The sequence below is a fragment of the Mytilus trossulus genome, chromosome 2 (genome assembly GCF_036588685.1).
Source record: "Mytilus trossulus isolate FHL-02 chromosome 2, PNRI_Mtr1.1.1.hap1, whole genome shotgun sequence".
In the NCBI taxonomy this organism is placed as follows: domain Eukaryota; kingdom Metazoa; phylum Mollusca; class Bivalvia; order Mytilida; family Mytilidae; genus Mytilus; species Mytilus trossulus.
In genome coordinates this window covers 15,283,456-15,355,544 of record NC_086374.1, presented here as the reverse complement: position 1 = coordinate 15,355,544, position 72,089 = coordinate 15,283,456, and the positions used below count along the sequence as shown (strand labels likewise).

Genomic DNA, 72,089 nt, shown 5'->3' with positions numbered 1-72,089 from the left:
ATCCCCCCTCTTTTATAGCTCTTAACCTCTCTATTATACGACAGTCGTAGCAATTTCCATTATATTGATAATGATGCAAAGTTGAAAAGGACCTAAAATTCCAAAAAGTTGTGCCAAATACGTCTAAGGTAATCTATTCCTTGGATAAGAAAATCATTAGTTTTTCGAAAAATTCATAAAAATTACCGTATAATTGATATTCATGTCAATACCGAAGTGCTGACTTCAAGGCAAATGTTAACCTCAGGGGCAAAACGTCAAACGGCAGTGGCATTAACCCAGTGGTGTAAATAGTTATCAAGGTATATTAATTATAGGTACCAGGATTATAATTTAATACGCAAGACGTGCGTTTCGTCTACAAGACTCATCAGTGACGCTCAGATCAAAATTGTTTTATTGCAAAACAAGTACAAAGTTGAAGAGCATTGAGGACCTAAAATTCCAAAAAATTGTACCAAATACTGCTAATGTAATCTGTTCCTGTGATAAGAAAATGCGAAGTTTTATAAATGCAAATTGATTAAAAAAAAAGTATAATTAATATTCATATTGAACACTGAAGTGCTGACTGCTGAGGTAATGATAAAATAGATGGTTACTTTTATAAAATGTTGAATTCACGAAACAACAAAATGTATTATTTATTCGTTAATTTCTATGTCATTTGGTCTCTGGTAGAGATTTTTCTCTTTGGCAATCATACCCCCTCTTTTTATTTTTATATTTAGAGTAGTTATATATATTATTTACTATATCAAACAGGAAAAGTCGAATTGTTTCGTCATGTTCTTTCAATTATAAGAAAAGGGAAGAGCTATAAAGTCAATTAATATTTGGTCGATTTGACATGCCAATAAGATGTTAAAAGATTAAAATTTCATTTGTTGGTTTTTAATCTGAAACGGTCCTTCAACTATGTCATTAGGATGCAATAAAAAAGACTGACTTTTTAAAACTCCAATCAAAGTGAAAACAGATTCAGCGCAGGTAAGTTTGTTAAATAATAGTTTGCTCAATAGCCAAAGATATAGGAGATACGTATAGTATATCTTAACCATAAAGATTTTAAAAGATTGATTAATAACAGTCTTTCGTTGAGCAAAATTATCGTTTTGACTCAGAAACTAAGGCCACAAAGAACCTCAGATACTACATTTGTGTTCTAGTGTCTATAAAACAGAAAGGATCCAATGCATCTATGATGCACCTCTTTATGTCTTTTTGTTGTCCTAAACAATATCACGCAATAACGGATTTAATTCCTTAAAATTCATCAGTATCAAAATAAGGAGATTTGGTAGGATTTCCAATAATACAACTTTTCATATTGATGAGATGACAAAGATTTAGATGCAATTAGACATGTTGAAAATATCTTTTTCTTTTCAAAATTCTTAGAACTAAATTATTCTGAAAGACTAAAGTCTTTGATCCTATTTTTATTTAATCACGAAACATGTGAATGATAATAGAAATGACGAGAAATGCGATGTATGATATTTTGATGTGCTTATCAATCACACTACCTAAGTATCATACAAATCGTACTTCGGTCAAAGCTTTTTTCATTGTTTTTCCTATATTTCTTTTAGTGTTTCTTTAAAACAAATGGCATGACTCTGTACTTTTATATCACATTATTGTGCTATTGTAAAACATGTTTGTATTCTTGTATTTCATTTTTGCTAACGTACTCTGTCCATGTTGTCTATATGCCTTTTTATGTTTTTTTGATACATATATGGCGTGGCTCTTTACTCGTACATCCCATCGTTGTGTTATTGCACTAAGTTTATGGTAAAGTTTATTCTTGTCTTGCTTTTTTTTTTTCTTTTTTTTTTTTGCTAATATGTTTAGTTTATATGTCATGTTGTACTTCTTTATTACATATTTGTTTGCTTTTATAGTGATTAAGATTATAACACAATGTTGACTGTTGTAACCCTATTTTTACATGTTAATCTATTATGTCTGTTTCCTGAGTTCAGACATATGGAAAATGATGCGACTGTCATATAAGCTAGCGTATACATCAGGTTTCATCTGCCATTTTCTACCTAAGAAAATATATGTACAGGAATATGACAGTTGTTATCCATTCGTTTGATGTGTTTGAACTTTTGATTTTGCCATTTGATTAGGAACTTTCCATTTTAGAATTTTCGTCGAAGTTCAGTTGTTTCGTGATTTTACTTTTACACCACAATATGTTTACAAAGAGAAACATTCAATTCTTAATTGAATATAAACAAGGAGATGTAGTATGATTTTCAATGAGACAACTCTCCACAAGAAACAAACATGACATGTTCTTCTTCTAATAATATTTCTAACAAACGGCTTAATCCAAATTTCATGTTTAAAAAGGGGAGATATTAACCTCGTGTACTACCCGTAACTCTTCGGTGTAATTGGTAGTATAAAATATAGTACTTCAAAATTGCGATCTTTCCATACAGTTTTCTTAATTGTATTTCGTAAAGTAGGTTATATTTTTAAAATTCACCGACTTTAAAAAAGACTTTCATGACTATGCTTTGTATAAAATAAATTACTAAGAAAATTTCCTAAAAATAAAAAAGAATAACATGTACAATTTTAGATTTTTCACATAACTTCGGTGCTTGAAGGTGAACTATTATGGGTAAACAAGTTCGCCTAGCCAATTGCTGGTAAAGGACAGCACACTTTAATCAATGATCTCTCAAATTATTTATTCATTGTCGAAATATACTTCGTCTCAACAATCTTCTTTTGACTTCAAATCAAAACCATGCTTTACTTCGTAGTTATTTATCCACGATAAATACATTAACATGTTGTTTTCTGTCTTATTCCACCATCACTTCTGTATTGACATGAATTATCAATGGCATGGTCATTATATTAAATTAATGTTAACAAAACTTTTTATTTTTTCGAAATAATAAAGATTTTTTTCACCTTAGGAAAAGATAAATAGATAGCCTTAGCAGCTGTATTTTGAAAAGAACTTTTGAAATTTTGGGTCCTCGGTGCTCTTGTCCTTCGGCGGTTTTTTTGGTGTCTTTTTATCATTTTTATTCGTTGTTCACGTATGAGTCCTGTCTTAACAGCACGCGCGTCTGGTGTACACAATTTAAATTCTGTTTATTCATAAATATAACTTTTTAGAACTGTTTGTCATATTGACAAAGATGGGAAAAAGAACCGACGTTATTAAACATACAGTTTATTTCAAAAGCATGTGTAAATACTTATCAACCCCATTAAAATCTTTGTAGTTTGGTACGAATATTACTTATTTCATTTCGATCATTTACTGCATCTTCTTGTACAGGTTTCTTTCGAAAGTAAGCCACGTATATTATTATCAATTATTTCCATACAAATATTGTAATTGTAAAATCATATAAAATAAGTTCAATTAGTACTATGTATAAGGTACGAGCTGGCATTATAACGAATAAAGTAAAATGATGTAAGACATTTCACTTTCTGCTTTTAAATTTTGTGTAATTCGTCATGAAAAGGAATTGCTTGTGGTTTGGTTTTTTTTTACCAACAATAAAGCAAAAATAAATCTATCGCGGTCTCTATAAAATTAAAACAGCATTTAATAAATGGTACGCGTCGAAGCGTTTTCTGGATTTACCTTCATTAAAAACGCTGAAAGTGAATTTAAAAGCCAAGGATATATAAGAACCGAAACAGTTAACGATTTATATGACCAAGAAGAACGTAAAATTATAACTAAATTCAATTAAGGCCAACTGTGCTTGAGGAATTTTAAACTAGGTTTGTTATTTGTTTCTATTTTTTATAAGGACAATTATAGAACATTTTGTACAATCATAATACTGATTACTGAGCTGATGATACGTTCGGGGACTGATAGTTCATCAGCATGGGATGCATATAGTTTTGTTTCAAAAACTTATCTTATTGGCAATAATACCGAATTTCTTTACTTATATTAAAGCAAAAGTGTGTGTGTTAGTCGAGTCAGATAATTTGAATAATGAAATATTTCATCAGACAGAAAAACAAAAGAAGATAAATGAAAAGTTTGTATCTTTCTTCTTCTTGCAGATTTAGTATAGGTTTTTGGTGATTATTCATTGACATCTCAATCAAGTGTTAGTTTTGATAATGTTTGCATTTCTTTCTTTCAAAATATGCAATTATCAAAGCATGTGCAGAAATACTGACTGAATAAGAGGGAACAAAAGCGACAACGCCATAAAGAAAGTTAACAAAAAGAAGAGAGGTCAGCAAGCATAATTTGTTTCCCAGCCGTCTTCGTTTCGAAAGATTTTTTTTGTCATTTAGCAATATAGATTTAAATAATTGATACCTGATGCCTTTTTAAAGAAAACTGAGTATGTCAAAAAGTGTTTATTTCGTAAACTTAAGTAAGATAGACAGAATTTTAAAAATAATTATTCATTGATATGTTTGGGTAATATTTTAATTATTGTATTTGAATTTACTATTGAACTACAACTTTCCTTTGAAATATTCTAAAAAGGTGCACTCTTTTCTAAACCTATTCTGACAATTTTATGGAATTCAGGCGAATATATTTAGTTACAACCTACTGTTTTTGTGGATTTATTTTCACAAATTATATATTTAAAAATATCTCAGTAAAATTCATGTTAAAATAACACTGCAAGAAAATAAAGATACCAAACAACGTGAAAATACAACCTTTTAATTGTTCATCTCTTTCAGTGTCCTAACTTTTGTCCATTAATCCTTTTTTAATAGTAGTTTTTTTCATTATATATGCAGTTTCCAAGTCTGTTTTTCCTGACTGAAATAAAACCAGTCAAAATCATTTGTGTTATACTTATATTTTACTATGAATCTAATTCACGGCCTTCCAATGTTAAAAATAAATTTAAAACTGCTCATCTCTTTTTTTAAAGGGCGAACTTATCTATACCACAATGTCTGGATCAATACCGAGTCTGTCAGCAGTCAGTAATAACAAAGTCCATTCTACAGAATCACCAACCGCATGGGGAACCAAACCTAAACAACCTAAGAATTTATCGGTGCTTGCTTTCATAGTTACAGTTTTATTTAATCACATATGTGGATTCTTTGCATACCATTTCAACGGTAAGATCATTATTTAATTCATTTTAGTTTCAAGTGTAAACACATTGTATGTTTATCCTAATGAACATCCACTTACTTTGAATAGCCGTTTGTTACCATACATGTGGATTTCAACTGCTACTTCTAAACATTTTGTTTCCTTTGTAACCAATGTAAAATGAAACCAGTTTATCTGTTATTTTAATGTTTTTTGGTTCACCTGACCCTAGTGGTCAGTGCTAAGTGTTGTCACCACTCGGCATCCATCGTCTGTCGTAATCGATTAAACTTTTACGAAGATTATATCTTTTGAAACTTTTTGGTCAAATCTTACAATGTACAACTAGGTAATCTCTCATTGCCAATCATACCAGATCTTTATATATATATTCTACTTCAAACAAATATGTGCCCAATGACCCTGTAATCATATGTTGTTAATACTGATCATGAAAATTATTATATATAGACTTAATTTAGGATTCAAATTGATTACCACGACAAACTAAACAAATAAGTCCAACAGAGTCAATCGGCTGCTTATTATAACAAGTTCCTTTTAATAATGATTTTTACTAGTTCCTTTTTCTTTATTTTCTTTTTATCTTTAACAATATTGTAGATGAAAATGCATATAAGTCAAATTGCGGAAATTGTCAATTGAATCTTAATAGGCTTTATCTTCCTAAAATTTAGATTTTTACCATTTTATATTTGGCGTTTTGTTGATATTGCTGAAGTCGTTGGTTACTTCTTTATATTTATACCATCTTGTGTCGGTTGTAGCTCTAGTAGTTTTAATGCGTTCTGTGCATTTTAGTCATAGGCTACGCCTCAGAACAGAAGATGAACAAATCTCTGATAAGGGCTAACACTTAGTTTACATTTGAATATTCCACACCTGATAACTATGATATACGATTATCAACAGAATAACTAATTGAAGAATATTAATTCATAGTTGGAACGAATGGTCTCACAAAACGTTTTTCTACGGATTTGAGTAGCACATGGACTAACTATCCGGTAAATCGAACTCTGTTTTTAAGTTTTTAAGTGCAAGGTAACTTTCTGTATTTGTACGTGAGCATTTGGCTGCATCAAGTGATTGGATGTCAAGAAAAAAATCGGAGAATCACCAGTACCTGTTCACTTCTTTTTTAATTTTTTATCCAAATAATTTCTGGTGGTCGCCATTACAAATACAAAAAAGATCAAAATAATAACTGCAACACCTCCTTAACAACTGTCTACATTCACATAAACCTAATCAGGTTATAATGCACCTTAAATTTTACTCTTTAATTGGATTAATTTTAGGGTCAATGACTTGTAGTATCTTTACAAATTGATAAATGTGTGTTTGCTATTAACAATTTGTTGTAGTTTAATCTAAAACCGTGTTCATATGAAAAAGTTATTTTTCGTGATTGCAATATTTTTTAAGATTAAGTAATTGCACTAACAAATATTTCATAGTTTCAGCAAAGCACAGTTGGCACCTCCATGATTACAAAAAGGCGAGACGTCATTCCAAATACTCGGTTGCTCTGGTCATTCTTGGTATACTCATTGGACTAGCTACGTATGCTCTAGCATTCTCTCTATATTTCACTCTACATGGAGACAAAACTTGTCCAGTTGGACAGTCAAATAACAATAACTCAGGAATAAACAACAACAATCTACAAACAAAATGCTGTCAGCATAATTCAAGTAATCCGTTTAATAACCCAACTAAAGGTTCCCGAATATTGCAATTGCCTACTACAAAAATTGAACTATATTGTGCAACATCCGGAGATGGACCGATATATCCGGATCAGAACTTAAAATATGCTAGTTGTTGTTCTCATTTGGGCTGTAGGTTTGGGGCCAAATAATTCAGCATTGCTCATGAAAAAAGAAGTATGTTAATATATGGGAAAAAATATGAATAAAAGAAAGAAAAAAAAACACTTATATAGCGATTAAATGCACCACCGAAAGTTTACCTCAACGACAATAAGAAGCCATAACAAGAAAAAAAAAAGAAAGACGTAGTCTATATCTCTCGAATCAACAGACTTTTCTCCTTAATAGAAATATAGAAATATAGATCAACGTTCACATACTACTTAGTTAATCAGACTTGTCTCTATTTACTATACATATGTTTATCCACGGGTCCATACTATCTTTGATTAGATTTTTCTCCTATTTAACTCTATACAAATGTATATCAACAGGCCCATACTACTCAGATCAACAGACTTTTCTCCTATTTAACTCTATACAAAGGTATCTATTTAACTCTATACAAAAGTATATCAACAGGTGCATTCTACTCAGATCAATAGATCTTCATCCTATGTAACTCTATACAAATGTACATCCTTACTTGGATGGAGAGTTGTCTCATTGGCACTCACACCACATTTTCCTATATCTATCAACGGGTCTTTAAAAGTCGTTTCTAAAGAAAACCATGGAGTAGATAACAGCCGAAGGCCACCTATGGGTCTGCAATGTAGCGAGAAACTCCAGCACTCGGAGGCGTCCTTCGGCTGGGCCCTTGAAAAATGTGTATACTAGTACAATGATAATGGACGTCATACGAAACTCCGAATTATACACAAGAAACTAAAATTAAAAATCATACAAGACTAACAAAGGCCAGAGGCCCATACTACTCAGATCTACAGATTTATCTCCTATTTAATTAACTCTAAACAAAAGTATATCCACAGGTCCATACCACTCAGATCAACACACTTTTCTCCTTTTTAACTCCATATGAATGTATACTAACGGGTCTTTTCTACCTCAGATCAATAGATCTTCATCCTATGTAACTCTATACAAATGTACAACAACGGGTCTTTAAAAGTCGTTTCTAAAGAATTTCAACCCCTGCATCCCAAAAATCAATAATAAATAACTGTATTGTATCATTTATTGTATATAGTATTGTATGATTTATTGAATATAGTATTGTATAATTTATTGTATATAGTATTGTATGATTTATTGTATAAAGTATTGTATGATTTATTGTATAAAGTATTGTATAATTTATTGTATATAGAATTGTATAGTTATGTATTGTATTGTAGTGCATTGTATTGTATTGCATAGTTTATTGTATTGTATTGAATTTAATAGGTACCAATCTTAATCCTTATCTGACTCAATAGTGTAACATCACAACATAGAAAGACACACTACAAGTATAAAATATCAGTTGAAATGGCTTGACTCAGTCAAAAGACATATTAACACCAGTGAACATACACTGAAAGAACAGATTTGATCTATGATACAATGTAAATACAAAATCAATAAAAGAAGGGGTGAATAGATAATGTCAACAGTAGTATACCGCTGTGCGATGATAAACAATTAAAAAAACAATTACCTTGAAAAACTTGTTCACTAAGGGTTGTTGTATGAATAATGATGAAAATTGTCCAAGAGTTGGTTGTTATACATTTCTATTGCACGAGCTTATAATAAAAAAAAAACATTACAGTAACATGTATCTAAATTAGTTGATAAAAAAAATAGACGAAAGTCATGAGGGATCAAAACGCACTAAGTGATATATCATTTTAAATATAAATTTAATTTTTTAAGAAACCAAGTGTTGCGTTTTCATTGGCACTCAGTATAGAATCCGGTTGTTACTATAAAAAATGTTCCAAACAGACTTATGTTACGTAAACGTTGGTTAGTACTCATCAATGCTAAAGATGGTGTTATTATCTTTCATGATGAGTCCTTTGTAGACAAAACGCACGACTGAGGCAAATACAAAATTTCAATCCTGGTATCTATGATGAATTTATTTATACATCTTTATTCTCATATTCCACAACATAATCAGGTCATATATACCAGTTAGTGCAAGTGTAATTCCACAACCGGATATGTTTATCAAATATAATAGGTAATAGATATTTTCACGTAAACAACTTTTTTATTTTTTTAAATATCGTAAAATAATTTACATTTAAATTACTTTTGGTTTTTATTATTTATGGTTAGATAATAAAGAAATAAAGATATAGCTACTTTGTTAGGGATTCGCTTCCAGTAATTTAATTTACTGTATTCTAGTAATGAACTTCTGATACCATAAATTGTAATACAAACCTAAAATATTTAAACCTAATATGATTGGCCAAAATTTCATCAAGATAAATTATCGAAACGTATTTCTTCACATAAAATTTCAATCCTGGTATCTATGATGAGTTTATTCACTACCCAGATCCTCTAAAAGAAGGACGAAAGATACCAGAGGAACAGTCAACCTCATAAATCTAAAATAAACTGACAACGCCATGTATCAAAGGGTACAATGTCGTACCGAAATAAATTAAATAAGTAAGAAGCAATCGGCATAAATGATTCTCTTATTCTCTATAATTCCATTGGTATCATTTTTTGACAAAAAAGAGTCTGTGGTGTTTTTCTAGTCACATTGAGTCTCAATCGATGCACGTAGTTTTACCTTTGTCAATTCCCGATTCATTCATTCCGTCATTCTAATATGCAATAGATTAATACCAATGTCATTGTCTTTCCTATCAACATTATAAATACGTTTGTCACATTTCAGGAACTTAAAAGTGTTACCCCCTCTGGTAAAGATGAACGGAGGACAGATTGTGTTACTCTGTGTAGACCATTTTGGTTTCGATTCTCTCTTAACCTTTATCTGTTTGGGATTTTCAAACTTTTTGCCTCTGAGATCCTTGTTGGGTTGTTTTCCAGAAACGCGTGTCGTGTGTTTGGGAATACGTATATGTGTTTCCCCTACAAATAGGTTGAACCATGTTCTGGTTGTATTATCCGCCGAGAAGCTAGTGATTCTTTATTTGAATAATTCAATAATATATTGAGGTTGTAATGTTCCCCATCTAAATAAAGGGAATTCCTCTTAAGGGAAAAAACAGTCGAACACCAAAGACGGGGAGGAAATAAATCCCAAAACACTAGTAGTTAAATCTAATAGAATCAAGCACCATCTTTATTCAGGCTCTCTGTGAGAGTCAGCAATTCCAATAGTGCGGTATCTTTTTATAAGGTCTTTTTAAGCTGATTGGTAAATGGCAATTGTATGCATTAAGACATCGTCCCTTGGTTGGTTTGTTTGCTAATGATATATGAGTCCCGTGGTTGCATAGCATATGTTTAGTAGATGGATTATAAGACGATTTGTGAAATTTACGAAAACAGATTTTTTGTTCCTGTAATAATGAACACATTAAAGTCTACCGGCGATTTTTGTCAAATAATGGAAAATTTCAGTCTATAAATTGCTTCTGTTACTACCTTAACAGTTGCCCTACTGGCTTAATTTCCATGACAATTATTAACCAAAAAATGATATAATTCTGATACATGGCTCATCATATATTTTCTGGAATAAATTTTTCCAGCCTTTAATACCTGGTTTTTGTCTTTTAAATGATGATATCGGATATGTTCCTTATGTCGTAAATACAATACTGTTCCTATTTCACCATTGTGAAAGAGGGACGAAAGATACCAGAGGGACAGTCAAACTCATAAATCGAAAATAAACGGACAACGCCATGTATAAAAATTAAAAAGACAAACCGAATAACAATAGTATACATGACACAACATAGAAAACTAAAGAATAAACAACACAAACCCAACTAAAACATTTGGGTGATCTCATGTGCTCCGGAAGGGTAAGCAGATCATTCTCCACAAGTGGCACCCGTCGTGTTGCTTATGTGATATCAAATCCGGTAAATAATCAAATTCGGTAGGTCACATTCATGAAAGGGGATTGTAGTTACGACGTAAGGAACATGTCCTATATCATTTGTGAATCGGTTTTTCCATAACGGTTAACCAACTCGTGATGTCGTACGTAAAATTTACGAAGTGATGATTTCAACTTCACCATTTGGAACTCTTAATTTAATAGCTTTTGTGAGCAACAACCCTCTTTCAAGAAAATCATGATAGGAAATGCAGGCACGGGAATATCGTATCAATTGGGAAATATATACACCGTATGCAGGGGCTGCTAAGATGTTGCTACTTTGAAATGAGAAGTTCGCAATAAGAATCATCTCTTTTGTCGTAAAGTTTTGTTTCCAACCGACCCTCATTGTCAATTTATAGATGTAAGTCAAGATATGATGACTTAACTGTATCTGTTGTATCCTTTATCTCTAGTTCGATGGAATAGATGCGTTCTACATAGTCACAAAATTTTGAATTATTTATCGATATAGCGGCAAGTAGAGTTGAAGGATATTGCTAACTTCTTATATTTATTCATAAGATGTTCCTGTATGAAGTCAGCCTCATAATAATACAGAAACAAGTCGACAAGTAGAGGGGCACAATTCGTTTCCATTGAAATGCCGATAGTCTGTTGACAACACGTCCTCCGAACGATCAAAATATGTTGTCAATCAAGAAATCAAGCATCTTAATAATGTCAGTTTCAGAGATTTTTTTTTTATCAGATTGATGCTTTACAAAGTAGGATTTATCCCTTCCTAAGAAAAGATACTTGTATCTACGTTGGCCATTCTTTTTAATGAAACAAAGCAATACCAACTCTGTCCATTTGTCTTTAGCTTGAAATGTGGAATACTTGTGTTAAGTGTAGAAAAGTCAAATGTTTTAATACTATTACAAGATGAAAGAGAGTTAGATTGTATGTACTCTACGAGATCTTTGGAATTTTTAAGTATCCACATCTGATTCACGCCAGCTCTAGAATAGGCAGTTTCACAATAACTCTGAAGCCCGTCTTTGATTGCTGATAAAAAAAAATGTTAATAATATAAAAAGAGGTTTCGTGGAACACTTGGAAGACACAGCAATACACCGTTGTTTGTAAGGACGTATTCAATACAGTGATGGAAGATCCAGTTCATCATCTTTGGTTGACATTCCAAGAGAACATAGAACAGACCTATGATTATCCAGGATTTCCTCTTTGGTAAGTGTCGTGAGGGTATATGTTGAGTTTCCAAGTGAATTATCAATACCTAATTCGTTTATCAAGTTAAATTGTCAGTTAATGTAAGGATTTTTACACACAAAAACGATGTTGTTTGTGACCTTATCTGCGGGGACAACAACATATTTGTTATGAAGGTAGGATAAGTGTTTTGCTACATTATGGTCTTTAAAGATTGACGTAGCGTGGGCATTGATAGACCCATTCAGTTTCTTAATTCTGATTTGTATCAACGACCTCAATGCCTAAATCCATTCGGAAAGAGTGTCTTCGTCTTCCCTCTCGGCTTAGTCCATTGCCTGGCATAATCCTCGACTGAATCCATCACAATTTTAAACTTGTATTTCCAATTGATCGATTTATGCTCACGATATTTGGACCTTTCGATAACACATTTATTTCATAGGGAAGTGTTATTAACAATGTCGAGGTCATCGGTAATAACGTGGCCAGCCGGATTATATGTGCATTGGGAACTAGCCCAAGTGCAATCAGGAGGTTTAGACTTGAAGAAGTCAGTATTGAGATCCTACAAAACTTGTTTGCAATAGGTTTGGTATAGGTATAAGAAATGATTGGTACAGACTGGTCTTTGAAATAAGGAGGTATTTTGGTTTCCAAACATAAATTGAACAGAGAATGAAGTTTTGAAAGGGGTAATGAATAAAGTTTTGTGCGAATGTGATTAATACCTAACGTATAAATGGCAGCAAGTGATTAATAGAGACATCATGCAGACTATGTGATGTATAATGAGGATGACCAAGACTGTGTCTACGTCGAGGAGTAGAGTTGAAAATATTCATCACATTCACCGAGCTACACGAAGTACTAGATAGAATACCTTTACCATCAATTTTGTCATTGCAACCATATAACCTACAGAATAAGACTTTTTATCAGATTTGTAATAAAATAAGCAACACGACGGGTGCCACAGGCGGATCTGCTTACCCTTCCGGGGCACCTGAGATAACCTCCAGTTTTTGGTGGGATTTGTGTTGCTTAGTCTTTAGTTTTCTATGTTTTGTCTTCTGTACTTTTATTTGTCTGTTTGTCTTTTTATTTTTAGTAAAGGCATGGTCAGTTTATTTTCAATCTATGAGTTCGACTCTCCCTCTGGTATATTTTGTCTCTCTTTTTTAAACAGGTAAATGGCAATCCTTCAAGAAAAGAATTGAAATTTTATCTTATTTTGGTACATTCTAAATTATTAGTTCCTTTTTGCAAAAAGGGTTGTAATAATTATCCCTAAAACCATTTAATTCATCAAAAACGTATTGGTTCAAAATGGAGGGGTACACCCACTAAGTCCTCCACTGTGCACATGAATGACACAAACAGTAACCTTACTTGTTTAAGCCAAACAAAAAGAGGATGGTTTAAAAATAATGCACCTCATTTCATCAGAAGTAGTTATCTGATACATTTTACCCCAATGCAGTGTTTTTTATGTATGTTAATGTTGGACAATTAGTTTAAAAGAAAAGTCTTTTAATAGCTCCAAATACTTTTAACCTTTCACCAATTGAAATGCAAATAATAAAGATCTTCCTCATCTCATTAGGCATTAATGTAATGCCTGGTTTGGTAGATAGTTCCCTTTAGACAAAATATTTCACCCTGAAACTAAAATGTTGTTGCCTGGACATTTTGACACCATGATAGCATTCTTGAAATATTTGAAAAAGAAATTAGCAATGGTAAGAGACAAAAGATAAACCATAATAGGGTTTGGTTGCATTTTAAGCAATCTTTAATCAAAAAGTAATTGAAATAGAATGAGAAACATGAAACTAACCAAAAACAAGGGGTGATCTTAGGTGATCTATCATATATGACACAACAATGGCTACACCAAATTAAAACTAGGCTAGTTTCAACAATGTATTCTTTTGAAGTTGTTTTTATTTACATAATGGGAATTGACATTCACATTAGTACATAAAGATATAAATTAATACTCTAATATACTTAACTACCACATGTATATCACAATAAATATATTCATAATACTGCCATGGGTTTATTCACATGTTAAATCATTGTACTAAATTAGAGATTAAAAACAAACGTATTATTGAGTGTCTAAAAATCTAGGTGACTATAAAATGTCAGAACCAAGTTTTGTCAATTTATCATTCATATTAGGATCTTAAGATCTTAATATTGCTTTTTTTCACTTACACAGACAATTATTTTTATATATCTAAAAATTCTCAAAAAGGGAGGGAACTCCAATGAATTTATTCTGAACATATGTTTTTTCTAGGTTTTTTTGGTGTAGTCATGATGATCTTGTAATTGATAACACACATCCTTAGTTTGAAAAATGAAAAATAACAATTAAAAGATTTTTAGTAAATATATAGATTAAACTGCACTATCTTAAAAGGTGTTGACTCCATATCAAATCCATGAAGAAGAATAAGGGTCATTTTTGGCAAATTTCAATTATTCAATTGATAAAAAAAGCAAAACAAGCAGAACAAGCTGAACCACTGACTCCTAACTTTTGTGTAGGTATAGTTCCCTTAAGTGGATACTGGTGGTATGCAAAATGACAAATAAAAACAATTAAATACCATAAAATTGGCAACACTTTAGAATGTCAAAAACTGCTATTTGTAAATGCAAATTTAGTAAGATAAAAACCGAATGCAGTAATTAAGTGCATATCTTTTGTTAGACATGAAAAAGCAATGAAACAAAATAATAATGTAATCAATTGTACATGTAGTTGTAACATTTTTATTTTTTAGCAATATGTATGCACATACAGAGACCTGGAAACCTGCCAATACAGTTTCTACTGTAGCATTATAAAGCAATTTCTGGTATAAATTGATAAACAATGATTTCACATATACTAATAAACTCATGATATATAACTTCCCTTTAAACAATAAAACTTCATATCACATAAATAATTCATTTCAAGTCATATACTAACAATGCAAAACTTTAATCTTTTAAAATGGTATGACCCTGAGCATCAGGCAAATTAGCATCAATAAAACATTTGAGGTTTTTCATACTTCAAAGTGTTATATAAGATAATACTGTGGAATCATTATTATTCGTTGGATACCAATTTCGATAGATTTCGTGGGTACAGGTAAACCATGAAATTAAATGTTCAACAAATTACATGTTTTCATTAAGGGTTTATGAAGACTTTTGCAAAACCATGAAAATGCAAGTTTTCAGCAATCCACTAAAATTGGTACCCAACAAATTAACGGAATCCACAGTTTTAAAACATGCGCATTATAATTCAACATTAGAAATTCTTTGACTGAATTTATCAAATCTGTTGATACTGGTGTTAACAGCAATTAACACAATCTGTGTCATATCAAAAATATTATCTAAATATATAACTTAATTATACTACAAATATTGTATGCAAAACTACAACATGTATACGTTTTGTATCTTTAAGAAGAAAAAATGCCCTTAATTCAAATTAAAACTCATATCCAAGAAACTACTGTGAAATACAAAATAATATGCAATTCTATAACTTAACAAAATACATGATTATTTAATGTCATAACAATATATACCATGATAAGAAGAGACTATGTCAATAAATATTATGGTAACTTGATTTTCTTGAATTTTAGTAGAAATTATTACAACTGTCACCAAGAAGAATAAAAGTTTCTAATGAACCAATGAATATGTAACAAATCAATGTGTGTGGCGTATAACTGTGTAAATCACAATAATAAGTATGAATATGAATGTGCATATACTTCCCACATGTACATACATATAATTACATTGCATGTATGTTTCAATATCATACGTACATGAAACAGTAATTTTATGTCCTGAAATTCTATTTTTATCACACAATGAAATGTAACAAGCCCCAACATTAAAGTGCACAGGTAACTTGATTCCTTGCTAAATACAAAATGTACTTCAGTCAACGCTTTTTACACACGAATGAATTTAAAAAAAAAAGCTAATCAATTCTTAAATGCAGTATCATGTTATCTTCCATGAAGGTCTTGTAGTACTCTTCTGCAGTAGTTTTATAAGCATCACTGTATACATTTTCTTTAAATTATCTTTCAATTTTAAAGACAAACTATTAGATCTGTTCACACAAAAATTATATATCTTTGTTGGTTTCAAAATATCTTTTTTAGACCTGAGAAAATCTTAAGGGCTATTCCAGAATAAAATATATGGGGAGGGCTGGGGTTGGAAGGCACTTTGATTATTTTTGTATGTGTGGGCACATGTAACCAAGTTCAAATTGTGTGGTTATGTATGCAAAATAATCTGCAATTGTATGAGTGATGCCTTCAAACCCAAACCCTTACATTTCTTTTTCTGAAATGGACCAGTTTTCCACATTATTAAATACTCTTAAAATGTTAGTAGTTCTACAATAACACAATTCATACTACTAACATCTAATGGATAAATAACAAATATTTCTATAAAACAGTGTTTATATATTATTATTTATTGCTATTTTACGAAATTTTCCTTTGAACTTATCGACTGATAATTACCTTTCTCAGCACATTAGAGTGATTTGAAAAATTATCGCTAGAAACTAAAGTCCCAAGTGTCTTGTCAATGAAATTAGGTAAAATACTGATAAACAGATTATCATTGTTCATCTTAATATGGTTGCTTTTCTCACTTTCATCATACCAGCTCAAGCAAGAAAAACAATCTCGTTGAGATGACCAACGATAATCTATTAATATCTACCAGTAAATCTAGTGATGAGTGAAGAAGTAAATAGGTTTCAAAGGAAGAATGAAACCCTAAAACTTGGAATCTAATCAATCTCTGTCAAATATGCCCACAAAACTGAGTTTTTAAATCTTGGTACACATGCAGTTATTTACCTTTTTCTATGTCTCCTAGCAAGTAAGTTGAATCCCAATGTACTCATTAAAAAATTTGAAATAAACTTTTTAAAATATCTATACTAACAATTTTCAAACGCAATTCTACTTTTAAAAAGTTTTTTACTACAGTGCTATGAACAGTGAAGGATGTAACATGGTGTAAGACAGATTTAGCACTCTATTTACTAAAGTTTGGACTGAAAACAAACATCTCAAAACACTTAAATTAAACAAACTATTACTTTTGCATACATCTCAAAACACTAAATGTTTACTATTACAAAAATCTCAAAACACTTAATTCTTACAAAATATTACTATTTTTAATAAGCCCTATACCATTAACTTTTGGCAGCCATGGCAGAGGAATAAACAAAGAAGGAGGTATGGTAAGAGCTGTTACTTACCCCTTCTCAAAACTATGCTGATTTATTTATAAATAACTAAATAATGATAAATATTCTAGACAAAAAATTGTTCACTTCACATGTATTTTTTAGTAAAATTTAAAATGAAAATATGCTTTCCACAAAAGATTTCATTCATATCATTTTTGTAACTATTATTTTGTGTCAAAATATATAATTTCTATGGATTTAATATTTGAAAAAATCTGCAATATGTTATTGGGTCTATTTCAAATAAAAAGGAAATGTACAAATGTATCATTATTAATATCTCATTCACAGATTAATATTTTCTGTGTCTATAAGACTTTTTGATAGGTTTATGACACTTGGTATTTTATTTATTTTTAACTCAAAGGACAAAAATGAGATTATCAATGTTTCTCTTTTATATCAATCTAATTCCATGATAAAAAAAAATACAGAACATTTCAGTACTAGTATTTTGTTAACAGATATCCATTTTTGAACATGAAAAATATAAGGCACAAATAGGTAAAAAGCTGCTTCATTCAAATAAACAGTAATAATCTATGACAACAATCATCTACATGAAAGTGTTTGATCCCTATAACTGACATAGTTTGGTATATTCACCCAATAACAATTTAAACTATTCCAGAAGCTAACATCAATACCATTATGTAAATGACTTGAAAGCTGTTCATAATTTCTATATGTGTGCCAGTATAAGTGATTTGATTGAAGCTAAAGTTATTCATTCATTGCATTTTAAAATTTAAAAACAAGATTGACTCAAGTTTCAAAAACTATCAAGCTAAGGTGAAATATCAACTAAAGTCAATGCATGTAAGAAAAAATGGTCAGACATTGTGTCTGTTTTTAGTGGAACCCATCAGATAAATGACATCTTATTCAGGGTTCCGAAAATTAATTTGTTTGTGACCTTTGATTGTTATATGGACAGTAACATTTGATTTTGAGTTGGTTCTTTTGGATATCATTGTCATTGAAATACCTGTCTGAAATACTTTAATGTTGGAATGTAAAAAAAAAACATAATCTAACAAAATTAATTGTCATTAATATTAAGTTGATATCCACATGCTTCAGCGTTCCATCCATTTTCCTATTGTAAGCTATTCTTTTAAATAGTTGCTATCCTTTGTTATCTGATATAAAGCATTCTTATGTACGTAAATTGTATTATTATATATTAGTGAAATAGAAAAAAGATATACAAAAGTTTGCAGATTCAAAAACTAAGATTGAATATATTATGTCATAGACTTTCACCATTTCCTTTTTCAATTTTATTTATCATGTTATAACACAAGCAAATTTTTGTATGTGTTTGTGAACCAACCAAATGGTGTGATTGCAAAGAGATATATACACATATGTGTCTGGTGCTTGTGAATAATATATTATAAACAAAACAATCAATTATTTTTTTCCACAAACATAATTTAGTTTAAGTTATACTATATATAGCTGACATAGTTTCAGAGATTACCCTGTATCAAAAGGGTTGAACCTTTTACTGAATAGGAATGAACAAAATGACAGGAATTCAACAAATAAATAGGATTTAATAGAATATATAACACCTTGTCCCCTATCCCAAATCATGGCATCCAGTTACCAAAATCATGTACAGCCTTTTCTTCTTTAACTTTATGTTGATGACTAGGTAACTGGAAACAGTCAACAGGGAATGCACTAACAGTCCGATTATATAACATCAAACTGAACTCTAAACATCCCACCACATGAAGTTTATGATCTTCTTGTATACTAACTATCGATGTCACATTTAAAAATCTGGTACATATTGCTCCTACTTTAGATATTGATCCCAAACATACTGTTGGTGGCTGTTCAGCTGTAAGAGAGAAACAATAAGTACATTGTAAAACATTATGTACATTGTAAAACTATAAGTACATTGTAAAACATTATGTACATTGTAAAACTATAAGTACATTGTAAAACATTATGTACATTGTAAAACTACAAGTATATTGTAAAACATTATGTACATTGTAAAACTATAAGTACATTGTAAAACATTATGTACATTGTAAAACATTATGTACATTGTAAAACTACAAGTATATTGTAAAACTACAAGTATATTGTAAAACTACAAGTATATTGTAAAACTACAAGTACATTGTAAAACAATTTGTACATTGTAAAACAATTTGTACATTGTAAAACATAATGAACAAAGTTCAAATTATGTCCCTGTACTTTGACAACTTGTGATTTTTTATGCCTCCACAACTGAAAGTTGGAGGCTATATTGTTTTACCCCTGTCCATTCATCCATCCTTCAGTCCATCCGTCCATCTTTCGGTCTGTCTATCCCATTATAGGTATATATAGCTAATTCAAACTACTCCTTCTACAGTTTAAATGTTAGGAAGTTTTCACTTTGCTTACTGTATGTACATACTAGTATATTGAAGGTGTGCATGTGGTCAGGGTTTTGATTTTTTTTAATATGTTCTCTTTTTTGAGATATTTGAACTTTGTCATTTTTGTACTACATGTATATACAGTATATACATGTAGTACAAAAATGACAATTACTGGCATTAGTGGAGCACAGCTATTCCAGATAACTTCTCCTACAGTTTGAATTATAGGAATTTTTCACTTTGCTGACTGTTTGTACATACATTTATATCGAAGGTGTACATGTAGTCCGGGTTTTGATTTTTATCAATATTTGCTCTTTTGGGAGACAGATGAACATTGTCAGTTTTGGAGTACCAGGTATACAGATAATTCCTCCTACATTGATCCCTAGCTCTATGAGCTCATATGCTCATCTTTGTGTATTTCAGAATAAAACTTGGCATCTGATGGACATCATTTGTGTCTCCTAGACATTATACTATCTCAAAGAAACTCCTACAAGGACTTTGTAATAATACAGTAATTTCTGAGTGGAGTGTGAATATCTACCAATTACTCAAACCTCTGTCAAATTATTACATTTTGTATTACAGTTTGTTTAATTGAAACAGAATTGTTTGAAAAATGTTTTTTATAATATATATTAACCAAATTATGAAACAGCAGAAATAAATATATGATAGTTCTTATGAACAGGTATATTGCCCTACTCACCTGATATAATCTGTTTATCCAACAGTTTTTTATCTAATGAAAATCTGTAGTCAAATTCCTAAAAAAAATGAGCATCAGCAATGATCATGACATTTGGAAATTAGGTGATGGAGTGATATTAGGATTCAATGAATGCTTAATTTATGTTTTCCAATGAGTAAAATGAATAGTCTTCATGTCAGTTTTTATTTAGATTATATTAATTGCATTTATCACCATTTGTACAAAAGTCACCAGCATAACTTGATCATTAAAACTTCTTGCCAATTTTACAAAGTTGATTCTGTAAAGTCAGAAATGTATGTGTGCATTTATTTTTGTCAATACTTGACCTCTAGCAAAAAATGCAAGATCTAATAAATGTGATTATAAAGATTTTAAGAAGCAAAATAAACTACTCCTGAAATTATGAGTGCAATGTTTTATTATTGCAAACCTGATCTTGTCACATGTTTCACAGCAATTGTAACATTGCAATAATTCTAAATTAACAGTAAACAAAATTAGAACTTATAACTCCTTAGAATAAACAAAGATATAAAACTTGCCTGAGATTTTGTCATAAAAGTAAAATTGGCACATGCTGTATTATTGACATGCATTTTCTTCATCTCCACTCGACCACAACAGAAACACTCGTAATCTACACAGTCACAGAATCCCACACTATTGGTCATAGTCAGATTCTTTAATGTTATTGTCTCATTCCCAACTGTCTCATTAATCTTCGATGACAATAATTTGGGATAATTAATACTAATTTTTTCTTCTTTTTGAAGATAAGCAGTATCTTTCATTATGCCTCCAACATCTTCCAATGATAAATTTAGGGGCCACATCCCTTGTTGAAATTGTAATTTTTTGTATTGTTTTGGTTGGAATACAACACCAAAAGCTGACAGTTTTTCCAGTGTTTTATTTTTTACAGCGTTTCCCATTTCTAAAGTTTTATTTTTAATTTTTTCCAGTACAATGTTTAAGTTTCCCTTTACTTCTGGTGCTTTCACTGATGTCTTATTATCAGATTTTTTCATTGATGTGATTTTAATATCTTTTTCAGAAGTTTTCTTTTCTAAATTAAGATTTTTTGTTTCATCTTTTTTCGCTGGTGAATTCTCTTCTTTTTTCTTTTCATCCTGTTCTTTTTTCACCTCACTCTGTTGTGGTTTCTTGACCAGATCTGGTTTGTCAATAACATTATTGACAGTTCTGTGTTTCAGGTTTTTCTCTTCATTTTTTCTTAGAACAATCTGAGTCTTTAATAATTTATCTGAAAAACTTGTTCTGGTTTCTGCTTCTGTAAAGCAGAATATAAATTCAGATAACATAAAAATACAAAAATTAATGCAAATTAGTGATTTTCTGGAAACTTCAAAAATTAAATATCATTGTCATTTTGATAAAAAATGAAAAGCAAATACAGAAACTTATGCCTATTTTTTTTTTATCTGTATAGATAATTTAAATGTACTTGCATGTCAATATTATCTCAGACAACCTTGGCATACTTTCGTTTATCTTTATTAGGGTTTATTAAGTATTTGTTGAATTTAACTTAAATTACTCTGAATATACTGTCCAAATTTTAACATAGAGTTTGCAAGGTCTTGCTATAAAAAAAAGTTTATCTTGTTCATTAGATAAGGTGTGAAAGCATATAAGAACTCATCAAAGAAATACCTGTTTACCATGTTTTATCGATAAAATAAGAAGGGAAAATGTATGTGTTGTTTTTAGATTGCAGCAGTTTATTGCAGGGTACATGTACATGTATATCAAGCATCTTCATGATCTTCGTTTTACAGGATCAACTAGAAATAATGACTGATCTGTAGGTACTTAATCACAACTCCCTAATGACAACAGTGCTGATTATTATTTGTAAGAATCTTAATTTACCAAATAAAATATGTGCAATACAGCATTATATTTTTTCAACAATTACCTATATGGGGAATGGAGTGACAATGTCCCTAACATAAATGATGTTCTGACACAAAAAAACTAACTTTTTGATGGAAATGCAAGGAACTCGTAAGTGGTCTATTAAGGACCTGTAAAAGTGCATTCAATTACATCTTCTGACATCAGACTCGGACTTCTCTTGAACTGAATTTTAATGTGTGTATTGTTATGCATTTACTTTTCTACATTGGTTAGAGGGATAGGGGGAGGGTTGAGATCTCACAAACTTGTTTAATCCCGCTGCATTTTTGCGCCTGTCCCAAGTCAGGAGCCTCTGGCCTTTGTTAGTCTTGTATTATTTTGATTTTAGTTTCTTGTGTACAATTTGGAAATTAGTATGGCGTTCATTATCACTGAAGTTGACTGAACTAGTATATATTTGTTTAGGGGCCAGCAGAAGGACGCCTCCGGGTACGGGAATTTCTCGCTACATTGAAGACCTCTTGGTGACCTTCTGCTGTTGTTTTTTTCTTTGGTCGGGTTGTTGTCTCTTTGACACATTCCCCATTTCCATTCTCAATTTGAATTGTTTGCTACAATGTATTTGTATATTTTTATTTTATTTTCATTGATTTTTTGACTACATGTATACATCTTCAACAGCATTATATCTTATGTAAATAACAATGCATTGAACTACATGACTGTAAATTAACTATGTGTAAATATCTGTTTTGATTGTAATGTAATTTGTATGTGAGGACCTCAGGGAGGATTAGTTTATTGTAACTAACTGAGTTTACCCTCTTTAAATAAATAATTTATTATTATTATTATTATTATATTCCAAAATTGTACATGTTAGGAACAAAGCCTCTATATGATTGTTATACATGTATAGAGAGATAACCCTTCTACATGTATAGAGGTTTTAGGGTGCAATCAAGTTTTTTTCTATGACGTCATATTTTGAAGGACCATGTATAAGTGACCCTTAGTGGTGGACTGATTAATAAAGATACTTGTATAAAACTAGATATCACTGGAATCAGAATGTTCTCTTGTTTATAATGGAATAAAAAAAAGTGTACTTTTAATAGTATTAAAAAGTTTTATCCAAAGAAACTGGGAAAAAGTCATCACTCTTTAGAGGGATATATTTGCTTACACTGGATTTGAAGCAAAACTGACTTATAATCCCACTAGCCTATACCTGCCAACTGTCAATATGTGCGGGAGATTTCCCCCATGTAAGCTTGCTAATGGAAATTTTGAAAGAGCAATTTTATCCACAACTTACATATTTATAACCTGCAACATCTGCACCAATTAATAACTAATGTACTAAATTTAATATGCACATGTCTAAATTGCTAAATTGACTATAAAATATATCATCTTAGACTATTGTTTATCTCTATTAAAAGCTGTGATGATCATGTAAATTCCATTCAGTTATGCCTCTTTTAGATTAAAGTGGGTCATCAGGTGCAAAGAGCGTCAATTTTGCCGATTTTTCGTCCTTTCTCGACCCAGGGATGCTGGTAAAGGTATCCAGCAGTAGCCTGCATGTAGAGTGGACCCTAGTTAACAAATTGACCCCCACAGTTGTTAGGTCAGAGTGAAACTGATGTTGGTTCAGCAGTCTACAGAAGGTCATTTGGACCAAAAATACTGAATTTCACGATGTTTGCCACTTTTTGGCTTCAAATGGACCCAAAACCAGAAGAAGTGGTTTCCTATGCGTATTTCAATAATAATTACGATCAGTAGATATATGGCCGTGGGTTTGAACTATTTTTGCAAGTTTTATGCCTCTGAACTTCCTGTGTAAGATACAGATGTGAAGCCCACCCCTCCAGAAAACTGAGTTTTAGCCAATTTCAATTTTCCAAGTCCGTATTTGTGCTCGAAATGCTACTTATACATGAGAAACGTGAATATGGATAGCCTCAGATTGAAGGAACATGAATAACATTTAAAATAAGTATCATAAAGTGGACTTTAAAAATATGGAACGCCATTGGAGCAAAATAACGGTTATTAGGGTACGCCCGTCATATGACGGTCACTGCATGGTCAGGGTTAACAATTATAGACATCAGTATTTAGTTTATAAGATATCTTGAAGTTTGAATAAAAATAAAAATAGCTTGCAGGTCAGTATACACATTATCACTATTCCTGGCTGACCCTGTAGCTTGAACTTTTGACGTCAACAACAATCACTTTTTCATTGTTGCGTCAGATATTTTTTTTTATAACGTAAAAATTTTACAGGAACCTGTGTGATATGTAGCAATGGTGGACAAATAGCGATAAGGTGTATTCTGTTCAACTGTTCAATAGACGTATTTACACTTGAATGCAAATTTGTCCGCCATTACGTAAATTCACACAGGTTCCCATAAACTTTGACATCATAATTTAAAATATTTGACGTCACAATTTAAAAGTGATTGTTGCTTGACGTCAAAAGGTGATTAGGAGTCGATCTAAGATCATTCTGGGGCAAGATACAGCTAGATACCAAATGTGTAAATATGTTTATAAGGATTATCACAACTGCTCAGACATGTTAATCACTTTATAGATGACACAAAATTCTACAGTACAACTTTGCACCTAGAATAATTGTTACAATAGCAAGACTTGCAGCCGATAGATCTAAGGTACTAAATTAATGGTCAGTGACGGTTATTCCCATATACCGATATCATATTGATCATAGTATAATTTTTACTTTTAGAAATTTAGTGTCTATTTATTTGTATCATAGTGACACACTCAAGTGCTTACTTGATGGTTGAGGCAAGGACAAGAAAATGTACATCATCCAGAACGTTGTTACACATAGTATTGCAAATAGAAATTGTCGCTTTTTGTATAATAATCTCAAAATTGCCATTTTTCCAAAACATTCTTTTTCTCATTCAATGTCAAATTGAAGCATATATCGCATCTTAAAATTTTCGGGAATTTAAAACGCAGCCGTGATTTCTAAGAGACAAGTTTAGATTGGACTTACATATTCGCCACATGTATGGTTCGGCCTATTGTCACAGATGCATAGGCGATGAACACAAAAGGCTTATAGTACAACTCGGGTAAAAAGGGTCTGTAATAGGTAGATTATGAAAATAACCCGTTTCGTAAATATACAACAACACTAATTAATATTTTCTGCCTAAAATTAAGTTTTACATATATGTAATTTTTATATGTTTTAATATTAGTGTTGCTGAAAGGAATGTTTTCAAATGTTGTATGTGTATATAAAGCTTTGAGATGATCAATTTTGACTTCGTTCATCACAGAAGAGACGTTTAAAAATTGTCAAAATACACATCTGGTGCAGAAAAATAGATATCGTTAACTACATGTATCACTTGGTCAATAGCTCAGCTGATGGTTGACTGTTCAACGGTCCCCTAGGGTATCACCAGTCAAGCCTTGAAACCAGTTATTCGGTCTTGCATAAAAATACGGATATGATTCTATTAAAATGTGCTGTAATCCTATTTAGTTAAGAATTTACTCTGAAATAAGGAATATATATCACTCACATTGATAAGCTCTTCAATATAAAAAAAAAAGAGTAGACGTTGTATGATAACAAGTAAGAGAACTATTCGCCAAAGTTCAAATGAAATGCGGTCTTCAGCAATAACAAAAAAAAACATAACGTATAGTCGGCTATACTAGGCCCTGATATGAAAAATATGAAACAATTCAGTTGAGAACTCTAATTAACGGCCTAGTTTATACAAAAAAAAACATTTTCGACGAACAAAAACAACAGACGTGAAACAACGATAACCACTGAACTACAGACTCCTGACTTTGGATAGGCACATAAAGCATGTGATGGGGTTAAACATATCGATGAGCTCTCAACCCTCCCTACACCAGGGATAGTGGTGTTACAACACAACACAAGAACAAACTATAAAAATCAATTGAAAAGCACGTGACTCGTCAGATCGATACAAAACAAAGAACCATCAAACAAAAACACAACCCAGACGTGTCAGGGTATCTATAAATCCATCACAACAAAAATGATGCAAAGTACTAGTATGAGAATACTCGCAGTTACTTACAGCTAGTTCAAAATTAATAACAATCTATAAAATAATCCTGTATCTAAGACTTAAATTCTTGTATAACTAAGTTAAAGATTTTCAAATATTCAAGCCTCGAACATCACTGAGGACAGACAGACAGACAGACAGACAGACAGACAGACAGACAGACAGACAGACAGACAGACAGACAGACAGACAGACAGACAGACAGACAGACAGACAGACAGACAGACAGACAGACAGACAGACAGACAGACAGACAGACAGACAGACAGACAGACAGACAGACAGACAGACAGACAGACAGACAGACAGACAGACAGACAGACAGACAGACAGACAGACAGACAGACAGACAGACAGACAGACAGACAGACAGACAGACAGACAGACAGACAGACAGACAGTTTGAGACCCCATACCTTTAAGGAGATTTTTTTAAGGGTTCCGCGGAACCCAGTGTCTCGCCTACTTTATGAATCTAATAAATGTTTGTAGGACTTAAACTGCAGATTGCATGTAATGTTAATATATAGAAAAACAGGAAATTTATTTTAGAAAATGTCCTTCTAGATACTAGCTTTTGATCATAAAAAAAGCTTCTGTCCAAGATTGGTAGAAATCAAGGATAGTTTAAGAAAGTTATTAAATTTCCAAAAACTTTATCCACAGAGTGAATGTAATATTAAATGGTAGAAAATAGTCCATTTATAAGTAAAATGCGGACAAAGAGGGGTTTTAAAAAAAATCTCGATACTATTTTATGATAATAAATAAACTTCGGTCCAAGTTAAGTGGAAATCCTTTTTTTTTTAAATAAAAAAAAATTAACCACAGAGTGAATATTTGTTGACGCCGCCGCCGACGACGACGACTACGACGACGGAATGTCGGATCGCTTTTTCGATAAAAAGGGGCCTCGGTGGCCAACTGACTAGGTTAGTAAGTTTTCAAGTTTCTTTTAAAGTTCCGTGGTTTTCTCCGAGCACTTCGGCTTCCTCCACCCAAAAAGCCATAAAATGGCGCTTAAAAGGGGCGTTAAAACACCAACAATCAATCACTAATGAGAGGGGGGCAAGGGGTTTAGCTGTTATGCAAGACAAGACAAGACAATATTTTATTTGAGTCTCACTTCTTCTAAAACATTTACATAATATTACAATTTAAATAATACAATATAAAACAAGAGCCACTCTAAAAAGAGTTATGAGAGACTATAAAAAATGGTATATACATGCACATATATTTATATATATATATAAATTTATTCAAAAACCAGTTGTTGGCATGACACGGGTTATGTTCTTCTCATATATGTTATGATGGTATGATACTAAACCCCTAACGGGAAGGATTGTGCCTGATATTCATATGATGAAATCATAATCTTTCAATCATTTTAACTGAAGTCTGGAGCTGGCATGTCAGTTAACTGCTAGTAGTCTGTTGTTATTTATGTATTGTTGTCATTTTGTTTATTTTCTTTGGTTACATCTTTTGACATCAGACTCGGACTTCTCTTGAATTGAATTTTAAATGTTCGTATTGTTATGCATTTACTTTTCTACATTGGCTAGAGGTATAGGGGGAGGGTTGAGATCTCATAAACATGTTTAACCCCGCCGCATTTTTGCGCCTGTCCCAAGTCGGGAGCCTCTGGCTTTTGTTAGTCTTGTATTTTTTTAATTTTAGCTTCTTGTGTACAATTTGGAAATTAGTATGGCGTTCATTATCACTGAACTAGTATATACTTGTTTAGGGGCCAGCTGAAGGACGCCTCCGGATGCGGGAATTTCTCGCTACATTGAAGACCTGTTGGTGACCTTCTGCTGTTATTTTTGTTTTTTTTATATGGTCGGGTTGTTGTCTCTTTGACACATTCCCCATTTCCATTCTCAATTTTATACATAAAACATAAAACAAATTAAAAGTATACAAATGTTAAGAATAACATAAAACAATGCTGTTATGGGGCATTTTAATTCTTTGTTATCTGTTATTCTGAAAATATATTTGCTGTTAGCTGTTATTGTCGTATTCTCTGTTAGCTGTTATTGGGCTTTTAGTTTTTTTGTTGTCTGTTATTTTATTGTGATAATGTATTTGCTGTTAACTGTTATTGAAAATTGTAATGTTATCCATTAAGGATTCTATTAACATATACCCATTACAGAAGTGAGGTCCAGGACAATTCCAGTACATCTTATAATTATCCTTTGTAATACATTCCATTTTTTTTGGAAAATTTATTTAGAAGTATCTTATTTTTTTGTATGAGGAGGATAATGTTCGTTGTTTCCCGTACAAACATATTAAATTAGAATAATTTTTAATATGAAAAAAAGGAAAAAATATGGCTAGGAATATCTGACAAGGATCTCAATTAAGGACTAGGTTCTTACAACCAGCTAACCTTTTATAGTATATGGTACATAGACTCAGCTCTTTTTAAAGCAGAACGAAATACATTGTACAATGAAACGGTTCCCACCATGTACTGGGTTCCGAAGCTGCACATAACTCATTACAATCAAAGGTTTATTTCGTCTTCAAGCCATTGTTACCCTACTGCACTATGTATTCTACTTACTAGTAGACTTGGAAAAATCAAAAACCTGATAATTTTTTTTACAAATAAGGCCTTTGAAAATAGTGGAATAAAGTACTTTTGGAGTGTCAAAATTGGTCCGAGGTACTTGATAAATTGCATGCTTTTAATTGGTGTTTTTGATTTTTCTACCCTATATACAAATAAACAGCTACGCCATGAGCGCATGATCATCCCGTCGCCTTTTTTAAATATTCGATAACATCTCAATGTCATATCAGATATTCACAAAAACTGAAAGGGAGCTTCAGTAAGGCAATATATATCATGTATATAAACAATACATCAAAGTATCATGAGAACTGCTAAAAACATTTTTGAGATATTATCCGAAAACTGGAAAATACCATCTTTTTTAATGAATAAACCCCTTAATTGAATAACATAAAATCGAAAATTAATAAAAAATCGAAAGGGCGCTTACAACAATAGACAAAAATAATTCAGCAAAGTTTCATGAGAACTACTGAAAACGTGTTTGTGTTAATGTCCGCAAACTAGAAAATCCCCCCTCTTCAATTAATAAAACCCCTTAACTCGGAAACGTAAAATCTTAAATTTATATTGAGCTCATGTCAATAGATATAATCAATTCATCAAAATTCTTTGCAAATTTGTGAAAGGATTGTTGAGATATTATCAGAAAACTGAAGAAAAAAGCACCATTTTTATTGAATAAAACCCCGTTACTCAGAAGATCTAAAATTTATTAAAAAAAAAACGACAGGGAGCTCACGTCAATAGATATATCAATTTCCCAAAGTTTTATGTAAATTGGTTAAAGAGTGTTTGAGTTTATGTCCGACATGTTGACGAAGAACGGACAAGAATATACCAAATACATATCTAGATACATAATTCTAAAACCCATGTTCATAGAAAATGGAATTCATTACAAAGGATTATACCCGTAATAAGAAATACCGGATTTGTCAAGGACCCGACTTATTTGAATATTTCATTTACTGTTATCTGTTTTTGTCCATTTTAATTCATAAGCCAAATCAATTTGCTGTTTTGCTGTTATTTGGAACCCCCTTGCCCCCCTTACTAATATGCAATTATTAAAATGAATTGCTAACAGGCATATTTTGTTAATTACTATTGTGTACACCTTTTGAATTTAATTATGAGCAATTTGTACCTTAAAATAAATTAATCTTTGCATTGGTAGTATGTCTAATTGTGTACAACACATTTTCGTTTTAAATTAATGCTCAATTTGAATTTTTGAACATTTGAATGCAGGCAGAAATATTTAAATATATGGAATCAATTACGTTAGTCATGTAAATACTTGATGAATTATACCTGGATACAATTATAATAGATTAAATATCTCATATATAATATTGGTATTTGAAAACTTGAAGAACGACTAATAACCAGAGACTTATAAGATTATATAATACAACTACATACTATATATTTCTCTGTAATAACTACCAAATTCGTAATAGATTTTGTGTTTGATTAAGAAATACAATATTTATGTTTAGTGCTTTTGTTTGATCTGTAACATAATAAAATAACCTTTGATATATCAATGTATCTGCCTGTCCCAAGTCAAGAGCCTGTAATTCAGTGGTTGTCGTTGTTGATGTGTAAATATTAGTTTTGTTTTTCGTTCATTTTTATGTTACATAAATCAAGCCGTTCGTTTTCTTGTTTGAATTGTTTAACATTTGTCAATTCGGGACATTTTAACGCTGACTATGTGGTATGGGGTTTGCTTATTGTTGAAAGCCATACGATGACCTGTAACTGTTAATTTCTGTGTAATTTTAGTCTCTTGTGAAGAGTTGTCTTATTATCTTCTTTTGTTATATTTGGTACTATTTTCGTATATTTCTTATTTTCTTCTTTTCAAGTTTTTCCAACTTTAAAATTAACGTCACTGAATGTTAAATTAAATTTAATTTGTACACTATAAAAAAATCTTTCATAAAAACAATGCAAAAAAGTGATATAGGTTAAAGCACAGACAGTTTTAAATTGGACCAATAATTTGATACTCATAAATCCTTGGTTGAACATTTGGCAAACAGCTAGTATAAAATTGCAGTTGATTTTTTTTAATAAAAACTTATTCAAGAGTAAATAGTGGGATTAATGCTAGTATACTGGGACTAATGCTAGTATAATAGTCACAGGAAAATATGAGTAATAAACCTATCAAAATTCATTTAATAATTTCAGTCTTTTTATTTATCTTTGAGTTGTTGAATAATAATTTTAAATTACACAATTCGTTGTGTTGCGAAATCCTATCGTCAGTAAAATCCTTATTAACAGTAGTTTGGACATGTCGGATAGGGATTAAATAGATGATTTTATTCCAAAATCAACACACATTGAAATTTAATCTTGATTTTTAATCTTAAATGTTATGAGTGTCAAAATACCGTTAATGATTATTATCGCTATGGGACACGTGTAAACAAATTAACCGGTAACATTTAAATATCTTGATCGACATTCTCGGGACTTTTCTTAATTATTTGAACGAAAAGTCCGAGGACTTCGAATTAGTATCTTGTTGTCCCTCACTTTCAACCAATAGAAAACCAAGCTTTTGATTGCTGTTCCTAGCAACGACTTTGGATTTCGTATAAATACAAGAAGTTATGAAGCAAACATTATTATACCTTATTTCTCACACGACACCTCAAGTCACAGTGAGCGAAGGACTTTTTGTTTTTATTTCAGTAACAGAACAACTAAATCGTCAACATGGTAAGTCAATTTTAATATTAACACTATTTTTTGGTTTTCTTTTGTAATTACTTATTTAAGAAAATGATTATTTCGATACAAGAACAGTATAAATGACAAGTTTCTTTTATCTTTTATTTTACGCTTGGGTTTTTTTCAATTAGAATTGAATAAAATTTTAAAGATAAGTAAAGTGAAAAAAAAAATGAAATGGAAGATTTCTAATCTATAGATACTTCCTTATAATCAAACATTTGATGGTTTTTCATTGCAATAGCTGATTTGTCTGACTGTTCCACTGAGGTTGTTATATCAGCGTTCCTGTGTTTCAAAAAATAGATTAAAAATAGTGTCAATCTTTATTTATTTTTGGTTCAATTCAAAATATTTGCTTATATAAAAAAATAATGTTAATTTCTTAAGTGTATGTCAAATACCAGAATAGCATGACTAAGACGTTCATGTCAGCTGTAATTCATAGGAAAATGTTAATGCCAAATGTTGTTGATAATTTCATGTTCTTAACTGTCTGTATGTGCTTTTTCAGCGAGAATGTATTTCCATCCACGTCGGACAGGCCGGAGTCCAGATTGGTAATGCCTGTTGGGAATTGTACTGTTTGGAGCACGGCATCCAACCTGATGGTCAGATGCCCTCAGACAAGACCATTGGTGGTGGTGATGACTCCTTCAACACCTTCTTCAGTGAGACTGGAGCTGGCAAACACGTACCAAGAGCTGTCTTTGTCGATCTTGAGCCAACAGTAGTCGGTAAGTTGAAGATTCAGTACTTTTTTTTAAATAACTTATTTTGGTATCACAGAAAAAATAGTCGAAATATAATAGCCTATGATTAAATTATTCCGTCATGTGAGATGAGTGAACTTCATTTGAACTATTAAATTTACATACAAATTTACTGTTTAATTTTGTCAAAAATTTTCAGTTCTATCAAACTTGGTCATAAAACGCGTAATACATTGAAAAAATTCACACTTTTACTAACATGATCATACATGTTTAAATTCTTTTGTAATTGTTTTCCATTCATGTTTTATTTGATTGACCAGTTATTATCCTTATCGTTAAATATACACTCAAGTGGTTCATTGATTTTATTTAAATGTAAAAGTTACAATTAAGTTTATAATAAAACATTATGCAAAGAAGGTCTTGATGGGGTGTCCTTCGTTTGTGATTTTTTAATTTTCTGGGCAATTTTCTCTGGTATTTATCCGTTTTCCCTTTTTTTTTTCCTTTTTTTATATGATGAATATTAGTTTCTCAATACTCACATTTCTTTTTTTTACCACTTTTCTCTGTTTTTTTTCCAAATATTATCTATTCTGTAAATCCTCATCCAAATACCATATGATTGAAATACTAGAAAAAGTTCTTCTTATTAATTATACTTTTTATTTACAATTTCAGATGAGGTCAGAACTGGTACTTACCGTCAACTTTTCCACCCAGAACAACTGATCACTGGAAAGGAGGATGCCGCTAACAACTATGCCAGAGGTCACTACACCATCGGTAAGGAAATCGTCGACTTGGTATTGGACAGAATCCGTAAATTGGCTGATCAATGTACCGGTCTACAAGGTTTCCTCATCTTCCACAGCTTCGGTGGTGGTACCGGATCAGGATTCACTTCACTTCTCATGGAGCGTCTCAGCGTCGACTATGGAAAGAAATCAAAATTGGAGTTCGCTATCTACCCAGCCCCACAGATCTCCACCGCTGTCGTTGAACCATACAACTCCATCTTGACCACCCATACCACCCTTGAGCACTCAGACTGTGCTTTCATGGTAGACAATGAGGCCATCTACGATATCTGCAGACGTAACTTGGACATCGAGAGACCAACATACACCAACTTGAACAGACTCATTGGTCAGATTGTCAGCTCGATCACTGCATCACTCAGATTCGATGGTGCACTCAACGTCGATTTGACTGAGTTCCAGACCAACTTGGTACCATACCCACGTATTCATTTCCCATTGGCTACATATGCCCCAGTCATCTCTGCCGAGAAGGCATACCATGAACAGCTCTCCGTTGCCGAGATCACCAATGCTTGTTTCGAACCAGCTAACCAGATGGTAAAATGTGATCCACGTCACGGAAAGTACATGGCCTGTTGTATGTTGTACAGAGGTGATGTTGTACCAAAGGACGTCAACGCTGCCATTGCCACAATTAAGACAAAGAGAACCATCCAGTTCGTCGACTGGTGTCCAACAGGTTTCAAGGTCGGAATTAACTACCAACCACCAACTGTTGTACCAGGAGGTGATTTGGCTAAAGTACAGAGAGCCGTCTGCATGTTGAGCAACACAACCGCCATTGCTGAGGCCTGGGCTCGTCTTGACCACAAATTTGACTTGATGTACGCCAAACGTGCTTTCGTCCATTGGTACGTCGGAGAAGGTATGGAGGAAGGAGAATTCTCAGAAGCCCGTGAAGATTTGGCTGCTCTTGAGAAGGATTACGAAGAAGTTGGAGTTGACTCCGTAGAGGGTGAAGGTGAAGAAGAAGGAGAAGAATATTAAACAGTGATATAAGAACAATAACATTTTGAAATTACGATAACATTACCATCCCAACAGTGTCAAAACACAACCTTACGCACACTGTAAAGAAATAGAACTTTATAGGATCGTTTACATCTTTGAACGTTGAAATATGTTGTTAAATTGTTGACATAAACTTGCTATAAGACTAAAAATAAAAGTTTATTGTACTGATATATACTTGTTTTGCTTATTTTCTGCTTGACTTGGGTTGTTTATGACAACATAGCGAATTTAACTTCTTCAAAATACTGGTATGCATTGGAATAGTTTATACTTTCCCGAACATTTGTGTTGTGTTAGTTTGTTTTTGTTGATCAATTAAAGGGCTAAAAGTTTGTTTCCGTGAGAAACTACTAATTGTTCAAAGAATACACACATACTAAGAGGTGCGGTTTTTGGTGTTTCCAATGTAATCTTGTAACAGTATATTGGTACAAAAGCTAGATTTATCTCTTTCAGTCTTTTCAAACAGGACTTGTCTCACATTGTTCATGTCGGTTTCCTTTTAAGCTTAATATATGGCATAGGTTATCTCATTGTTGAAGGCCAAACGGTGACCTATAATTCCTTACTCATCTTTTGAGCTTTTGTGGATAGACCATATCCAATCGTACTAGAATACAGATAATTTGTCTAAACTTTTATCACAAATCTTGTAAGCAATGCTAAGACACATGATATGTACACTATTTTAATCAGACTGCATCATATTTTCTTATTACGATGATACATACATTTTTTATTATGCGAACAAAAGGGGTACACAGAATACGATAACACAACAACCTTAATAAATACAAGATGAAGTGTGGTTGTCAATGGAGAAACTTCCAGTTGTAAATTCGTTGATTTCTAGTTTTAAATTATATAATTACATCAACCCATGAAAAAGCGTAAATACTTACAGAAATCACAATTGGTTTCTATGTAGGTTAATTGAGACTAAAAAACTACTTGTATTGATACCGTATAAAGTCAGTGCGACGTTGTTTAATAAAGTTTTTATTAAAAATAACCATTCTATTCACAAGAAGGCTATCAAATACACATTGGCTTTTTTGAGGCGTCGACAGTATTTAAAAACAACTGAAATTTAAAACATACCATCTTGATTGAGAACAAACAATCTGGGTTTTTATTGTTGTTTGCTTATAACATCTAGTGGTTTACATTTCATGCACGTTCAGGACGTATATAAGGGGATTGATTTTCAAAAACAAAAACCAACTACATGTATACGACTTTTAAAGAAACAAATTGATCTATCGACTCAAAAGACCGAAGACGGCATTACACGTACATATAGAATCATATTCAAAAAGCAATGGTCGTTACAGACAAACGTTCACCTAATCTGTCCCAGTCAATTGGATAATTTAGGTCGTCAATCAATGGCCAGGACCACATTGTTTTGAATATGATTCTATTTACATTTAATGTTGTCGACCGTTCTCGTATATCAATGCCTTGCTCATTAGATTCGTTATATTAACACGAAAAGATGAAGTAAACAAAGCAATGGGAACAGAACAAAAAGCTTCATCAAAAGCCTGTCCAATGTTTAGTTATTGAAAAACGTCTATTTCATAGTATCAAGTTCTAAATAACCCCTGGTCTCGAACAAGTCATGTATATTATAAATGTAACAGTAACTACCAAATGTCTGCACTGAATAACAAATTCTAAACATGAACAAAACATTAGCGTAAGGAACATCTACAACCATCAACGACGCGAGGTTGTCGATTTTGGAAATGTACACACAGAAAAATCAAGGTTTGTGTGTACTCAGCCCTTCTAATACTTGAATAAACTAGCTTGAATCAATACAGAGAAAAACGCACTATTAAAATCAACACAGAGAAAGGGACACCATATCACTAAAAAAATAAGGGGATAGATTACCAATGAGAAAACTGCACCAGAGAGTAAAGACGTGAACGTAAACAAGCGAAGATCATCGTATAACCTTTAACAACGAGGAACCCATTGTAAAGTAAGATATACAATTCTCAGACATGACAAAACTTTAAACAATTCAAACGAGAAACCCAAAGGCCAGACCTAAGATAAAACTCAGCGACAATAAACGAAAAACAAATATGACAGACATCAACAAACGTCTTCCTCTGACTTTCAGGCATCTGAATTGGGACAAACATAAACAAAAAGGGGCGGTGTTTAATATGTTTTCGAAATCCCAACCCTTCCCTATCCAGAGACAATTGTGTAACTGCACAACAAACAGTAAATTAGATTAGCAGGAAGCACAAAAATAAGTACCGATATAAGAGTACTCACCATCTTCCCCACGATCTCTTCGTCAAAACCCATTGTGATAACTCTTAGAGGTAATCATATCATATCTCCAGGCCATATTTGCAATTGTTATATTTTCTTTTTATAAGAATTTACACACAAAAAACGAGAATTCATTATCTCTCCACGCCTTATTTGCAATTGTTATATTTTCTTTTTATAAGAATTTACACACAAAAAACGAGAATTTCATTATCTCTCCAGGCCTTATTTGCAATTGTTATACTAGTATTTTCTTTTTATAAAAAATTTCCACACAAGCACGAGATTTCATTATCAAACAAGCTTTGAATCCCCATGCTTACCCTTCAATGATTCCATACATCAAACATAACTGACCAATTGCTATTAGTATTCCAGAAACAGACCGATACCCAAACTTAAACATTGACTAATGAACAATGAAAACGAGGTCAAGGTCAGATGAAACATGTCAGACAGACAAGTTCACCTTACAAGCATTCTATAAACCACATATAGTTGACAAATATTGATGGTCAAACTTTATAGTCGATGTCCTGTAAATAAAATGAAAAACTTTGCTTTTAATAAATATACTGATATAGCAGTTACCCAGGTGATTTTTCAATTAGAAGAGGCAAAGTGATGGCAAATACACACTTAGTCCTTCATGAAAGGGGTAGATAATTCTGGTGCAATAACTCCTTAACAGGTAAGTTTTTTTTCTTAAATGTTCAATATAAGATACCAAATCACAGCCAAAAACTGCAAAAATCTGTTATTTTAGTGGCAATTACTCAAAACAGGTTTTACATTTTTCTCCACTTTGATGGGTAGTGTAGTGCTGGTCATTTATTAAATTCACCCATATAACCTTGCTCCTATAGTTGTGAAGATAGAAGTAAGACTAAAAATTGGTATAAATTATTCATTCAGGGGCAGTTACTTCTTGTTTGATTGTCAAAATTTTCTGAAATGTTTGGGATAGATAGAACAAACCATGTTGTTGCTTTTGGCTATTTCATTTTTTATTTACTTATATTTTAGGTGAATACTCGAAAATTATAAACTCGATTATTGGTTAATGACTAATACTAGCCTTACTTTACAAGTAAAATAATATAGGGTTACTGCATGAATATTGTCTTGGGTAGAATTTTATATTGCACAAGCTTGTGCAATATATGTTCTATGAGGGACAATATTCCCCAATATTCATGCAATAACCCTTTTATTGTATAGCAATATATTTAAAAATAAAAATTGGTTTAAACTAAGATTTTGTCGTTGATGACGTCATGAATTTTCAAGATTTATTGCACTAGTGCAATTTTAGAATTTATTGCACGGTAACTTTTGGTTACTTTCTGTTGGAAATATTATATTGCTATACAATAATAAGTATTGGTGCATACTTATTTAATAGTATACATATTGTATTTTTTTTTTATTTGCCAATCCCTGGGTTGAACTTTGACTTTCTTTTCTGAGAAACAAGTATTGATCTATAGTGCAGTAAATATCTATATCTCAGACTGTGGCTTGATGTACATCTAAATTGGAAATTTAGTGAGGGAAATAAGGAGGTCGAAAAGAACACAACCTTCTGCACACTAAATACAAAGTTCATTGCATGTGGCGGTATGGATTATGACATGTTTACACAACTATATGAAAGTCTTGTTCAGTCTGTTTCATTATACAGATCAAGAATTTGGGGCATTTCAGAACACAGTAATTTAGAAATGGTTCAAAACAAAGTGTGCTGATACTACCTGGGTGCTTCAAGAACTCTTCAAGTCTAGCTATAAATAGAGATATTGGATGGTCCACAGTCTGACTCAACAATATCTTTTTTTTAACTCTTAAAATATGACCTGACAAAAAGTCAGTGATGTAAAAGACCAGTTCAATAGTAAAGATGATAAAAATAGATTAAGTTACTTTAAGATCAATAGAATCTGTCAGGGGCGTAGCCAGAGAGAAATGATCTGCAAGCAACTATCGCCGATCATGACGAATTGTAATAGATACAAGTCACTGTTAGTCTTCATTTCCAATAAAACTTTAATTTTCAAACCAAATGCCGCTATTTAATGGCATTACATCATTAAAAAAAGCGATTGCATATATGTGTTTCCTTTAAACATTTAACTTATAAATTTTTATTTTGCATACCGAATTGATGTGCACGCAACTGCATGTTGGCGTATAGGGAGCTACGCCCCTGTCTGTTAATAGAACTCTATCAAACTTTTGTTGTGGCTCTTGACCAATTTCTATTGATACAGGACATTACACCAGGCTATATAATCACCAAGACATTTCACATTCATCTCAACAATATTGCAGACATCCAAATTGTTAACTGTGCGTTCGTTTATTCTACATTGGCTAGAGGTATAGGGGAGGGTTGAGAATTCTCTAGAGGTTCTCACAAAGCATGTTTAACCCTGCCACATTTCTGTGACTGTCCAAGTCAGGAGCATCTGGCCGTTGTTAGTCTTGTATGTTTCTTATTTTTATGTTTGGGAGTAAAGTATGCTGTCAATTTTGTACTAAACTTGTACACCTTTTTATTTAGGAGCCAGCTGAGGACTACCCTGGGTGCTGGATTTCCTCGCTGCATTAGACCCATTGATGGCCTTTGGCTGTTATTTGCTCTTAGTTTGGGTTGTTGTCTCCGACATATTCCCCATTTCCATTCTTATTTGTATGAACTAGTTAGGTATAGAAAGCAAAAACATTCTTAAACATTGACCAGGGAGCATTTTCCCATAAATAGTGATGTAACAACACATGTACATAACTGTGACACCATCAAACCTGTGTAGTCAATATAATACTCTAAAAGGGCTCATCAATAACAATAAAGAATCACATGAAAAATATTAATTTATTATCCTTCACAACTGTGTGAAGGGTTAACTGTACATTCTCTCTCTCACATTCACACTTAAAACATTGTCTGGTCCATTAAAATGAAAGACTTATATAAAATACCAATAAACATCGCGTCAATACATATTCTTTTGATTCCATATACAGTTGATTCTTTAAATAAACTTCCATTACACCAAATTTAATTACCTAATTTCAATAACTATTTTCTAAGAAGAAATTTCATTCTTAAGAGTATAATAGGGAATTTGCCATTGACACTAGCATTTAAAATGGCTAATATTATTGTCAGTCTAACAAAATCCTAAAAAAGAAAATGGAAATTAAAATTTTTCTCAACAATCGATCTTCAGAATACTAAAATAACATATTATGAACACAATATTTTTTTTTACCAAATGAAATTAGTATCATTTAACTGATACATTACTTTACAATGATACAATAACATACAAGTAATTTACAGACTCCAAAAAGACGATTTCAAAGGAAGAAAATAGAGAATAGATAAGAAAATGTATAGAAAAAGTGAAATAAGTTCAAAGGACTGTGGATTTCTATAGTACAGGAATAACACTGAAATGAAAATTTGTGTGTCTTCCTTCTTTACTCAAGTTAACGATGTCAATAGGTGAATGAATTTGGTCACCCTGATCATTTAATATCACAAGTGGATGGATTCAAAGACCAACACATAAGTTGCATAGATTTTCTGATTTGATCAAGTTTTGATTCATTGTACTATGTTTAATCCTATTTATAAACCTTTTATCTAAAAAGAAAAAAAATGTCCCCCATTGATGTTGGTTGGAGGGAGAGATGGGGTTTATAGAGTGACAAGAACAGTAATCTATATTCCAAATGTTGTTACTTTAAATAGAAGTTTATAAAACTGACAACAAAAAACTTGATATTCCGACAATAAATATTTTGGCATACTTGCCACAAATAAAATGTGCTTCTTTTACAGCTGAATATATAAAAGTCTTAATATTACAAGCATAATTCTGTAAAAAATTTCCTAAGATATACAACATTTAAAATCTCATGATTAAGAAACAATTTATCTAAAATGTAAAGGACATGATTGACCAGATTGACCAGATTGTAGACGGACCAACTCACACTTTTGCATAAAACGTGAATCACACAGTCACACATTACCCTTCAATACACAAACAACTGACACATTTCACTTTCTGTACAATCATTTCATAAAATACAAATCAGTAACAATTCTCACATATCAAACAGCCTGCTCTTTAGGAGCAAACATAGGGGAGATAATATACTGTAATTTGAAAGACATCTAGAGTTTTCTCCCCTCATTTGCCTTTCTTCCCCATTTTGGCAAAGAAATAAAATTAAATTAAAATCTTCATGTAAGACAACCTAATTACATCTTGTAAAATCAATTGGGACAATCTTGGCACCAAAATATTAGGTTGTACCAGATAACTTGCACATCTTGAAAAAGTAAAATCTTTTTCCGATCACCGTCAGTAATGTTAAAAGGATGTGCAAATCACTGATTATACAACACTTTCTAGCACTTATTAACTAAAATAAATCTTATTGCTAAAATATAAAAATTTCAATAAAATTGAACAATTAACAATCTTCATCACACCCATTATTTTCTGGTGTTATTCTAAAAATACAACAAATAAAACCGATGTCATGCTGATGCAATATAGCCTAGATTCACATCTGTTTAAAGTTTTATAATATTGTGACGGGAGTTTAGTATGTTCAACTACCAAGTTTAAATAATGATCCCATGTGTGCTTTTTAAAAATAAATCCCTTGATGACTTGCTTGTTTGCTTGAAAACTTACTGTGTGAGCTAAGTTGTATAAGAAAATCTATTTTCAGAAAAAAAATCATATGGGACTACAAAACTGGTGGCTAATTCAACTTCGATTTTAAAATTTAAAAATTTTCAAAATTAATAATTTCATTTAACAAAACCATAGTATGAGCTACTGGTAATAATCATTAACTTTCAAAGCTCAATATTTGATGCAACCAAAATTTTATAACTTGCACATGGAAAAACATTTGGTAAATATACACGTTTATTGAAACAGGAAGTATATTAAACAGAGATTCCTCAGTATACCTTTCTGAAATGAAATCCAGTACTAAGTATCCAAAAACACTAAATTTAAATTATTTATAAAAGATTTAAAGGGGCACTAGCTGTCAAATTCATGGTCACAGATTTGACTAAAATTCTCATATTTGATTTATAACAATGTGAAACATTTATCCAAACTACCAAAAGTAAAAAAGAAACTGTTTACAGAGCATGGGGTAGAGAATATGTAGGTTCGTTTCGTGTGAATTTTAGTCTAGATGCCATCTAATTAACTATCGATTTGACCTCAAATGACCATATAAGCGATGTTAACATAATAAAGATATAAATAGATTAAACCAACACGTGCAATTATATTTTTATAGGTCTGTTTGATTTGATTTTATAGATTAAACATATATGTTTCTATTTGTTTTAAGCGTATAAGAATGATTTTATATGGATCGAATGAGTAATCAAATGGTTTACCGTCGTTTCACTTTCATTGTTGACATTCTTTTTCTTTAAAAATAACAAGTACACGTACAATGCATGCATTGTAAATCTCTAGTTAAGGGTTAAACTTAAGTTCACATGAATACGGATTTAATGAGGTCGACTGATTCACTTGCAAGTGAATTAGGAAATATCAATGTTTCTTCGCTTATTTTGACAAAATTGAACTATTTTGGCTGCTAAAAGCGAATTATTATTTCACTATTTCACTTTCATTATTGATTTATCAAAAAAAAATCTTACTTTAATTTTTTTATATATCTCGTAGCTAGTACCCCTTTAAACGTGTATGTGTAAAAAGAGAGTAAAAATGCAAGACCCCAAAAAAATTATAACTTTTGATTACATGTATGTTTCAAATGTTCCTATATATATAATATATATATGTAAGGAATATTATCTGCTAAAAGTTGGAACACATAATTTTTTATGCAAAAATAGATTTTCTTATAACTGATTTTATGCAGCTTAGAACAGTTTACAGTATTTCCTTTTTACGGAAAATTTAATAATGCAGTGTCAAAATAAATACCATAAGAAGCTTTGTAAGAAAATAACCCCAAAAGACTTGATTTTATACCTCTTTCCAATTATATATGCTGCTTTACCTATCATTCCAACCCATGCCCTTCATTTTCCCCTCTCAATCAAAGTGTGCATAACTAACATGTAAACAGACAATTACACAAGCAGCTAATTACACACAATCATCTGACTCATGTAACAATTAATGTCCATATTTTGCATGGCTGTATTTATATTCAATCAATATTTTACCATTTAATAAAACCCCAAATTGTCATCAATTTACCTTTATCTTTTTTTTAACACTGAAAATGTGCATATATTTTAGTATATTGTGTATAAGTTTCCTTACATATGATTAAACAGAAATATTTATAAAGGGAAAAATTCAAAATAATGTGGGAGTTCAAACAGTTTCTATATTTGAAGAAGTTATTCCATGGATTTATCATACTATCATTTTTTTCAGAAAATATACAAGTATGTTCGATAAGAAAAAAATCTAAATATTTTCTTTTGTAAAGTTGCATTGTGTTTAAAGTTTTAAAATACTTAGTATGAATTAAATTTGTGATTTATTCACAGAAGATGCTACCACCTGCATAATACCCAAATATGATCCCAAAATATTATAAATGTATACATGTGAATAAAGTATGGCAAATATGCTGAAAATAAACACAGCCATCAATAACAATTTACTGGACTTCACAATTTCATGAATTCAAAACAACAATTAACGCTTTTTTGGTTTCCTCCAGGGTAAAGTTCCCTGAACAAAAGAGTCACAGATTGGCAAGTGTCTCTCCCCGTCACAGTTTATCCCCAAATGTGAACGAAGGCTGACTAGGCTGATTAATGCTAGAATTACTGTTTATTCCAATGTGGTTGTAACTACCAGTAGGTCCTTCAATAGGATGTCTGAAATAGAAACATTTGTCTAATTATCATACTTCAACAATAAAATATGTTTCTCAAGCATAGCAACTTAATTCTTATTGAAATATTATTTTAAATACTCAATATGAACATGTACAAAAACAATTCTCATGAAGATTTGTATTATAAATCAAATTAAAAATAAAAGCAATTTTCCTCAACATTATATCACATCTTCTTTTATATATTCATAATGTATCTGAGAAATCAACTAAAATCAGTATCCAACGAATAATAATGAATCCACAGTAAAAGATAAATCTACAAGAAACCTAAAAACATTGTCATTCATAAGCTGATTTAAATCAAGGCACTACAGCGCTGTAAAGACAGTTGACACAAAGTTGTGTTTATGCGATAACAAGTTTTCTAATTTCATCTTATGTATAAGAATAACAACTGATACAAGATAAGTACAATCAAATTCACAAAAAAGACTATAAACATCTGATTTTATTATATTTCAGAATCACAGGGTAAAGTGGTGAGGCTTTAAAGAGAAGTGAATATTTTCTCATTGGTTCTTTAGTGGTTAGTTTTTATCTTGCTTTTTGTATCCTATTTATCTAATTCTTTTTTTTATTGTTCAAATCCAATTTTATTTCATGCTTGGGTATTCCATAACAGTTGTTTCAGTTTACGTCCTAAATTGTCATTTATAGTTACATAATATAATTTTTCCACTTGTCAGGAGCTACCAACTAAATATCTAGCACTGTTGCATATCTAAAGAAAAAAAAAGAAAAAAGGAAAAATAATTATCGTCTAGAAATTAAAGTAAAATAATGAAAACCAATCTGATATATTGATTGTTTTTAATTACAAAATGTATAAATTTAACAAGTTTAAGAGTCATAAATAGAAACAACATAGTATATGAAAGTATATATTTGTAGCTAAGGGGATAAAACCAAATGTCCATTGATGGTGCAATGAATGTCTATTTTTCATTTTTGGGCTCATTATTATTATTTCCTCGTCGCTGTGCCATACATATGTCTTTATTTATTATTGTAAGAATACACATTTTGATCATAGTTGGTCTCTCTCCAATCTGTGGTTTGTATGAATTTTGCAATGATGTATGAAGTAAAGGAGTAGGTTCAGTAAAACCCCTTTTTGGCCCCAAAATATAGTACTTTTACAAAATTATTCAAATGTAATCTTTTAGGTACTTTTTGGAAGGTATAACGCCTCTGCTACATAAATATGGGCTTACTTTGGCATTACAATGCACATATATCGAGTACTTGCTGCTAAATTACTGAAATCATCACAACTTCACCATTTTAGTTAAATTTTAGACGGTTTCCGTCTTAAATGAAAGTGGCCGCATTCATCTGCTCTATGGTCGGGTGGTTGTCGCTTTGACATATTCACCATTTCCTTTCTCAATTTTATGTTCATTCTTGATATTGAAATGTAAGTTGTGTTTAATGATAATACATAACATATATAAAGGTCGAGGATGAACACGGATGCGGCCACTTTCATATTTGACAAAAATCATCTGAAAAGTGAAAGTTTTTGGCATATTTGATAGATTTTTTATATTTAAGCTTGAATGTGAGCGTTTTTAATGTGTGAATCTGTTAAAATCTTTTACAAAAAATAATTGAATCAATCGAAAGACATTTAAGTGTTTAAAAAGTGTACACCATCTTTCGTCAGATGAACTTGAAATTTGAGGCCAAAACCGTCCCTTTCCGGACCTACTCCTTTACAAATTGTAAACAATTTTTGTATGAGGTGGACAGGAATTTAACGCCTTTAATGCAACAATGGACGAAAAGTTAACTCAAGGTAGTTACAATAACTTTAATGAAACAAAACAATTATTTCCTGAAAAATCTGAATTATTACAATAACACAAATCATTTCTCATGGCAGAAAAAAATCTATATTTTCGACTTAAACCAGTGTGGCATGAATCTTTGTTACAAATATGTCAGTCTCATGATAGCATAAAGGCAAAAGCAAGGGTAGGTTTAAGATTTTAATGGGTACTGTGAATTCAGAAATTATTGCTATGTTTTTTATCATTGCAAAAAATGAGAAAGGGTTATAATCATAATAATTTCAACTCACAATTTTTATAAGAAAAAATCAGGATTTTTCTCAATGTCCCAAAAATTAAAATAGCAATTTAGTCTAAAATGAAAAAATCGCAAAAATAAATGCATGTAATAATTTCTGAATTTACCCTAGATTTACAATACTTACCCTTTAGATCTTATAGATGTAGGTTTAAGATAGTCATGTAATGACAACTGCATGACATCTGGTCTTTCCTCTTTCTTATACCTGAGACATGCCCTAATAAAATTCTGAAATTCAAATAGAATTATTCTCAATATTACTGGAAACATATCTTTCATACTGGTCACTTAATTTACGCTAACCATTTACAGGAGAACTGTACTACATATTGCAATATTAAAATTAGTAAATTTAATCATCTCCAATTTGACAGATGGAATCAGAATCCTATATCTTTAAATGCTTCCTCGAGTAATGTTCTACGACAATGTATGAAGTGCTAACGAACAGATAAGGTGTACAATAATAAATCCAAACTATGAAGGGCTCACATAAATCACAACAATTCAACATTATTAAGGTCTTTCAATGGATGAACTGAATGACACATGAATTCCAGTGGTTAGTAGACATACATTTGCTGTTGGTGACACAAGTTCCATGTGTAAGAGGAGATTGATGTTACTGGTTTTTATATTACTGGACCATTTTCAAAACACTTTTGTTAAACTCTAAAGTTGTCTATAATTAGAAGTTTTATTAAATTACCTTTGCCTCAGAACTGACTGGAGGTTTTGATGGAAAATCCACCTCTGTTGCTTTGAGAATTGTATTTTCTTCTAAAATGGCAGCTTGGGATAAATTATGGCCAAATGGCTGAAAGGAAAAAAATAATTAATGTAGTGTGACCAACACATTATGTTTAAATGTAACAAGTCTACACAGGAAATAAATAATCACATGTTAATTGTTTTGAATTTAACCTTCATGCATTCCTAAAATCTGAAATCATATACTGCAAATATAAAAAGCTTGAAACAACAAACACTGAAAGGTATAAAAATAGCATTCATTTTGCACTGGGAACTACAGATTAACAAGAATGTGTCCAAAGTACACTAACATATACTAGATTGATGCAGCTTGCACAATTTATTTTTTCTTCTCTTGACAGGTATTGTAATACACATACACCATTTGGTGTCTTGAATATATTACTATATATCTTATTGATAAATTTCTTGAAATGTTTGTTATGTTCAATGTTATGTTTGTGTATCTCAAAAGTAGTGATCAAGTTTGGAAATTGATAACTATCAAGCTAGTCACATAGAGCTTTTATTTCTGACTTTTATAATGATTCTATTTAATTTCCTAGCAAACAACACCAACACATGTGTCCATTTTCCATTTTTATCTATGAATGTGTTGAAAGTACAACTTATGTTGCCATATTAATTGCCACTATATCACATGCATACCATGTTCTATTGTGATTCATACAAGCTTAATCAATATGAGATATTTGTCTCTTCTTACAGATATACTTCATTATATTTTCTTTCTATGTACTAATATTTGATTCAAGATTTTCTATTACCTGTAGGCCTGTGTTTGAATTTGTAGTTGTAATCATATGATTTTTTCTGCTACATGTACATGTATCTAATTTGTTCTCCGAAATTTAAAATATCTTTCTTCTACTGTCCAGTAAACTTACCTTTTTACCATATAAACATTGATAAAATATGACACCAACTGACCACACATCCACCTTGGAAGATATTTTTGGTGGATTTTTCCCAACAACAAAACATTCTGGTGGCAAGTACCTAAAACAGATCAAAATAATTGCGTAATGAAAAAAAGAATACACAATAAGGATTTAGAAAAATACAAAAAAATGTGTTCGTAAGACACCTATGCTTTTAAAAATATGAAAGAGTCAACAAATTTAAACCTATTGATGTTTTTTTCTTCTTTGAAACTATAAAACTTGTTTCATTATGTTAACCATAAAGATTGCTCAGGGGTTTGAGTGCTCTTATTGTAAACAAACAGTAAAGAAGTAATTAATAAACAGTGAAGGTGATGCTACCAAAATTCGAATTTGATCTGTTTATGTATGGTAGTTTTAAGCATTGAATATACATTTCATGACATTTGGTTGAGGTAAAGTCAAACTTGAGGTTTGAAACAGTAAAACCACCAGTTTTTCAATTTATGAAAGGGACAAAGACTTAGAAAAGTGATACCATCCAAAATCAAGCTTGATCCTTGTTTGGTGTATTAGCATAATGTGCTTCATAACATTTGGTTGAGACATACTAAAGTTAGAGAAGGTTAACCAATTTTGGGAAGAAAAAGAATCATTTGGATATTGGAAAAACAGATCTAAATAAAACAACTAATTATCTATGAATCTTTTTCGGCCTGCTTTACATTGACTTACCAGTATGTTCCTGCCCCTTGAGATGTGAGATCCATGCCATCAGAGGTAATGTTCTCATCATCCATAATTTTACTGAGACCAAAATCAGTGATTTTGATCTCACCGCTAACAGACCCACTACCAAGTAATATATTTCCTAAAATGAAAAAAAAATCACAATTTAACATCAATTTTTAATCATTTTACATAGTATTAATATTTAACTCCTTGACGGGACAGTGGATTATTGTGACAGGGATATTCAGTGGTAAAAGCATTATTTTGAAAAGGTTTAATCTAGCAAAGCCCTTTTTATATTAAATACCTTAAAAACAAAGTCTACATCTTTACCATTTCTACATAAAGGTATACACCTTCTTAGGGATAAGGTTGGTTGTTAATCCGTTCTCTTTGTCATTAAAGATCATTAATATAAATAGTGACTTGATTTATATTTGTTGTTTAATATCCATTGACAAATTCAATACAAGATCAACTAAACAGTAATCTAGCAGTTAAGTTTTGTAATTGGATCTGTAGACAGATCCCATCAGGGGGCCTCGGTGACTGAGTGGTCTAAGTAGTTACTATTGTAATCACAAGCCAGTCAACACTGAGGTTGTGAGTTCGAACCCCGCTCATGCAGGTGCACTTGAATTTCAGTCTTAATTGACTAGGAATATCAGTTTTCCTATCAAAGGTTAATGGTTTTCTCCGTCTTCCTCCACCAATAAGAACTGGCTGCCACGTAATAGCCTAAATGCTGTGCTTAAAAGGGGCATTAAAACACAAAAAATTAAATCAGATCCCATCAGTTGTAAAGTGAATAGAGAATTGTTATCTCCTTACACAAGGTATAGGATTAAAGCCTCTTCTGAACAAAGGTTTGATGTACAGAAATTTTCTCTTTTAATCGTGTTTTCATAACAAAGCAATACTTAAATCTGCAGTGTGTATAGTTGTATTTAGATAAAAGAAAAGCCCCATGAGTTAATATTGGCTAACTCATTCAAAAAAATAACCAGATGCTCCGCAGGGCGTAGCTTTATACGACCGCAGAGGTTGAACCCTGAACGGTTGGGGCAAGTATGGACACAACATTCAAGCTGGATTCAGCTCTAAATTTGGATTGTGATTAAATAGTTGACACAGCATAGGTTTCTGACACAGAATGAATGTGTTCTAATGAACTTAAAATTTTTGTTTTCTCTTAGAGCAATTCACTATGCTGTTGAATATTAATCCTCTCAAAAAAATGTTTGAAGAAATTTTCATTCTATTTATGAAATTTCATTTCAAATGAATTTAACCCAATTTTTTTAATCACATCCCCCTTTCCCTTATTCCAAATTAATCTCAATTAAATTTCTAATGGAGTTTGCAACAATAACTACTCATTTAAATACATCATAAAATATTAAGATGTAAAAAAACTGCTTGTTATCACTGAATGGTAAAGATTATTTTAATTTATAGACAGTTGGTAGTAAAAAGTGAATATACATTGTATATAACAAAGATTTGAGTTGATTCTGGACAAAGAAAGATAACTCCAATTAAAAAAAAATATTGCTATTTCACAATATTGTGCAATAAGTAATTTCTTACTTACTATTCTGGACAAAGAAAGATAACTCTAATTAAAAAAAAAATATTGCTATTTCACAATATTGTGCAATTAGATATTTCTTGCCATTGTGCAATACTGTGCAATTGAAAAGACTTGCTATTGCACAATACTTAATATAATATTTTAGATCCTGATTTGGACCAACTTGAAAACTGGGCCCATAATCAAAAATCTAAGTACATGTTTGGATTCAGCATATCAAAGAACCCCAAGATTTCAATTTTTGTTAAAATCAAACTAAGTTTAATTTTGGACCCTTTGGACTTTAATGTAGACCAATTTGAAAACAGGACCAAAAATGAAGAATCTACATACACAGTTAGATTTGGCACATCAAAGAACCCCATTTATTCAATTTTTAATGAAATCAAACAATGTTTAATTTTGGACCCCGATTTGGACTAACTTGAAAACTGGGCCAATAATCAAGAATCTAATTACATTTTTAGATTCAGCATATCAAATAACCCAACCGATTAATTTTTTGTCAAAATCAAACTAAGTTTAATTTTGGACCCTTTGGACCTTAATGTAGACCAATTTGAAAATGGGACCAAAAATTAAGAATCTACATACACAGTTAGATTCCGCATATCAAAGAACCCCAATTATTCAATTCTTGATGAAATCAAACAAAGTTTAATTTTGGACCCTTTGGGCCCCTTTTTCCTAAACTGTTAGGACCAAAACTCCCAAAATCAATACCAACCTTCCTTTTATGGTCATAAACCTTGTGTTTAAATTTCATAGATTTCTATTTACTTATACTAAAGTTATGGTGCGAAAACCAAGAAAAATGCTTATTTGGGTCCCTTTTTGGCCCCTAATTCCTAAACTGTTGGGACCTAAACTCCCAAAATCAATATCAACCTTCCTTTTGTGGTCATAAACATTGTGTTTAAATTTCATTGATTTCTATTAACTTAAACTAAAGTTATTGTGTGAAAACCAAGAATAATGCTTATTTGGGCCCTTTTTTGGCCCCTAATTCCTAAACTGTTGAAACCAAAACTCCCAAAATCAATCCCAGCCTTTCTTTTGTGGTCATAAACCTTGTGTCAAAATTTCATAGATTTCTTTCAACTTAAACTAAAGTTATAGCGCGAAAACCAAGAAAATGCTTATTTGGGCCCTTTTTGGCCCCTTATTCCTAAAATGTTGTGACCAAAACTCCCAAAATCAATACCAACCTTCCTTTTGTGGTCATAAACCTTGTGTTAAAATTTCATAGATTTCTATTCACTTTTACTAAAGTTAGAGTGCGAAAACTAAAAGTATTCGGACGACGACGACGACGACGACGCCAACGTGATAGCAATATACGACGAAATTTTTTTCAAAATTTGCGGTCGTATAAAAAGGAGACAAATCCTGTTTATATTGGTGTATTCAGATAAAATAAGACTTCATGAGCCTGTAATTCAGTGGTTGTTGTTTGTTTATGTGTTACATATTTGTTTTTCGTTCTTTTTTTTAAATAAATAAGGCTGTTAGTTTTCTCGTTTGAATTGTTTTACATTGTCTTATTGGGGCCTTTAATAGCTGTCAGACTATGCGGTATGGGCTTTGCTCATTGTTGAAGGCCGTACGGTGACCTATAGTTGTTAATGTTTGTGTCATTTTGGTCTTTTGTGGATAGTTGTCTCATTGGCAATCATACCACATCTTCTTTTTTATATTCAATCTTCAGTGTGTATTTATGTATTCAGATCGAATCAGAATAATCTTTATAACCCTTACATAAAGTAGAACTTACCTGGTTTAAGGTCATAATGAATCACAGGTGGTTTGATCTCATTTAAATATTTCAGAGCACTAACAGTTTGGGAGACAATGGACCGAGCCTCTTTCTCCGGAATGGATTTATTTTGTTTAAGATAAAAGTCCAGATCATTCCCTTCACAATATTCCAGTACTGTACAAAATCTGAAAACAATCAATACAAATTAGTTACATAATCAATTCTTTTTCAATCTTTTTTTTCATTTTATCATATTGTAAACAGTTGCTCCCATATAAGAACTATATAGGGTATTATCTACATATAAGGATAATTCGATAAAATGTCAATAGTAATTTAAGTATCTGATTGGTTAAAATGTAGGAAAATCCATATGTGGTATTTCTTTGTGCCAACATGACTCAATCAAAATGGCAGATAATGTAGTTTTCAGACATAAATATTTTTAGAATTCCTTCTCAAAAATCTATATTCAGTGTTTCACACCAATGCTAATACAACTGAATACCAAACATCATTGACTGAGTGTAAAGATATCTCATTATAAATATGTTATAATTCATTGACTGACTGTAAAGATACCTCATTATAAATATGTTATAATTCACATATTATGCAAGAAACTTAACTTTCTTAATAAAATTAGCTACTTACGAATTATTGTCAATCTCAAACACATCATATAACTTGACAATTCTGGGGTGATCCAGACTTTTGTGTATGTTATACTCTCGAAGAGCATGTCTGAAATAATGAGATATAAAAATTGAGGTATTGAATGTGATAATTTGTTCAATGTAGTTGGACCTTAAACTAGGAAATCAATAATAAAACACACCTTTTTTGTATTCTAAGCTCTACCTAAGTAAAATATTAGGGTTTGGGGTGTGTACTTTGTAAACAGTAACTTTTGAAGTAACACTTAATTCTACGATCACAATTCAGTTCTCTCTTTTAAAATGCAAAATAAACAAAATACTGCATTCAAATCAATATTTTGGTGTAAAAGTTTTAAAAATTACAAAATCCACAAACCGTTGTTCTCATTTTCACGTCATCGATCACCTCTGGCATTAAAACATTCAACCATTTTTTGGAGCTTTGAATATGCTTATATTTGAATGTTTGTGTTGTATTCTAGTTTTATTTGTTTGATTCCTACTCCATGCCAACCAATTAATGTCTTTAGTCCTCGAGAAAATTAGTCAACAGTAATTTTCAAATAGTTTGATCAACTCTTATGCATTCTAGTATTGAAGAAGTAATTTTGGCAAAAAAAAATATTTGAGAAGATTTTGTAACTCTCCTGATTTAACCAAAATCTATCCTCTATATTGTTAAATGTCCATACTCAGCCTTACTTGATATAGTTAGCCTTTTTGTCATCCTTCCACTCTCTATTGAGTTGGTGGATTTTACAGGCCACATATCTCTGCTCCTTCAAGTCAAATCCCTAAAATATTTGAACAATGTGTTATAATTTATACCATGATTACTAAATTTAGATTAAAGTGTTTTGTATGATTTTTTCTTCTTCACATAGAAATACTCAAATATTTTAGAATATGCATATCTTAGAAACAAAAATGTTATTAATCCAGCTGAAATAAAACAAACTACAATTTCGCAATTAATTTTAAAATAAAGAACTACATGGAAATATTTAAGATTCAAAGTAACTGCTACTACCACTCATTTTTCTTTGGGGAATTGGGAATCTGAATCAGATTATTGCTTGTGTTCATAGCTATTGCTAAGAGTATTTAAAAAGTTGAGTATCAACATAAGTTGGTACATAAATTAACTTCTGTGTGATCTTACTGCATTACAATATTCATAGAATAATTCATCCTGGAATTTAGAGTGAACTAGTACCACATTAATTTGTAAACGTGTGTAGTGCACAAGTAAATTATCAGTGTTTTGTTATTTGTGTGTCAAGAAATGATTATTTTTTCTTATTTGAATTCATGAATAATTTATCCTTAAATAACATTGACCATGTGGAATGGAATTAAAGTAGAAAATTTAAGGAAAATATATTTTTCCCCCTAAGCATTCTCAAATGTTTTGAAAGAACGTTATCCACAATGTCCTGAACGTATGTCAGAAGAGTGAAATTGATTTACAGAATTATTAGTGAATTATTAACCTGGAATAGTCACTAAATTTCATTAAAACCAATGTAAAAATTACTGATTAAAATCTTTTTTGACAAAAATATGTGATAAAATTCAATATTTGATAGGTTCAAAGTTCTGCTGCTAAACAATACATTACTGACAAGTTGTTGAATACAAGAATAGGTTAGACATGTAGAAGCTATTCCAGTGTTAATTTGGTATTCCTGTACTTACTTTATGGACCTCACTAAATCCTCCTTTCCCTAATAAGTTAAGGAGAAGATACCGGTCATTCAATATAGGATGATCTTTAAATCTGCAAACAATAATCATCATTTATTAGTTTTACATTTTAATTAAACAAAAGTTGAGACGGACAAGGATAAAACCTTATGCCCCCTCCACTACGGCAGGGGCATAACTATATAGATGAAGAAAAAAATAATAGAAAATAAAATGTGTTATTCTAATCCTACTTGACAAAGAAACCCATTAACATATTAAAAGCTACTGCCTATGCTAATATAGATGTTTTTCTTGGAAATCAATAATTCTTCACATATGTAAGTACCACTAATTTAATCTATATATACACCTCCTTACCTAGAACTATCTTCATTATGAATTCTTTTTAATTCCCTTATATGTAAATTTCTCTCTCTTTCTAATTTTTCCAGTTCTAACTGTACATCAGAATCTTCTTTCTTGAGAGAAGCTTGCCGTAACTTGAGAATCTCATCCAATTCATAATATTCTGGTACTGATAAACTGTTAAAAAACAAATGTTGATCAAACATAAATATATATGGTAAACATAAAAACATGCCACTATGATATAGTTTTATATGACATATAAGGGAACTGTCTGTTTGATCGTCTAAATCTTGTTGGTTTACAGTCTAAGAAAGCTTGACTTATACCTTCAACTAACACATTTGACTAGCAAAAAAAAAAAGCAAAATTAATCATTTATCAATATCTTACAAGAAATGTAGTCTTGACAGAAAATTTTCATTATAAATGTCTAGCTGTTCAAGAGGAGTTGTGCTTACAAGGCAAGACAGACAGGGTCATAAGACACAATTTATGATCCAGATAAACCTATGATGATTGTCGCCATGTTTGACTAAATTTAGCCCAGGAGTTTGAAGGAAAAGTTTTTGTAACAGTTAACAGGTGAGCTAAACATTAATGTCTATAATGGAATTTATTGGTAAATGTAATCAGTTCTCCATACCTTCTTTCTTGACCAGGTTTTATAAAATCTGGCTTTATACTTTTTGGTCCAGCACCACCGGGTTTCCGTTTTGTTAAAACTTTTCTTTGCCTTTCAATTTCTTCACGATCTGAGGCAACTCTTTCTTGCTGCCTACAAAAATTCAATCATCTATTATCTCAACTATCGTTGTGGGAAAACTCTCAAAATGTAACCTCTTGCAATTCTTAAATTCACACAAATAACGTTATGAAAGGTAACTTACCATTTATTTGTTTCCCATCACCATCATTGGTAACAGGTGAGACAAAAATGTTCTTATTCTAGATTTTCTATACCACATGTCTTTATTCTATAAAAGCCAAGGTTATTAAAACACTAATTTGTCTTTCAACCCAAAAATGTTTTGGAGGAGGATTACAGACAAGAAGACTAAAATAAAATAGTGTTTGATTGACAAAAAGTATTTAAAGGGTCATACTTAAGCAAATCTGTGAAAGCCCATCCATCATTCCAGTTCTCTACAAACGTAGCTCCCTGTCTCTGTGTAACAAACTGACCCAGCCGCAACCTGTTACTCATACTCTTTTGTCGTGTTGTCTTCTTTTCTAATTTACTCTGTAGAAATAAAATGATAACTATGAACCTCCAAAAATTGAGACTGAATAAAATTGAGAATGGAAATAGGGAATGTGTCAAAGAGACAACAACCCGACTAAATAAAAAAACAACAGCAGAAGGTCACCAACAGGTCTTCAATGTAGGGAGAAAATCCCGCACCCGGAGGCGTTCATATTACTAACATGCTTTAAAAATAAGCAAACACAATTGTCAATTAATATACTTACAATTCAAATGCAGAGATTGGCTAGAGAAGCCTTTAAACTTTTACATAACATGTACTAAAGCTGGAAACAACTTTTAGATAGCACTATTTTATCTTCTTTCCTTTAGAATTAATGACATTTTCTTAATGTTTTGTTTTCCAAAAGTCTAGATACTATCTTTTGGTTTATGTGTACTTCATTTAACAATTCAAATTTGTGGATCACATTTAAACACGAAAATTATCCGTAACTAAGAATAGTGCGTAAATGTTGGATAATTTCTACATCAATATGTACTAACCTTTTCAATTAGGAGAGATTTATTTACATTCAAACATTTCTGAAGATTTTCTTTATGTTTGTCTATTAGTTTCTGTTGTGCAGTAATTTGCCGTCGCTGTTCATCATTTTGCTGAAAACAAAATAATAGACAAATACATTTCTTCTGACAAGTTTTGAATGAAGCAAAGAAAATACAATGTATACATGGACACATCACTTAGCCAAGGATTTTATTGCAGCTTCAAAGACGACCAAGAGTGATAAAAGATCCTGACTAGATTGAAAAGATAAATCAAACTAATAAGGAAACAAGTTATTCACATAAAACATAGTGTAAGGGAGATAACTCTATCTCAAATTAAAGACAACTATGTATAAAGAAGACATTCAAAAATACTGTTCACCTGAGGTCTTTTAGTAATATCCAGTGACCATAGCGCTTGCATGTGAATCTAAACAGTATTGCAAAGCATAAAGCTATCACAATAATACAATTTTTTAGATCAGAGTATGCAATTTTCCTGTCTTATTACAAGTAAAGACATTTGTATATTTCCCCTTTTTCTAAAAATTATATATAGATGAACTAGTAATTAAGGTCTTTCCTTTTTCAAAAGGGAAAGACCTTACTGTCTTTCTTCTGATTATTATTAGTTCAGAAAGGTCACAAGGTCAAAAGTCAAAGTCGTTGTCCTAAATAGCGACTTTGTTGTTTTTGGTAATTTTTACAGTTGTATTTGTGTTTAAGAGCTTTTCAATGCATTCTACTCCTATAGGAACTAGTATTTACATTACAAAAAGGAAAGACCTCTCGATTGTTCAAGAACAATTGACATTTTACTCAGTTCTATTATTATTCTGGTAATTATACCTTATTACAGAGAACTTACCCTTATTAATTCGTCTATCCTAATCTTTCAGGTAATTATACCTTATTACACAGAACTTACCCTTATTAATTCGTCTATCCTAGTATCTTTCTGCTCTATATCTGAAGATGCTTTACTTTCCCAAATCTGTATCTGTTGCCATGTCAGTTCAGTCTACATTGTAGAAATAATATTTTTATTATTTATCTTAGCACTGAATGAAAATATCCTAATCGATTTTTATCACCAAAGCACTGTTTCATTGATAATTTCAAACTAAAGATTAATACATACATAATCAAAGTTGACAAGACATGAATGTACAAACATACAATGCAGTACAAAATATTGGTTTTCTAAGGCAAAAATTCCACAAACTTTTAAAAACAAACTCATGCAAACAAGCTTTGGTGTGAAAACAATCATTGTATATTTTTCTGCAAACATAACATTTACAAATCAACAGTTAACCAAACAAATGGTTACTTTAAACCAACAAGCTATCTTTTTTCCACAAGTAAACATAACACAAAATTTAATCATTGCAAAATATAAATCCCCACAACAATATCTTGGTTTACACATGTTACAGTAATGAAATAAAACTAACCTGTAATCCTTTTGAACACTGGTACAAAGGTACAGGAGGAAAGCCGTGTAAACTGTCAGAGTTACTGTTGTATATACTGCTGGGTGACGGGGCTGTATATGACTGAAAAAACAACAAATATCTTGTTATCTCATGCATGTCCAAATATCTACTAGGTACATAAAATTTTTAGGAACATTGCTTATACAAGAAAAAAACAAGTATTGTTTCTTTTGCGCTATCAATAAATATTTACAACATAATTCGCATGATTTAAGTTTTTAATGTAATTAGTAATTTGTTATTTTCTGTTGAACAACCTTTGCAATATAATAACAGCCAATAACTATGGTAGAAGACTTCAGAGTTCAAGAGTGAACTGTGTGCATGGAAAGATTTGTAGAATAAATTTGAGTTTATCTAATTTTTAAATTGCTGGTAATTTTTGCTGTTCTCAGTTTCCACCAGACTAAAGAAAATTAAAAATATGGACCCATTTCTTAAAAAAATCTAACAAGAAAAAAAAACACATTTCATATTGCTCATGAACATTTCAGTAGAACTTACCATCAATTTTTGTTGTAATATTTTTTTTAGGAAAAGAGACCCTTGCATTTTTAGGAATAGTAAAGCTGATCATTTATGCTGCTGACAGTTTTTACCAATCTATAAAGTTTTGTCAAAATGGTAATATTGTGCCAGGTGAAAATAAAGACTTCCTTTGCACAATTTGATATACTCCGGAATGTAAACTTACATAAGATAAACCCTGTGGTGAGGGAGATTTCGCTCCTGTTGTTGGATTTATTGACCCAGTTCTGTTTGGGGACTGGTTCTACAATACACAAAATATAATAATAATTAGTTTATATCTAAGTAATTGATTTCAAAAAGATTCAGAACATTTCTCCAAGCTTCAGTTTTTTTCCAAAGCTTTTGGAATGATGTAGATCGATCTCATTTACTGTATTTGCATAAAACTGTGTCATTTATATTTGAAAAAATTTGAATGAAATGGACTAGATTATGAATAAGCTAATATTAATTCCGGAACAATCCCACATCCTTTCTATTCTATCAATACAAGTTTTCTTTATTCAGACTGTAAACCAGTCCAAGTAAGATTTGTACTGTTTGTTATCTATCTTTCAAAATCAAAATTGCTCAAAGGAATACTGTATTGAAATTAATATATAAATATAAACTGTGTACAATCAAGGGCAAATATCACTTAAACCTTGTTAATAGTTTCTCCCAGAGATATTCATAAGTTTATTATATAAACACTGCCATACTCACCTTGAAATATTCATTGATTTTCTTCCCATTTGCTTCTGGTCTTGTTTTTGGAGTATCTAAAATGAATCATTTGACTGAATTATGTCTTAATTTCATGAAATGTGTGAACCAGATCCAGACAAAAATAGTTTTAAAATTTTATCGAACAGGTTGACAATGTTCAAGACTTGAATTCACACTCGCAACATTACAACTTTAAGTTTAATGCTATGTATACTATGCTATGTCCCTGCTTGAACTCTTCATTCGTCCTAACACAAACAATATCAAACATTGATAATCGCCTGACAGAACTTATAAATAATTATAACTCATTTATATAAGAATAGATTTTATTCATACATGTTCAACTTTGTGTATCAATAAAGTACTAAAGATCAAGACCATTTTCATTATTTTTACCGTACTTAGCAAACATTGTCCATACTTAAAAATTTACCAATCAAAGTATTTGTCTGGAAGTTGTAGGAGTGTTCATGGTGGTGTTGTAGATAGGATGATGTAACCCCAATGAAAAATTTCAAATCAATATGAGTTGACACACAGACAGAAAAAAATAATGCTCATAGGTGGGACATAAAAATTAAATGTAATCTGTAAAAGATTTGAAAAACTTATAGATTACACTAAGATAGATTTGCTCTTAACTCCTGAGTTATTATGGTTATATAGGGCAAAATACATACTGCTTTCACTTCCATCACTTGTTGCTTTTCTTTTCCTTTTGCGCTCTGTTGGTGTACGAGGTTGCTTTTCTGGAGTGCTAACACCCACGCCCTTCAAAGAATAAAAACATGTATTAATTTTGTAAAATTTTATGTGGCAATTTTAAAACATAAATTACAGCAGTTTTAAAGTCAGCTTTAAAACTGAATGTCCTGTATCTTTTATTTGGAAGAAAGGCATTGGAGAGTGGCATCAGGTCTTCATTGTTTTGAGTTACTAAAATATACTTTCATCTTTTAACAAAATTTATCTTAACAATACCACACTTTCACTTTTTTCATAAATATTTGTAAATTCCTGCAGTACTTCTGTATAAATAATTCAACATACTATGACCGTTTATTGTGGCTATCAAATACCATAATATAAACAGATTAAAAAACATTCAAACCTAAAGTACATAACATTCACTCATGGCTATTTCAGGAATAAATGTAAAGCAGCAGGTAGGGGAAATGACCTTTTTTCCTACACCTACAAGCACAAAATGAATATGCCCTTTGAAAATCAACAACAAACAATCAAATAACAATCGATCATATAGGAGCTTCACAAAATAAGCCTTTTGTACAAGTAGCTTGTATAGACCTTTCCCTTATAAAATTTCAAGGATCTGGATTGATAATGCAGTAGAAGTTGATTTCATGAAATCAGTACTGCCTTTTGTTACTTTTTCTCAAAAATGTTCCCAAGTAATAATGGGGGAAAAAATCTTCTAACAATTCCACAATAGAAAACAAGTGTGCATCTTTCAGAGCAGTTTCAAGGAACTGAGATGATGACACAAATTTGGTATAATTTTTTTCTGCATGTCTGTCCAATTGCCAGATATATAACAATCTTATTTTGGACTTAGTCTAACCCCTAACTCAGTCCAACAGTGACAAATCCCATCATTCATATTATCTTGACAAGCACTTTCACCTGCCACGGTAAGAACAATTCCTTTTGAGCATACACAGAACCTAGGGAAGGTGCTTTCAAAATGTTTAAGCCACTGACAATGCATTATAAGAATTTTACAGTACTTGGCACCTTTCCAATGTTGAGACAAAATGCCTCCCCTGGTACTAATATATGTTATTATGGAACAGTCTCAAGTCATGAATCAAGTAAAAGAAATCTCATGAAAAGTCATGTATGCCCAAAGATTTATGTACTACAGATTCATTTATTTTTGTTGGTTACAATTTTCGTGGATTGAGGAAATCTTACATTTTCGTTGATATTTAAATTCGTGGATTGCCGATTTATGTCTATAAAGCCTATAGAAAATTTGTTATTTGTTGAACATGTGAATTCGTGGTTCCCCTGTAACCACGAAAATTGGTATCCAACGAATAATAATGAATCCACAGTAACAGAAATTAGGATGTATTCCATTATAGTATTCTGCAGATCAAATAGTTCCTCAAGACAAGGTGATCATGGTAAAATAAACAGGCCCATAGCCAGGAATTTCCAAGGGGGACTCACAAACTCCACTTGAAACAGTCACAATTCGAACAGAACCTTGACTTTAACAGTGCTTATTTGTTTTCAAACGAACCCCCTGGCTACGGGTATGATAAACAAATTTAACACTTACACAAATAAAATGCATTGGGATTGTGTTTGATACTGTAAGAAATCCTGCATTGCTCTCAATACTAACTGATGTTTACAGTGTTAAAATAAATGGGGAATGTGTCCATAAGACACGCATGATGCCCCTGCTTGCCTTAGTATAATATTATAAATGGACATACTGTAAAAGCAGAATATTGGTAGAGGATTTAATGTTGTTTTTTCCTTCCTTCCTTGAAAGAGTGTTTCTAAGAAATTAAACCCCCCATTAAAATTAAACAACATATATAATATCACTTCCATTTACTGGAAACCAAGAAATTAAATCCCATGAAATCTCATACAGACACAAAATTACGAAACTTTGTACCTCACGAAAATTAATTATTCTACAGTAACTCAAGAGCTGTAATCATCACGCTACCAACATTTGTACCTGATCTGCAATTTGAGATAAGCATTGTGTATACGTTTCATAACATTTACTTGAGGCAAACTTAAGAGCAGCATAAATCTAGAATAGCAAAAGTGACAACCACAAAATTAAAACTTGATCTGTGTATATTGTGGTAATAAGTATGGTGTAAAAGTTTCACAACATTTGGTTATAATTAAGGCAAACTAAAGTTAAGAGAACAGAAACCAATTTTTTGACATACAGACATATGTAGACAGACAAGGGTAACTTATTGCATCTGCCATAGCAATGTGAATGTGTAAGGCAGCTTATTTCAATATAAAAAAATTAAACTTGGCCTGTGTTTTGTGGTAATAAGTTTTGTGTATGAGTTTCACAACATTTGGTTAAGGCAAACTAAAGTTAGAGAACAGAAACCAATTTTGAATGTACAGACATACATGTAAGAAGATGGACAAGGGTAAAACTTAATGCCACTGCTGTAGCATAGTGAACATGTAAGGCAGCTCAATAGAAAAATTTTTAAACTTGACCTGTGTTTTGTGGAAATAAGTATTGTGTATAAGTTTCACAACATTTGGTTAATGCTAACTAAAGTTAGAGAACAGAAACCAATTTTGAAAGAACAGATATACATGCATGAAGATGGACAAGGGTAAAACTTAATGCCCCTGCCTTGGCATAGTGAATATATATGTAAGGCAGCTTAATTCAATATATTAAATTTAACTTTATCCGTGTTTTGTAGTTATAAGTATTGTGTATAAGTTTCACAATATTTGGTTAAGGCAGATGAAGGATAGAGAACAGAAACCAATTTTGGACGTAAAGACAAGGGTAAAACTTAATGCCCCTGCTGTAGAAGAGTGAACATGTTAGGTAGCTTTGTTCAACATAAAAAATTTAAACTTGATCTGTGGTTTGTGGTAATAAGTATTGTTTATAAGTTTCACAATATTTGGTTAAGGCAAACGAAAGATAGAGAACAGAAACAAATTTTGGACGTAAAGACAAGGGTAAAACTTAATGCCGCTGCCGTAGCGTAGTGAATATGTAAGGCAGCTTAATTAAAAAGAAAAAAATTAAACTTGATCTGTGTTTTGTGGAAATAAGTATTGTGTATAAGTTTCAAAACATTTGGTTAAGGCAGACGAAGGATAGAGAACAGAAACCAATTTTGGACGTACAGACAAGGGTAAAACTTAATGCCCCTGCTGTAGAAGAATGAACATGTTAGGCAGCTTAGTTAAACATAAAAAATTTAAACTCAATCTGGGTTTTGTGGTAATAAGTATTGTTTATAAGTTTCACAATATTTGGTTAAGGCAGACGAAGGATAGAGAACAGAAACCAATTTTGGACGTAAAGACAAGGGTAAAACTTAATGCCCCTGCTGTAGCATAGTGAATATGTAAGGCAGCTTAATTAAATATAAAAAATTTAAACTTGATCTGTGTTTTGTGGAAATAAGCATTGTGTATAAGTTTCAAAACATTTGGTTAAGGCAGACGAAGGATAGAGAACAGAAACCAATTTTGGACGTACAGACAAGGGTAAAACTTAATGCCCCTGCTGTAAAGGAGTGAACATGTTAGGCAGCTTAGTTAAACATAAAAAAATTAAACTCGATCTGGGTTTTGTGGTAATAAGTATTGTTTATAAGTTTCACAATATTTGGTTAAGGCAGACGAAGGATAGAGAACAGAAACAAATTTTGGACGTAAAGACAAGGGTAAAACTTAATGCTCCTGCTGTAGCATAGTGAATATGTAAGGCAGCTAAATTCAATATAACAAATTTAAACTTGATCTGTGTTTTGTGGTTATAAGTATTGTGTATAAATTTCACAACATTTGGTTAAGGCAGACGAAGGATAGAGAACAAAACCAATTTTGGACGTACAGACAAGGGTAAAACTGAATGCCCCTGCTGTAGCATAGTGAACATGTTAGGCAGTTTAGTTAAACATTAAAAAATTAAACTTGATCTGTGTTTTGTGGAAATAAGCATTGTGTATAAGTTTCAAAACATTTGGTTAAAGCAGACGAAGGATAGAGAACAGAAACCAATTTTGGACGTACAGACAAGGGTAAAACTTAATGCCCCTGCTGTAGCATAGTGAACATGTTAGGCAGTTTAGTTAAACATTAAAAAATTAAACTTGATCTGTGGTTTGTGGTAATAAGTATTGTGTATAAGTTTCACAATATTTGGTTAAGGCAGGCTCAAGAGAAAAGAAACCAATTTTGAAGGTGTGGACATATGAAGACAGACAAGAGGTAAAATATAATGCCCCTGCCATAGCATAGTGAATATGTAAGACAGCTTAGTTCAATAAACTTCCATTACGTTTATCTAACTTATTTTGTTCAATTTACCTCATCTAACTGTTCCACTGATCCTGCACTCTGGTTGCTGTTGTCTTGAGATTGTGTAATGTTTAATGGCTGAAACTAGAATAATAAAAGGAAAATTGTTAATACTGAATCAATTGTTGAAACTACAACAATGTAGAATGATAAAAGAGAAATTATTAACACTGAACCAATCTCAATCAGCAGAATACTTGGTTTGTACTTATCCGTTACATTCATTGTAAAACACTTAGATCATTCACTTCATGGTTCACCCAGATTTAATTTCTGATTTTATAAGTACTGCAGTATATATTAGAAATAACGTGCTACATGTATGTTTTGGTGTACAAATTTTATTTATAGTCAGTCCTTACTAGGATACAAATGTTTATCAGTCATTGTATACTGAACTTTTCTTATAAGAAACAGCAGGACTCTAATAACTTATACCGTTACGGTGACCTATAGTTGTTAATGTCTGTGTCATTTTGGTTTCTTGTAGACAGTTGTCTCATTGGCAATCATACCACATTTTCTTTCTTATATTTATCAAAATTAACAATGACATGTACAAAATAATGATAAAGTGTGTGCCTGACAGGCCAAATAATAATTCTGACATCTCTGTTGACTGTTTGTCAGGTTCTATAAGTATGCTATGATTTGAGAAGTGTGCATTGCATGTCATATCTCCAGCTAATTCTTCTACAGCTGAATAGTCCATATATGACTTAAAAAGGTTGGACAAATAAAAAAAATCTACATACCCTGCCTCCTAAAAACCGAGCCTCGAGTAACTCTTGCTTTCTTGGATCTAATGATGAATGAATGTTTACATTTTCCATAATACTCCCAGCTAAAAATATAAAATCAACAACATGAAATATAAATTACTTTTTAAGAAACATCACAGGCTTAAATAAAACATGGCACAAACATGTATTTTATCATGGTTTTTATTTTTAGGTGTGCATTGATTGTACTGTTCAACTGTAATATAAAAGTACTTTTTTGTTTCTCATGTTTTGTGTACATATAATGGGTAAAATCTATAACTGAATATAGTGACTGCATACTTTTACTTCATATACAGTGTAAATACCAATAAGAACAATTCATCCCTAATATCATGCATATAGTGCTAAAGTAAATTATTCATTTTTCAGTTTTTCAATTTCCTAGTCAGTAATTTCTAGAAGAAAGGACTCCTGGGAATGATCAATCTGTACAACATACATCAATGATAGATCTACAAATCTACAAAATTCCTTGACATGCTAATGATGTTTATTTTCAAATATAGTTTTCAGCACAAATCCACTAGCTACACTTTCTACAAAGTAGTCCTTCATTAAAGTGGTGTATGATGCTATTGTCAACTGTGGTCTGTTAGAGATATATATGGTTGAATATTTCAACATATGGACATGTTACTGATCAGTGAATAATTTCAGGTAAAAGGTCAGTAGCATTACATCTATGACACAATATAGATGGAATTACATGTGTAGGATATATATATAATACATGTATGGAACAACTTACTACATGTACATGTAAAAATACAAACCGCATACATGTACAACGTATATCATCTATAAATCTGTAATGTTCACACATTTAATAGATTTGTATCAGACAGAACTGAGTTTCGGTTTGGATGGCAGAGATAGACCAGATTCCAGGATCATGAGTTACATTTCTCAAAAATTTATTAACAAAATAAAAAAAAAATATTCTTGCTTTCACTGTAACTTTTCCAAAACGGCCCGCTTTTTCACCAATGGTCTAGCTAACTATCTAAAAGGTTGTGCCAACTTATGGATAACAAAAGGGTGGGAATGGTAACAGGCAGCAAGAAGTTTAAAATAGAGGGCATATTGAAATTCAATAATAAGCACAATTAAAAAGTTATTGTAGCTTTACGCCAGAAGGTTTTTGGGAGTAGATTGTTTGATGACAAAATTCAGCTAAATATATTATAGCATACATATGTTTATTAAACTATTACATTTTGTATCTTAAATTACACTTATATGTACTTCAGTAAAAAATCATGAACATGGATTAAAGAATTGCTGTGTGATTGTCATTTAAAAAAGAGGGTTGTTTCTTGCAATATTTTCTTTTACAAATGAAGTTATTCTTCTACTATGGTCTTGATTCATGGTATTGGGGTCTCTAACAAACAAACAAAAATTCATTCTGACACTGTCATTTATATTCGAAATTAAAACTTGGGCATTAAAAGCTGTATCAAGTGTAAAATTTAACAATTTCACTATCGTTAATTAAATATCACATCATTTTACTCCAGTCTGTCAAAATTGTAAAAGCAGATAATGATATTTAGCAGATATCATATATCAGATGACTGATATTCTCAATGATATTTCAAAATGTAACAACTTTACAGGCTATATACACGTAGCTAATGTCTCAAAAGGCTAGTTTCAATCTGAATACAAAGGCAGACAGGTTTACTTTATCATATTATAAATGTCAAGAATCAAGAAGCCATTTATATGGCAGTGCCAGTGGCCACATAGATTTCTAGAACATCAGACCTAAACTGCTTAAAAAACTGCAATGAAAAAGAAAATATAAAATGATAATAATGAAGAATTTAATAAATAATATGGCACCTGTTCAAGATGGACGCCTAACCAAACAATTATGTGGTGTTACGTTTGTGAAGTGACAATTTTATTTTTCATTATTTTGTTGTTGATTAGGTCAATACACATCACCCTGCATCTACCCTAGGGAAACAACACAGCACAATTGCACTGCGTTAGAACTGCGGGTTTCTCATATTTCAAACCATGGAGAAATTAGTTGATCAGTATCGTATGATCTACAAAATTAATTGCCATTGCAGCAATTGTCAGTATGCCCGAGAATATGGTAATCCCTTTGAAGGAGGCCATTTTAGGGGGGAAATCACGACTCCATTTTGAACCACTAATTAAAGAAAACGCACGGTCATGCAATCAATCTGACGCTATGGTGCGATAGATGAATCAAAAATGTGTTAATTAATTAATACAAAGAAATAGTTTATGCATACCCTCCATCATATTCGAGCGAGATGTCGGCCCACTAGCAGAGTTGGATGTCCAAGATGGCGGTCCCCCGCCGATATTATTGAACATTTCTAGTTAAAATCAGCTATTGACCGATTTGGCCATTTTTGACTCGCTTCCTTGTCAGTTAAATCATCGATCTTTCATCACAATCAAAATGAACTTTTTTATGACAAAGATAAAAGGTCCTGAAACCACGGTGAAAGATGCTGCTCTCCTGAGAAATCAACTTTGTTGATCACCCTCGTGACGTCACACTGAATTTTAGTCCGCTAAATGTCGCTAAATTTTGACATTTTACATCTAGAATTATGCTTAATTGGTTGATTAATTTCGTACATCAATCACTAATAGACTACTTTTAATTTTAGGACAAAATTGTCAACACAAGTCACCCAGGTAAACATGCTTATTTTCGGTATATTTCGTTTGAGATCGGACCTCGGTGCCCTAAACCAATCATTCCCGCCTTAAAGTTAGTTTCGTAAAAGTTTGTTTACGTGTTATGCAGTTTGCATGTCTGGAAAAAGGTTGTCAATTTATTTTAAATGCAGAAAAAAACATCAAATCATCGCATTTCTTCAATATTTAAAATGTGATTGAGGATATGGAGAAGTATCTAAAGGATTGCCTTTGAGATGACTGTGATTGGTCATATAATACATAGAACTCTCTCTATAATTGTAAAATTGTTCATGTTTTGTATGATTATAAAGCAACAGGTCATATTTCGCGCTATTTATTAAAATAAATAACTTAACTTAAGCAGTCCTTTTCATAATTATTTGAAATTTATCCAGCTCTTTTTCAAATTTCTTGTTTTATTCTTAAAATTTTAGCGATGGTAAATTTTTGTTGACACATCATTACATATTTGAAACGGGATATACTTGTAAACCGGAAATATAAATTATATGCATTTCCGATTGCACTTTTTTTCTGATTCACTTTGAAGTTGTTACGGGTACAGAAAGTGAAAAATATTATCTCCCAGGCCAATCATAAATCTATTTGACGAGGAGGTCGTACATTTTATGGAGAGAAAAAACAGGCGCTTGGGAAATGGACCCCCTTTTTCATTTTTTTTGGTATATTTTAAGTTATATTCAATTCTTAACTGTGTACTAACTCTTATCCATATGATAGTTTATCAATATTATATTTTACGATTATTTATTTTTATTTATTATCTATATAATTATCAATTACAATCATCAATCAAACAAACTTGAAACGAAATACACAGAATTTGTTATACACTATAAAGATTTACCAAAGAAATGCGCTCATTAAGGTATTGACAGAAACGTATAATACAATTTTGCACTACATGAATATATGAGAGGGAAAGGCCTTCATCGGGACCGCGGGATCGGATGTTTTTTTTCGCTCGGGATTTCGGGATTGAGCCTTTCGGGATCCGGGAATTCTTTTTTCGAATTTCGGGATGTCGGGGTTTAACTTTAGTTAATTTAAAATCGGGTCCTCGGGATTTTGGAATCAGGACCCCTCTTACCTCCCTCTACATGGTCTCTGGTATTGGTATCCCAGACTACAGGCATATTTTTTTTACAGCAAAATAATCATATTACTTAACTAAATGTTTAAAAGGATACCAGTCATCAAATTCAACGTACACATTTGTCTCTTTCCTTCAGATGATTTCACTCCTAACTCCGAAACAGATGATATATTATTTAATGATACTTAATTAACTATTTACAATATAACACCAAAATACCTTTATGGTTCTAAATTTTGTCCAACCGCACGATTAACTATTAAAAAATCCCAACTTGATTAAAATTTATATGGGAATATCATAATCTACCGTTCGGAAAGTCAAATTCAAACTGACGGATCAGTTCAGAGATATTTAGATTTTTTTATTTCGTCGACTTAATAAATTTCATTTCATACTTTTTTACGATTATGTAATATTACTGATTGTCGTTGTTTATATTGTCAATCAGGGTTGTTTTTATCAATGGTTTATAATTTTGTCTTTATTTGAGATCCTGGTAACCTAGCTGGGATTATAACCGGCTTAATCTGTTATGTCAAATATTACTCAGAACTTAATTAGAGTTTCTTTATCATTATTTTATAAGCTTAGTCTGCTAGAGATATAAATATATTCTTTATTCCTATTTAACTAAAAATTGAAGTTTGTATAAACATATAGGGAAAACGGTACTATTTATTCTGCCATAGGCGACAATACTAACATTTTCAAAATTTACCAGTTTTTACAATAAAAATCTGGATAAAACATTTATGTGTGGTGTTAGTACTTTATTACTGTATTCTAAAAAATGAAGCCAAATAGTAGCATGACCAATTTCCAACGGAGCTTGTTTATGTTATCCATGGCCACCGTCATTTTGCACCAAATTTATGAAATTTTGGAAGCCTTTTCGAATAATTCCCTAGTCAATATTTCAATAGGTTTTAAAATTTATATTGTAAAGTTACACACTGCAGTTATTCATAGATAAATAAAAAAAATATATTGTACCCTTACATCCAATCACAGCGCTACTAAGTTGACTTCTCTGGCCAACCTAATGCTGGAAAAATGTAATACTACCGTTTTCCCTATATACTGACTGTTATGACCATTCAACACTGTTCCACAAAATCTTATCAAACACAAGTTTTCATGATTAGATTAAAGTCATTAAATGGTGCTTTAAAAAAAAATAATAGAATCGGGAATCAGTGACAGATCCAAAATTTTTCAAAAGATGGGGCCAACTGACAGTCTAAGAGGGCGTCCGATCTATTCATGTGTCAGTGATTCTCTGTAAATTCAATCATTTTTTACAACAAAAGAGGGTCGGGCTCCATGCCCCCTAACCCCATGCACCTCAGGGAATGTGTCTTTGAAGAAACAACAACAAAAAAAAGCAGCAAAAAAAACAACCTTAAGTCATCAATTGGTCTTCAACTCATCGCATTTTTTCCGGCAAATAAAGTCGGGCTACAGCTGTCCTTTATAAACACGTATGTATACCCGTTCAGCGAAATGGACGCCTGTAAGCCTTCTTCGGTCAGGAAAAACGAATTATGTCATTAAACAAGGTTGTTGTTATTCCTATGTAAGTGTACACATTGTGTCCCTTAAATAATTTATAACAGACTTGTTCCTATATACATATATATTGTTATGAAAAAAGGAAAATCACAAAAATACTTAACTCCGACGAAAATTAAATCAGGAAAATCCATTTTCAAATGGAAAAATCAAGAGCTCAAACACATCAAACGAATCGCAAACAATTGTAGAAAATGGTGCATTAAACCTTGTTTTAAAGCTAGCTAAACCTCTCACTTGTATGACAGTCGCATCAAATTCCATTATATCGACAACAATGTGTGAACAAAATAAAAAAGACATAATATGTACAAATATAAAAAAATATGGGTACAGCAGTCGACATTGTGCTATAATCTTAATCACCACAAACACAAACAAACATGTAGCAAAGAAGCATAAAATGGCACATAGATCAAGCACACGATCAACAATTAAAGACAAGAAACCACAAATTTATCATAGTCCCATAACACAATGAGGAGGTGTATAAGTACTGAGCCCCGTCATATATTTACCAAAGAAACATAAAAAGACATAGACAAGGCACATTAGCAAAAATGAAAGGCAAGAACACAAAAATGTTTTACAATAGCATAATAACGGGATGTATAAGTAAAGAGTCAGGCCAATGTTTAAAAGAAACACCAAAAGGCATACAGACAAAGCTCATTAGCAAAAATATAAGACAAACATACGAGAATTATCAAAAAACAATAACACAATGACGGGATGTATACAAGTAACGAGCCACATCAAATGGGTATCAATAAAAACAGGCCAAACAGTTAAAGCAATATTCACAAAGACCAACAAAAGAACAGTATAGATAGTTATTAAGATGATAAACAACGTCAGTACCCAGAATCTATACCTCAAGACCATTGTCACAATTTACAACTAAACTCAATACCGATATTGTTCAATTTCATTTGATAAATTAATAATTTTTTTATAACACTTTAGTGAAATAGTTCAGCCCTGCAGCATCACCAAAGAGATATTTACTGTTGAAATGCTCATGCGTTTGGTGCAAAACAACTTGGTACTGTCAATGTTATTACTATACCATTGGGTCGACAACTCTTCTAGTTGACTGCTCGTCTCCGAGGGTATGACCACCCCAGTGGTCAGTACATTGGTACTGGCATGATTATACGGATATTTATATAATACGTGCTATATAAATTTGCATATACAAAATTTTGGAAAGAATTTGAATAATTAAGGAATTTCATATCTCCCTCATGCAAAGGTCTGCTCACTCGACCCGCTTTCGCTATACGCTTTGTCCTTTTTGGTTTATATAAGTTCTTCATTTCTAATAAATTCGGATTTTCAAAAATGTTGGCCTCAATCATAACCGAAGAGACATTTCAGGTTGTCAAAATGCAGAAAATGTGTACAGTTTACGTTATTACCTTTATCTTGATGATATTTTTTGTTATATATTCAAGACTACTCAAACTATAATACCGTTTATCCAAAAGAACTTACTCTAAAAAAATCATTATATAACCAGCAACACTTGTTCGGACGATGGTGACCCTTTAGCTCCATCTTACGGTGTTTATATAACCTAGCTCGTCCGCTATCCCCTTGTCAATAGTGAAGTTTTTGACTTCTTCTTCTTCTTCTTCTTCTTCTTCTTCTTCTTTCAGTACTGTGTTGGACTCTTCTTGAGTGTATAAATGACTCTTGCTCGTGAAATCATGAGGCCTTCCCTCCTCACTTAATAAAAACTATTTACAGGAAAATTATTTACAAATAAAACTATGTACATCTGTGGTCAAAGGAGTTCTAGGTGTGTGAATCTCCCGTCAAGGCCTCTGGCAGGAGGGTAAGGGTGGCATTGAACTCTTCTAGGGTAGCTGCTGTTGTGGTTTTTTTTCGGTAGAGTGTTCCATTCCCTGGTTGAACTTGGGAAGAAAGAGTACCTGTATTGGTCTTTTAGAGTGTGCTGTTGGTGTATGCGGTTGCCTCCTCTGGTCCTTGAATCTCCGGGTTTGTAATAATTAGAGGGGTCAATATCCACCAATCTATTGCGGATCTTACATGTATGCCATGGTGAGTCGGTCTTTGCAGCGGCGATCGTTAAGAGGCTCCCATTTTAGTCTCTTCATTAAGGAGCTGACACAACCTGGGGATACGTCTTGGTATTCATTGTA

The 72,089-nt window shown here is 31.6% G+C and overlaps 4 protein-coding genes across 7 annotated transcripts; 2 read left to right on the top strand and 2 right to left on the bottom strand.

Annotated features, from left to right (window-relative positions):
- Positions 1 to 4,920: 4,920 nt before the first annotated feature.
- LOC134704928 (uncharacterized) lies at positions 4,921 to 7,981 on the top strand. Its single transcript, XM_063563708.1, has 2 exons — positions 4,921 to 5,112; positions 6,571 to 7,981. The coding sequence occupies exons 1-2, from the start codon at positions 4,938 to 4,940 to the stop codon at positions 6,972 to 6,974; spliced, it is 579 nt and encodes a 192-aa protein (XP_063419778.1). The 5' UTR covers positions 4,921 to 4,937; the 3' UTR covers positions 6,975 to 7,981.
- A 5,926-nt stretch (positions 7,982 to 13,907) lies between these two features.
- Positions 13,908 to 25,361, bottom strand: LOC134706581 (uncharacterized). Its single transcript, XM_063565634.1, has 4 exons — positions 25,188 to 25,361; positions 21,032 to 21,780; positions 20,484 to 20,541; positions 13,908 to 19,227 (listed from the first exon to the last, which is right to left on the bottom strand). The coding sequence occupies exons 1-4, from the start codon at positions 25,294 to 25,296 to the stop codon at positions 18,971 to 18,973; spliced, it is 1,173 nt and encodes a 390-aa protein (XP_063421704.1). The 5' UTR covers positions 25,297 to 25,361; the 3' UTR covers positions 13,908 to 18,970.
- A 6,303-nt stretch (positions 25,362 to 31,664) lies between these two features.
- Positions 31,665 to 34,556, top strand: LOC134706580 (tubulin alpha-1A chain). Its single transcript, XM_063565633.1, has 3 exons — positions 31,665 to 31,820; positions 32,347 to 32,569; positions 33,230 to 34,556. The coding sequence occupies exons 1-3, from the start codon at positions 31,818 to 31,820 to the stop codon at positions 34,357 to 34,359; spliced, it is 1,356 nt and encodes a 451-aa protein (XP_063421703.1). The 5' UTR covers positions 31,665 to 31,817; the 3' UTR covers positions 34,360 to 34,556.
- Positions 34,557 to 39,540: 4,984 nt separating this feature from the next.
- On the bottom strand, positions 39,541 to 68,584 carry LOC134706579 (serine/threonine-protein kinase tousled-like 2). 4 transcript variants are annotated; one of them, XM_063565629.1, is made up of 22 exons: positions 66,809 to 67,295; positions 64,506 to 64,594; positions 63,760 to 63,834; positions 59,358 to 59,448; positions 58,672 to 58,727; positions 58,130 to 58,207; positions 57,394 to 57,495; positions 56,865 to 56,957; positions 55,934 to 56,044; positions 55,287 to 55,423; positions 54,827 to 54,958; positions 54,193 to 54,357; positions 53,824 to 53,905; positions 52,828 to 52,919; positions 52,121 to 52,210; positions 51,482 to 51,651; positions 48,117 to 48,252; positions 47,385 to 47,496; positions 46,433 to 46,540; positions 45,848 to 45,951; positions 44,291 to 44,350; positions 39,541 to 43,606 (listed from the first exon to the last, which is right to left on the bottom strand). In XM_063565629.1, the coding sequence occupies exons 1-21, from the start codon at positions 66,891 to 66,893 to the stop codon at positions 44,326 to 44,328; spliced, it is 2,133 nt and encodes a 710-aa protein (XP_063421699.1). In that variant the 5' UTR covers positions 66,894 to 67,295; the 3' UTR covers positions 39,541 to 43,606; positions 44,291 to 44,325. The 4 variants fall into 4 exon arrangements, with proteins under 4 accessions (XP_063421699.1, XP_063421701.1, XP_063421698.1 ...); XM_063565631.1 differs by lacking the exons at positions 44,291 to 44,350; positions 66,809 to 67,295 and adding an exon at positions 68,566 to 68,584; XM_063565628.1 differs by lacking the exon at positions 44,291 to 44,350.
- Positions 68,585 to 72,089: the final 3,505 nt, after the last annotated feature.

What these genes read in the sequence shown, in the direction of transcription:
- LOC134706579 (XM_063565628.1), bottom strand. Translation starts at nt 66,893, where the DNA reads ATGTTCAATAATATCGGCGGGGGACCGCCATCTTGGACATCCAACTCT. An exon ending in TCGCTCGAATATGATGGAGG is followed by an intron (nt 64,595 to 66,808) that starts GTATGCATAAAC and finishes TTATATTTTTAG; the next exon opens with CTGGGAGTATTATGGAAAAT. An exon ending in GATTTAGTGAGGTCCATAAA is followed by an intron (nt 52,920 to 53,823) that starts GTAAGTACAGGA and finishes CAAATATTTTAG; the next exon opens with GGATTTGACTTGAAGGAGCA.
- LOC134706580 (XM_063565633.1), top strand. An exon ending in TCTTGAGCCAACAGTAGTCG is followed by an intron (nt 32,570 to 33,229) that starts GTAAGTTGAAGA and finishes TTACAATTTCAG; the next exon opens with ATGAGGTCAGAACTGGTACT.
- LOC134704928 (XM_063563708.1), top strand. Translation starts at nt 4,938, where the DNA reads ATGTCTGGATCAATACCGAGTCTGTCAGCAGTCAGTAATAACAAAGTC. An exon ending in CTTTGCATACCATTTCAACG is followed by an intron (nt 5,113 to 6,570) that starts GTAAGATCATTA and finishes AATATTTCATAG; the next exon opens with TTTCAGCAAAGCACAGTTGG.
- LOC134706581 (XM_063565634.1), bottom strand. Translation starts at nt 25,296, where the DNA reads ATGGCAATTTTGAGATTATTATACAAAAAGCGACAATTTCTATTTGCA. An exon ending in GTCCTTGCCTCAACCATCAA is followed by an intron (nt 21,781 to 25,187) that starts GTAAGCACTTGA and finishes TCTGCTTTACAG; the next exon opens with AAGCAGAAACCAGAACAAGT. An exon ending in GGATAAACAGATTATATCAG is followed by an intron (nt 19,228 to 20,483) that starts GTGAGTAGGGCA and finishes TCTCTCTTACAG; the next exon opens with CTGAACAGCCACCAACAGTA.